Source organism: Cupressus sempervirens, chromosome 7 (assembly GCF_028749045.1).
Source record: "Cupressus sempervirens isolate cs-2001-9-10 chromosome 7, ASM2874904v1, whole genome shotgun sequence".
Lineage (NCBI taxonomy): Eukaryota > Viridiplantae > Streptophyta > Pinopsida > Cupressales > Cupressaceae > Cupressus > Cupressus sempervirens.
In genome coordinates, this window is record NC_143124.1 from 6,690,230 (window position 1) to 6,762,318 (window position 72,089).

A 72,089-nucleotide genomic window follows, 5' to 3' on the forward strand; every position below is an offset into this window, starting at 1 on the left:
AGTGAGATTTTCATTTATCAAATCCTCGATTCGAGGAGGGTTTTGAGGAGGTAGAGGATCATTTGGTGGACGATTTTCTGGGGATACTAGATCGTTTGGTGGTGGGTTGCGAGGAATATTATTCCCTACCTCAATGTCATCATTTTGATCAGCCATTCCTATTGAATTGCAAAACGTAATATATATTAAAAAAAAATCTAAATTTTAACCATTTTTGTCAAAAAAACCCTAGATTCAACTAAAACAAACAAAATCTTGTTAAAATCTATTAAATTTAGGTTAAAAATGAGTCGGGGGGGGGGGGGGGGGGAAACATACCTGATATCTGATATCCGATTTGCTATCTGATATCCGATTTATTATCTGATATCCGATCTGACTGGCCCAAATTCGCGTGAAAATAAGGGCCGCGGGTCTGTGATTTTGTGTTTAATCCATGCACAGGTATCGGATATTCGATATTATATCGGATATCCGATATTATAATATATATAATATAACATATATATTACATTTTATATATTTATATATTATATTTTATATTTATTATATTAATTTACTATATATTATAATATTAAATATTATTATTATACTATATTATTATAATTTATAATATATTATACTTTTTTATTATATATTATATTATAAGATATTACTTTTTATTATTATATTATATTATATATATATATATATTATATTACATTACTATATATTATAATATATGAAATATTATATTATATTATTATAATATAATATGTTATTATAATATTATTATTATAGTATAATATTATACGATTATAATATAATAATAATATTATTATTATATTATAGTATAATAATTATTATAATAATAATATTATTATATTATAGTATAATAATTATTATAATAATATTATTATATTATAGTATAATAATAATTATAATAATAATATTATTATTATAATATAATAGTATGATATATTATTTAATATTATTATTATTATTTTATATCAATAATAATAATATTAAATAATATATCATACTATTATATGATTTTAATTATTAGTCAGATATTGGATTTAAAATCGGATATCCGATATCAAATCGGATATCCGATATGATATCGGATATCTGATAAGGCTCGGCTTAACCTTCCAGGTTTGGTTCCTGGATAGGTAAAAAAAAGTCAGAGCGGATTTTGAAGCGCTTTTAGGCATCTTCAAACTCTTTTTTTTTCACATCGCCACTTTTTGGCACACCATGATCCTGCACATACCCTATGTAATAAGGGTTGAAATAGGCATGTCATTAGAGGTAGCTCGTCAACTCATGTACCCTATGTATAATTAATGATAATATGATTCATATACACCACATTTTACTATGTTAGTTGCATGAAATGATGAATACATATATGTCAGAATGACAAGGTATGTTATATACAAACATTATTTATACACTTGCACCTAATCCTTGCATAAACAATTCATCTAACAAATTTAAATTGACACACTCAATACGATGATGTAGTAGGATGTGTTTAAATACTGATCGTGAATTATTATTAAGTACTTTGAATTGGCCCTTAGACTTACTAAGAGTTTCTCATTTTATGTGCTTACTAATTCGTACTATGAAACTACTTTGAATCTTAACATGCTTTGATAATAATCATATTGATAGTGAGAAAGTAAGCTTATGGTGAATAAGTAGATGTAATAATGTAAAAGTAAATGTAATAGTATAGTAATTATAGTAATTAAAATAGTAAATATAAAAGCATGGCAATGTAGCTAGATTAGTTAGTAGTTGATGAGCTAGATAGTTAGTAATTGTCTTTTGTTAGAGTGAGTTTAATTTATGTATTGAAATAGTAATTTTTGTGTTTAGGAAACTATAGTGAGTGCTAGTTTGGTGAGGAAGCAATGTTGATAGAATGCATAAGGATGACTAAATAGAGTAAAGAGAGAGAAAATGACTCAGTATTGGTCCAATGTTCGAGAGGACCTATAACCAATAAGATATGGATGCAAGCACATGATACACATTTGGCACATAAAACAAATTGCTTATTCCATAAGTTGTGTATAGTATGTGTTGAATGATGGATACTATCAATACAAGTGGCCCCTTCTCAATCATGTAGACTTCGAAGCTACCTTTGGGGCATATCTTTTCTGATTTCCAATGGTTAGATCCGATATAGTGTGGTATATAAGTGAACATTTTCTTATTCGACTAAGGGTGATCATGTGATGAGTACTAAATTTAAATTCTCTAGATACATGTGTTTAATCGATTAAGATATACTACACTTCCACACCATATAGTAATTGTCACATTAATATATATTGTAATGATTAATGAATGTGTGTACATTGGTAATGAGGACAATAAGTAATTTTGATCCCCTTCCCTTACATGCTAGAATCATGACCTAGTCCATATGATACAATCGACAGACCTTAATAGAATATTAGTATCAGAGGCTTGTTAGGATATGAATTACCTCACTAATTTATGAGTGTTGTATCTTGAACTTGCTCTTTTGAGTCATGATGCTAACTTGAACTAGACTGTCATCCAATCTATTTGAAAACCACCTGTAATTAAAATGTTACAACCGGATGACACTATCCACATGAGTCTTGAACTCCTATTCAATGATAACCTTGTTTTACAATATGTAATTTCTTATGTGACTTCATAAGCTACAATTTTTTTTTTGTGTGTTTTTAGTAGTAAAATTTAGGGCATGACACATGATCCACGATAAATTGAACAATACTAGATACTAAATTAATATGTATATCATTGTCCACATAAATGAAAAAAATATATATCAAAATACATGTATCCATAGACAAAATTTTACACAAATATATATCAAAGATCATGTATCCATAGACAAAGTACTCAAATATATATCAAAATACATAGATCTACATACAAAATGTGGCTGGCCATCAGAATGTGTATAATATCAATGTTTTTGTATACAATGTGGCATATGCTATCTCAAAATGTCTCATGATGCATCCAATGACAACTATACCATCCTAGGGTGCTGGTGGATGATCAAAATGCAGCCTCTTCACTGCATTAGGTGGATCGGATGCCTCCTACATAAATAAAAAAGGAAAACCCAAAGTTAGACTACTAAATTTATATGATTCTACATATCTAACATTGAATTACTCAAATGCATAATGATTCTTTTTGTAATTGAGATTAATACTATCAAAATTTCATAATAAATACCTCTCTCGTCGACCTCCTACACTGGTTAGGAGTCCTCTCATATGCCCTCGGCAATGCTGGTACCTCTTTGATTGTGGGCTGTATATGCTCAAATACCTTTGTCAGATGAATCTACAATTTAAAATATAACATTATAATTCATAGCATGCTAAATTTATAACATATTTAATCATGAATTAAAACTACAACTTACTATTGTAGGCTCCTCCTCAGGAGTGAGTGGCCGCATCATCAAATCTACATAGCTCTCCCGTCGGACCTCCTGTGCACTAGGAGTCTCCTATGAGATACAAAATAGTAGTTGTTAATATCATGAAAATCAGTTTTCAATTTATTTATGAAGATAAGGATAAGAAAAAATAAATGATACTTATACATACAATGGGGCTCTCAGTGCAAATGGAAATCCCTAATGGTCTACGACGCAGAATCTATACAGGCTCATCACTAGTAGCGATGCCCTATACACAATAAAGAATGTAATAAAATGGGATTACCAAAAACATTTTACAAGAATGCATCAATATTTAATCAAATAGAAAGTGCCTAATTACCTTTCCTTTGTCAGTGCGTGCTGGCTCACCCTCTGCACTTTGTCCCTCCGAGATAGGTGCTACCTACAAGATAAAAGAAAGATTAGCAAACATATATGCTACAATATCAAATAGAAAAAAAATGCGAACACAACATAATGTACCGTAGATGTCTCAAGGCCAAATGAAATGGCCGAGAGCATGGAATCATCAATCTGTCTGAGCTCCTCCTCGGTCATCAACTAAACATGAATGAAGATCACATACATATAAAAGTCAATATGGCTTAAAAATTAAAATTACTCTATTATAAAAATTAACTTTAAATCAAATATGTCATAACAAAAAAATATATACACGTACTGACACCGAAGGAGTCCATGCCTCTACATTCCCCTCCTCTCTCGCATCAGGGTTTTTAGTCTTTGTGTGTGTGTTTGGTGTATCCTCGTCTAATACAAAATGAAACTCAAGAAGATCACCTATGGCAACCAGGGAAATATTCTTGCACGTAATGAAAGTGTGAGGTACACAAACATGTGATGAGCTAGCCGATGATGAACTGGCACCAACATCATCAACACGAGGAGGTAGGATTGACCTAGCCTGAGATATCATTAGGCTACTCAGCCTATGAATGGCTTTGATAGTCTAAGAGCTAGCCTCTATCATAATATCTGGATGCTGCACTCAAGGAGGAGGGGAGATATCAGTGGGGGGGACAAAAGTGCTAGCTCTCTTTCGCTGGGAAGAGGGTCTATCCTAAAGAGCTCCTAATCCTAAGCCCATGTTGGGTTTCCTGCTCCAATAGTTCACTTTAAGTTTCAACACAAATTTAGCATATAATTTTCTAAAAAAATAAAATGGTATGTCTAAATTGCTATGTGGAGGGATATCAAAGACCATCCACCAATGATCCCAAAAGTTTTCATGTATGACATCATTGTGCACCATTTAATCGATAGTTTGGATTTTTTTGGGTCAACTGGTAAACCCATTTTTGGGTTCACAAAAAGGCTGGCCAAATTGTCTTTGCTTATGTTGAGGGCCGCAACCTCATCATAATCCAAACCATCATCAAACATCTCGTGCATTTGATCATGCCAATGAAGAGTGGCATTTTGTTAGTTTGTAAGGGTTTAAATGTTATCCACTATGGTGTTTAACGTGGATAACATAGGAGCCAATGCGAGTACATTATTATATATTCTATGCAAACCTCTCAACTCAATGAGATTTTCATTTATCAAACCCTCGATTTGAGGAGGGTTTTGAGGGGGTAAAGGATCGTTTGGTGGACGGTTTTGTGGGGGTACTGGATCATTTGGTGGGGGGTTATGAGAAATATTATTCCCTACCTCAGTGTCATCATTCTGATAAGCCATTCCTATTGAATCGCAGAACGTAATATATATTTAAAAAAACCTTAATTTTAACATTGTTTTTCAAAAAAACCCTAGATTCAACTAAAATAAACAAAATCATGCTAAAATCTATTGAATTTAGATTATAAATTAGTTTAAAAAAAAAACCATACCTCAATATTCGATATCTGATTTTATAACTAATATCCGGTTGCACATTGATACTGGCCCCAAAATGTGAGAAATAAGGGCCCATGGGTCTATTCTTTTTTTAAAATGTAATGCCGTAGGTATCGAATATCCGATCGCCCATTATATTTTATATATAAGATATATAACATATAGCTTTGAAATATTATATTATATTATATTTTATATATATTATATTGTATTAATATATATAATAATATAAAATATTATATTATATTATATATATTATATTACATTACAATATATTATAATATTAAATATTATATTATAGTATAATAATAATTATAATAATAATATTATATTATATATTTAATAACAATATTATATTATAAATTATAATATAATAATAATATTATTATTATATTATAGTATAATAATAATAATTATTATAATATTATATTATATATTTAATAACAATATTATATTATAATATTATAATAATATTATATTATAATGTATTATACTGTTATAATATAATGTTTTTATATTATTATAATAATGCCATGAATATCAGATATCTGATATTAAATCGAATATTTGATAATATCGGATATCAATATCTGGATAGGTGGAAAAAAGTCAGAGCGGATTTTGAAGCGCTTTTAGACGTGTTCAAACTCTATTTTTTTCACATCGCCACTTTTTGGCACACTATGATCCTACACATACCCTGCACTTACCCAATAGTAGATAGATAAGCAAGCATGAAGGAGACTAGAGGAAGCTAAGAAGGTGACACAAGATAACTTGATGTCCAAACTAGAGAGGTAGAGTGTTCACTTGTCAAGATAGAGGTAGCAATGAATGAGTGACTTATCAAGCAAAGTTTCCAAGAAGATTACAACATTATCGAATCATGTCAAGAGCTAGGGAAGAAGCCAAATATCTAAATAGATAGAGCAAGCAGGGTGGCAAGTGAACAAATTTCCCAACACAAGTGTGTAGTTTAGAAATCAAAGTAACTATTTTAGCAAAAAGATAACTAGCAAGCAGATATAGACCATGAAGATAGAAAGACCAAGAGCACTAAGACTAAAGAGTCTCTTTAAGCATGGTCAAGCACTAGACATAGAAAAGAAAAGTCAAATGATGAGACTGCCCTTAGCAAGCAACACAAGAAAACGTTTGTACATGATGTTTTGACTTGGTTGACAAATTTTGGTGATAGTTGATAGCATAGAAAGTTTGATGTTCAAAAGCAATTATTTTCCAAGCAAGATAGTGATTCATGGAGTAGTCTTAAAATAATCAAGCAAGGGAAAAATCAACCTTGCATGATAAAATCATATGTGAGGTCTCAAAAGAAATCCCTAGAACTATCATCATGTATATGTTCAAAAGATTTCCATGGGTCTAGCACATTTGAGAACACATCGAGAAGTATCTACCTAAGAGTCACGATTCATTACTCAAAAACTTGGCCCATACAAAGTGCTCCTTCTCCTCGCATCAAGTGGTTTCCCAAAAGATATATTGGCTTTGTCATGGAAATGCCATAAGCATAACCAATGGAACACATATGACGAGTGTAAAATCTTGGGGTGATCCAGGTAATCCACTAAGATCAAACCCTCCACCAAAAAGTTGAGTGAAAAAATAGGGTAGCTACTAACTTAAGAGTGTTTAGAAAGGGTTTCCATTCATATCACTCCTCTTTCTCTTGATATAGGACACCTCACCTTGCAGTGAGTAACCAGTCTTGCGACCAGAAGAGTACTTTAAACATTCCTCCGTAGTGATCTCCTTATGGTCGCAATCCCATAAGCAACCATACTAGGTAAGAAAAGTGCTACGTCTACTAAGGTTTTGTGTCCTTGATAGCCTTGAGATTATAGTTGGTCAGAATAACTGAGTTCACTTGTCCCTACTTGGGTTGTTCCTCTTGGTTTCCTAAGAGCAGGCCCTCTAAAAGATTCTAGACTAAATAAGAAGTGGATCAACCTTTGAAAGTCAAGATTTCTAATTCACCACTAGGGTGAAGAGCATACTATCCTATCTCAAAAGATATTCCCAAACACACCAAACAATGTTCAATTAACCATCTTGCTTTCAAAATCTAAAGGTGGGTCAAGATTTCTAATTCACCACAAGGATGAAGAACATACTTTCCTACCACCAAAAGAATCTAATGACAAGATCTTAAGTGCCTAATAAAATGAAAAATTAGTATAATGCCACACTTAAAAATGAAAGGAAAGAACAAACCTTTTTTTTTTGGTTCTTATGCTTTGGGAAGTCCTACAAACAAGTGTTAGTAGCTCATAAGCATTTGAAACTTTGACATGCGCTCCTTTTAGCAATGAAATATGAACTCCCTACAAAACAACCAAGCTTAGGGCATAATAACCAAGTAAGACCTACAAAAAAAAGTGGTTAGTTGCCTCAAAGATCCAAGTTATCTTTCAACCAAGTATATGCAAAGAAAGTGCAAGCTAATCACAAATGCTCTCATTTTTACTCTTTGTTTTTTACCTAGTCAACAAGATTAGATTTGTTTGATATGATTTCAGATCCAAAAATAGAAATACAAAGAAGATACTCTTGCTAAAAACTAGAGAGATTTTCAAAAATGCAAGAAATTTAGAAAAATCTCATCATTTGTGCCCTAGAGACCCATTTTGTCAAAATAGACTAGATTTATCAAATCATGTTTTTGAGCCCTAATATGACCTCTAAATTCAAAATAAAAAGAATTGAACCCATTTAGAATTCAATACCTTACTAAAAATGTAGAGTTTTCCAAAAAGTCGCTGATTTGTGACCTAAAATGATTTTTTCATGAAAAATAAAAGAAAAATTCACAACTAACACAAATTAACTCAAAAAAAAATTGCAAATTGGACTAAAACATTTCAGATGCATTTCCAACCTGCAAAAAATAAATTTAGATCCAAACTCAAAGCAGTTTGGAAGATATACTCTAATCTTTCAAAAACTAGGGCTTTTGCGTTCAAACAAATCTGCACAACGGTTAGTCTTAAAACCAAAGTAAAAAAACTTGCAAAGCCACTTGATTATATCAAATAAGTTGCTATAAAAAACTAAAAATGATAATTTAATCAAAATACAAGCAAGAAAATGGAGCTAGAAACTTGGTTGTAGCCCCATGGTGGATGCCAAAAATGTGTGTACAAAAAGTGTCACACTTCTATAAACCATTATTCTTGAGAATACCCATGTGAAAGAGGGCATCTCAAGAGGTGGCTTATATCTCTTTATCTATGATGTAAAAAGGCTATGAGATGGTGTCTCTCAAATGAACCAAACTATGCAACCCTTGTAAGGTGCACCATAGAGTGAGAGATTCAAAGAGTAGAGGCAAGAGTGCCAATAGCCAAGAATCTAGAATAAAATACAATGTAAATGCAAGCTATTCTAAATGAAATACAAGCTAACAAAGAGAACTAGGATAAAGCATAAATAAAACTAAGTTAAAAAGTATGCCATAATGTAAGTAGAATGAGAGCTAAGCTAAAATGAAAAAAATGCAAGAATGCTCCAAGTCTCCAGAATTACCAAGAAAACTTGCAGCATAACCAGAGCATGAGAGACTAAGATTTTTTGAATGGGAAGATAACCCTCCCTTTTAAAGAAAAATAGATGGTAGAGATTAAAAGGCAAAATAGGCATAATCAAGGGGGGAGAATGCATCTTGAGTGATCCATGTGCACAAGCATCTCAACCAATCACAATTAATGGTTGACTTTTGAGAGAATTTGACATTTGTGGAGGAGAATTAAAGTTTTAAAAAAAATAGAAGATTCCTCTCACATAAAAAATTGTGCATTCATGTGTAGACAAAAATGTCTTTTATTTTATTTCTAAAATAGGAATAATGCTTTATGGGTGCACACTTAGGATAATATATGAGTGGGGAATTTTTATTTAATTAAAATGGAGCATATTATTTTAATTAAATAAGAGACTCAGGATAAAGTGGCCACACCATAGCTTATAATTAAATAAATTTATTTTTGGAGATTTGATCAAGGATAAGCATTGGATAAACTACGCAAAAATGCTCGAAAGGGGCTCATAGTCTAGATGACCATTTTTGGGTGATTAAAATCATAATTTACTACAATAGAAAGTAAAAATCAAATGGATGTCATTTTTGCTACAAGAGAAAATATTTCCCCATGATCAACTCCTGCAACTTGGAAGTAACCTTCGACAACTGAACATGTTTTATACTTGTCAATGCTTCCATATGAACCCATCTTCCTTTTGAACACCCATTTACAACTAGCAATCTTCCATCCTTCTAATAATGGTACAAGGTCCCATGTGTAATTCCTTGTAAGATCTTCCATCTCTTCATCCATGGCTATTTTCTAAGACTCTAAATCGTTCATACCAAGATTCTCTTCTACAAATCATAGTTCATTAACATTAGGATTCAAATAATATATACACCTCCAATCATCAGGAGAATATCCATACATTTCTGGTGCTCTTCTCTATCTACTAGACCTTTGTACAAGATCTAGTTTAGGTTTAGGTTTAGGTTTGTGTTCAGGTTTCCCCTTCTCTTCTAACGATTTTGAAGTCATAGACCTCTCCTCAACTTCTTTTCTTTTTAAAGGTCTCGATTCAACTTTCTCAGGTGTAGTAGGAAGTTGAATCACATCTTTTTATTTTGTTTTTTTTGGTTGCACTATAATAGAAGAAGACTTTGTTTCTCTATAAATAACACTTCTAGAATAAAATACCTTTTGTTCAACATGATCCCAAAGCTTGTATCCTTTGACATCATAACTATACTTGATGAATTTATATTTATCAGCTTTATTATATAATTTTTTCAGCTTCCCCTTTGGCACATAGGCATATGCCTTGCAACCAAATACTCTCAGATGTTTAGGTGAAGGCTTGTGACTTGACCATGCTTCCATTGGTGTTTTATCAACAAGAGATAATGTAGGAGACCTATTAATCAGTTACCTAGTAGTGGCTAGAGCTTCAATCCAAAATTTTTATAGTCTAGCTCTACTTAGCATACTCCTAGCCTTCTCCATCAAGTTCATGTTTATTCTTTGTGTAACTCCATTTGGTTTTGGAAAATAAGGAGTTATCTTCTATCTTTTAATACCAAAATCTTTATAGGATGCATAAAAAGTCACTAGAGAAAAATTCACCACCATTATTATTTCTCAAACATTTTATCTTCTTTCTAGTCTACAAATCAACCATTGCATAAAATTCTTTGAAACAACTGAAAAACTTCAACTTTACTCTTAAGAAAATAAACCCATATTCTTCTACTGAAATCATCAATGAAAAAAACATAATAAATTAATCTACCAATAGAAGGAATATCAACTAGACCAAATACATTCAAATGGATTACATCCAAAATACATGAGGACTTATGAGAACTTGAATAAACCTAAATACAATTTTGTATTCCATAGATACAATGCTCACAAAAATCAAACTGAAGATTACAGTCATTTAACCCATTAAAAAGGTTTTTATTTTTCAAGGTTCATAGACCCTTCTCACCTATGTGGATGAGTCTCTGGTGTCATAGCATGGTCTTCTTCGAAGAAAGCTTTTGTTTGGCACCCTTGGGTACCCAAAACCCATGACCATCTGTTGAAGGAGAAACCATCTCATTTTCCAATGAAGTAGTCCTTGTCACTATCTTATTAGAATTTCTATTTCACTCAATTTTACATGCATCAAGATGGTACAATGTACCAATCTACTTACTCTTTCTATCACCATAGCACCTCTTACCATTTTCACACCTACTTCAACAAAATGTACATGTACACTCACATCCATTAGTTTTCTAACAGATAACAAATTTCTTGCTAGTGCCAAGATATGAAAGACAACATCAAATCTTCTAATTTTACCATGAATTATTTTTACATGAATACTTCCATGGAAAATAATATAAAGAACTATGTTATCACCCAAATTCACCATACCACCATCAAAATTTTCAAACTTACTAAACTAGTTTCTATTAGTCTAGTCATGTGGAAAGATGCACCCAAGTCTATCAACCATGCATTATCACCTACATGAGTGACCAAGGCTATGATGAAAGCATCTCTATCTTCCTTCTTGAACTCAGAATCAAAATCTTGCTTCTTCTTCTTCTTCTTTTTCTCTTCCCAAACCTTTTAGAAGTGACCAAGTTTTTTGTAGTTATAACTGATTACCTTGGACTTACTAGGGGAATTTTACCTTCCCTTATTCTTGGACTTAGAATGACCATATTTCTTTTCATTCTTGAATCTTTCTTTTGGTCTTCCTTGAACACTCAAAGCCTCTTTGGCATTTAGAGAGACCTTCCTTCTCATCTCCTTTGAAAGTAGAGAACCAAGAATATCCTCCATCTTCAAGACAATTGAAATGCAAATGATGGCCATGACAAGGATATCCCATGAGTTTGGGAACAAACATAGGAACATTTGACACCTTTCTTCTTCAACCATTGGCACCCCTACTAAGGTCAACTGAGTCACCTATTGGTGTTTGAAAACACTGGAGGGTTTTCAATTATCCCAATGAGAATATGACATATCCAGGGGCAGCTAACTCCCATTTTCAACATGTCATTTTAGACATTGGGCCAACTATAAGGCATGACCCTTCTTCTTCTTCAAGCTTTGCAAAACCTAGGTGGGTGGACCTATAGATTCTTTATATGGTACCAGTTATCAAAGCATACACTGAATATAATATAAAGTAGATAAAACCCTTATTTCTCCTGTTAACTCATGTAATAACATAGATCTATAGTAGAAAATTGCAACTCTATGATATTCACAAGTTGAGTGAGGGCATCACATTTAGGTTCTTCAACATGACAAGGAAATACAATGATTATTGAAGTTGATTTTCAAAAAATCCTCAAACATGCAGCAATAAGAACAAATTGATCCTACAAATGATTAGTGCCTAGTCCATTGGGCAGTTCCATGAATTGAATACATATATCTGTGATATCCAGGACATATTTCATACTTCCAGATATCAGATCCATCCTATTAGTTTGTGATTTAGACATCGGTGTTCATTAAAACCTCATTCTTATGAAATATCCTTCTCAAGATAACCAAAAACCCTGTCAAACACATCAAGCATTTACTTGGCCCTTTGTTCCAATAGAAAAACATATGTGACATACATCTTTAAAGGGATGCAAATGGGTCTTAGCTCTTTGTTCCTAGACCACATAAGACTGCAAATTAATGAGATAGGAGACGAGAATCAGAATGGAACTAAAGAAATTCTGGCTCACTTGTATTCATTTCCTTGAAATTATACATTCAAATGCATGAAATTCAAAAATAAAAACACCTAACAAATTTGAAACTAGATAAATTAACTTCACTACTACTGTTCATATAGAAGAGAAATTGCTGAAAGTGTGGTGTCACAGTCATGGGAATGCATCAAGAACTGGATCCAAAACCTTGGTATCACAGTAATGTGCCAATTTTCTCCAAAGAACTGGAACCTGTACAATGAATGAAAGATAGAAAGATATAGACAAGAAAAAATTCCCGGATCTGTTATGCAACTGCCACCTATCCACTTGAAATTCAATCTCTTGCAACTAAAAAACCTCTCTGCTCTTTCCACATATTGATTTGATTTTGTTTTCATCATTCTTGTAATTGATTTACAAATATCCAATCTTGATTGATGAAAATCTGTGAGTCATAAAAATATCTTATTTGCCTCATGAAATGCCAGTGAAATCTTAGTTTTTACTAATTGAATCTAAACAAATTTCAACCCAAAATAATTTTTTACTACCTTTTACTGATATTCAAGTCATTACTATGTTAAAAATCAGTTCTAGACTTTGATTACCTAAATACAGTTACAATTTAGGTACCTGAGACAAATCCCCCTGTAGCTTGGATCAATGGCATTCTATGCAAAAACCAACCCCAGAATCAAAAAATTCAGATTCTCACGATTCCAACGGTATATGATAATGCATATCTAGCCTCTCGAAAATGCCTAAAATCTTTGTTTGAAAAATAGTCCCCTCTGGTTGAAAACTCAAACTTGCAACTTAAGATTTTAAAAATTCAAAAATTAAAAAAATCCCTAATGTTCAGACTTTATAAAAAATGACCTTTTGAATTTAAAAAAGTTCTAAACATTCCCTTTCAAAATGATTAGAGGAAAATCATTTTTTAAGAAATTCTTATATTTGCCCACATCCTTAAGATTCAGGGTCAACACAGGTTTGACTGGTGCCATGTGTCAAGTGTTGATTGGCTTGCATGATCTACATCATCCACCATGTGTCATCACCATATCAACCCTCACTATGTCCCTATATTAACGGGTGAGCAGCTTCTTCTTAACGACATAGCGAGGACCCTCAGATTTGTCACGTGGCACGATCTGGTGCCTCTTCTAAACTTGCTTGCCACATCACCTTACCTCAAAATCTGTGCCACATGGCACCTTGTGATTTTTCAAGAACTCCACATCATCACTGACTCACCCTAGACACCCTACAAATTGCCACTTGTAACTGCCTGATTCATTGCTCGCACTGCAGGCAGGACCCATGTAGCATTTTGAATCTCATCGAATTTCAAAGTTTTCTGACGACCTCGCTATGTCGCTAGCCAAACTTTCTGAGATTTCCTGGCTAGCGAAGTAGCAAAGTGCCAAATTTTTGAATTTTTTGATTGCCTTCATTCTGCTGACATCATCATCTTGGTCTGCGTGTCCGATCAAAATTTTGGTCCTCTTTCCTCTAGCCAGCTGGGACCCATGTGCGTGGCTGAGGCTTCAAAAGCCTTTTTCTTTGAGACACTTTACTTTAGTATTTAAATAAAAAAAACTCCCCTTGTGCAAGCGATGTGGGACAATTTTAATTTTCCCTCTGTCCTGTAGATGTTGATTTCTTCTGCTGCATATGTGTGAGCTGTTCCAGCTCCTTTGGCATGAGTTGCTCATTCTTACATGGAGCTCTAACCTTATGATTGATAGCTCCACAATGGAGCTTCATTTTTATGTAGATATCCCTACGTGTTAGTCATTTTTTTCCATGAATCTATAGACTCTTCATAGTGATGGTCATTTCTTATGCACATAGTCATTTAAAATGAAGCTCCCCCCTTCTAAAAAATGTGATACTATTGCTGGAGGAAGCCATGGGCTTCAAAAACGTGGATACATGCTTCCTTGCGCTTTGTTTCACCAACAAATCTATACATTCTACTAAAAACGTGGATTGCTCCTTCCTCTATGGATGCTTGCTGTTGTACTCTTTATGATTGGTCTGAGTTGCTTTGAACTTTTTCTTGGTCTACTCTTGCTGTAACCTGTTTTATCTACCTCATGTATTTAAGAAAAATGAAAAACTTAGCAAACTTATAATACAATCTTACTCCCACTGTATTCTATTTAGCAGCCAAATCATTTGTCATGGAATGCTCTACCTTATTAGTCGGTTACAGTATTCTCCTTCATTTGCTGCCTTATTTTCATATGGCATCTCTCATACAATTGTTTAAACAATTTCCCAAGGTCAAACTTTCAACCATTCTCTAGTGCTCTCTTGTATCCATGAAACATCTAATTCTTGATTAAAAGATCTTAACATTTCGCTTGCTATTTGAGCATAAGAAGAAGAATAGCTCTATATGCTTTGATTTTCCTTTTTCAAATTTAGCATGAGCTTTTTAATCAATTTGCCTCTTATCATTCATAATGTAATAAAATTTATCAAGAATGTTTTGCCTTCCTTGATTCATATTTCCTTCATGATGTGTCTCCATTTACCCCAATTTGTCTTCATTTGAATCCCTCTCTATATTTGAGAATTTTTTAATCAAATCTAAAAATTGTAAATTTGTGTTTGGAGGCCTACCAGTTGGCCTTAAAAACTGACTCAATCAAGTAACCAGACCACAAAAATTGCAATGAGCGTTCAATCCTACACACTCTACCATATTGTAAATTCTCAACCCATGACCAATGCCCAGTCAAAATATTTTAATTGCCAAACATCCATACTTCAAATATCCTGTAGGCAAACAATGTTAGAAAACGTAAATTGGGTTTGGATTTGGCTTTAAAAACTAGGCAAATTGACACTTTGAAAAACAAAAACTGGGGCATTGGTTCTCTGTCATGAGGACATTATGGATTTGTGATTTAGGCTCATGATGAATAATAGAATGCAGATGGTGATTAGTCAAAGTAGGCTACTTGGATTTGCAGACTGGAAACAATACTAGAAAAGCATTTTTTGCAAACAGAATTGACTTGGAAAAGTGTGCATATGGATTCATCATGACTTGCAAACTGACACACTTGGAGTATTTTCAGAGGAAAATGCAGGGGAATAATCCATTTGATCTCACCTATCATGGATTAGGAGTTATAACATCTCGAACAGGAGCCCTAAAAAATCTGCAAATACTGACACCAGTAAAATTCTAAAAATTCCATTTAGAATCGTGTTTGAAAACTGATCAAAAAGATTCGTCAAGAGCTAAAAGTTGAAACATGACAAGTCTCTGATGTCTATAATGAAACAAAAAAAGAATTTTAGCATTTGGGTCAACTGGGTCAAAGTCATAACACATCAAACATGGCTTCCCAAAATTATGAATTAATTGCAAAAGCATGAAAACAGTAACTGACCAACTTTGGGGGATTCAAAACCTAGTCAAAAAGACTTGAAACAACTCAAAATCTGAAACATAGGCTCTCAGGTATGGACACTAAACACTCTCAAAGCAGTAAGTCACAAAACAATTCTGGGTTCGAGATATTCAGATGCAAACAAGGCCTCCTATTACTGTTTGACACAATGCAGATTTGGAACTAGCTCAAAATAGGACTTCACCAAATGACTTGGAATGACATTTTAACTTCATAAAACACTTAGACACATTGAATGCAGGATGTTAGAAACATTAAACACCTCTTAGGTCTCAAAAGTACAGTCGGGTACAAACTCATCAAAAGCATTTATAGGGCTCAAAATCTCAATGGTACTCAAAATTGACCTTGCAATTTTTAGTCCCAACAGTGGCTCTATCTGGGGATGCATGCCCCTTGTGGGCATGGCAAGATTTTAGATCTCTAGGAGAAGTAGACCACACACTTGACAACAAAAACTCTCTTGAACAACTTTATTGAAAGTAGGGAACAACTAGCACTACTATGTACAAGTGATGGCCCCGGGCCACCGAAAAGTTTTAGAACTTTTACCTCTGTCATATACTTGATTTTCATTTACATTCTCCTGAGGTAAACTGAAATTCTCATTTCCATTTGTTTCACCAAGCACATCAACATTTGCAATCAGCCCATTAGGCAAAACAAAACTATCATCATTACTTCCATAGTGTGTATAAAAATTAGACATACTATCTATACCTTGCTCACTATGAAAAAATGAATCAGCATAATCATAATAATTGAAATCAAGCTAAAATAGATCATTACTGATTGAACCATGGATTCCTTTAACCGAAAACACAAAAGCTTGGTACTCTATTTCATTCAACGAGTTACATGAATCAATTTGTAAATCACCTTGTGCCTTCGGGTGTGAAGAGTATGTAGAATCTGATTTCTACCTACTTGCAACCATGTTACTCATCAAGTCAGATTTATAATTTTTTAAAACCTCTTCACATTCTTCAAAGAATTGATTAGTTACCAAACATGAAAACTCATTCTGAAAGCGATGATCTACATTATGCTGATCAAAATCATTTTTTTCATCTAATTGAAAGTCGAAATAAACCTTGAACTTATCTTTGCAAGACCTATCAGCATATAAAAAAAAAATATAATCAGACTGACAACCTTAACTGTTTTCCTCTTCATCGCATGAAATATCAAAACTTATTGTAGGATAACCAGCATGAAAAGAATTTGAAATAGTATTAAACTTCCCTTCACTAACATAATCAGCATTCAACAAATCCTCATGTGCAAAAATGTTTGAGGTTCTGTTATATACACTTCCAAAGTCTAACAAAGATTGTTCAGATTCTACCTCTTTTTCTACATCAAATTTTGGGGAATTGATTTGATTGAATGAGAAAGTGTTATGAGAGAAAATATGAAGATCCTTAGAAATACTTACGTGCTTTTCAAACTCATGAGCCAACAATTTTGAGATTTCATCAGAGCTCAAGAAGATTCTCTCACAAATCTTCTCCTGGCTGTAGTTATCATCTGGATAACATGAAGAACTTACATCATCAGGATCCTTAGTGTAACAATATGGAAAATCAACATTATTACAACATTCTTTCTTATCATGGAAATCACTAGATCTACTGTTGTTACAACTTTCTTCAACTTCATATTTACTGTAACAAAATTTATCTTCTCTTTTATATCCATCTTTTTCATGCTGATCGCTATTACCTGACTCATTAAAAATTGAACCCACCTCTTCACATTCGAAAGATAGATTATCTTGCTCTACAGACTCATTGTATTCATTTCTACCTTGGCTTTCAGCACACTCATTATCATCAAGAGACATAACATGAAAAATATAATCATCATCTTCCATCTCCTGAATGAATCTTTCAATTTGTAAAAACCTTTGTAATCTTATACCTGTGCTGGCCAATTGACTAAATCAGGTACTAAAACATCAAGGAAAACACTAGGCAGGGAAGATTCCTCAAGTCTACAATGAAAAGGCATCTTACTAATTACTGATTGAAGCCTTAAATAATATTGTTCGATACTTAAACCTTGAGTACCTCCTACCTCAATTCTTATAAGATTTACAATCCTTTTGTAGACCATTGTTTTCAACATAGCAATGTTATTATTCGCAATTTCTAAACTCTCAGAATTGGGCAAACTAATCTCAGATCTAAGATCTAACTCCATCTTAAGACAAAATTTCTACCTCTTCCTTCTAGTGCTGAAAACCACTGAATAGAGGCAACACTTTTTTTAAACACTCGACTTCCATGAAAGGAAACATGAAAATAAAAATACCTCTAGTGTTGATGTTGTAATTCGATTTGCTAATTTTGGCATAGGTGAAAGACTGAAAATCCTTTTACACCACTGGTCAAACATCATAGAGTCGCCACCTCCTTACAAGAGGATAAAGAGATCACTGCTGTGATTCATGTTTTACACTTCAATTTCTTTATAATAGCAGATTGCAAACAACACTTTAAAACTCATCAAGAATTTAGAATTCCTTTCCAAGAAACTACCAAAAGCTTCAGATCTGCCCATACAGCTAAAAGTCCTTCAAAATTTTGCAATGAAATCAACTAGGAACAAACTGGTACAGATATTTGAGAGTCACCACTCACTTATGTGAGAAATAAAACATAATTTGTCACTTGAAAATTTTGAACTAGACCTTCAATGTAGGAGAAACTTGTAGATAATTGTTATCTTGAAAAGAATTTACACTTTATAAATGAATTCTTGACTCTAAAATTTCTCAACAGTACTTGCAAACTGAACTGATTGAAGATAGACCTATAATAGTCATAGCACACAATTTTCATCCAATTTTACAACCTACTACTGATTATGAATAAAGCTCAACTTGGGTGCATGATATTTGAGTAAGAGACCTTGGAAACACATCAGATAACCTACTGCTGCAAATTCTTTATGCACTTCTTCTGCTGTATTGAATCTCTTCTTTTAAATTCTCAAGGTTTGTCTTAAATTTGATTCAATACAGTCCTCAGCAAAGTCGCCATCTTGTTGGTGTTTGAAAATGCTAGAGGGTTTTCAATTATCCCAATGAGAATATGACATATCTAAGGGTAGCTAACTCCCATTTTCAACATGTCATTTCAGACATTGGGCCAACTATAAGGCATGACCCTTCTTCTTCTTCAGGCTCTGCAAAGCCTAGGCAGGTAGACCTATAGATTCTTTATATGGTACCAGTTATCAAAGCATACACTGAATCTAATATAAAGTAGATAAAACCCTTATTTCTCCTATTAACTCATGTAATAACATAGATCTACAGTAGAAAATTGCAACTCTATGATATTCATAAGCTAAGTGAGGGCATCACATTTAGGTTCTTCAACATGAAAGGGAAATACAAATGATTATTGAAGTTGATTTTCAAAAAATCCTCAAACATGGAGCAATAAGAACAAATTGATCCTACAAATGATCAGTGCCTAGTCCATTGGGCAGTTCCATGAATTGAATACATACATCTGTGATATCCAAGACATATTTCATACACCCAGATATCGGATCCATCCTATCACTTTGTGATTCAGACATCGGTGTTCATTAAGACCTCATTCTTATGAAATATCTTTCTTAAGATAATCAACAACCCTGTCAAACACATCAAGCATTTACTTGGCCCTTTGTTCCAATAGCAAAACATATGTGACATACAACTTTAAAGGGATGCAAATGGGTCTTAGCTCTTTGTTCCTAGAATCGCATTTGAAAACTGATCAAACGGATTCATCAAGAGCTTAAACATGAAACATGACAAGTCTCTGATGTCTATAATACAACACAAAAGGAATTTTAGCATTCGAGTCAACTGGGTCAAATTCATAACACGTCAAACAAGGCTTCCCAGAATTATGAATTAATTGCAAAAGCATGAAAACAATAACTAACCAACTTTGAGGGATTCAAAATCTAGTCAAACAGACTTGAAATGATTCAAAATCTAAAACATAGGCTCTTAGGTATGGACACTAAACACTCCCAAAGCAATAAGTCACAAAACAATTCTGGGTTCGAGATATTAAGACGCAAGCAAGGCCTCCTATCGCTATTTGACACTTAGGGTAAAATGCAAATTTTGAACTAGCTCAAAATAGGACTTTGCCAAATGACTTGGAATGATGCTTTAACTTCATAAAACACTTAGATGCACTGAATGCAAGATGTTAGAAACATTAAACACCTCTTAGGCCTCAAAAGTATAGTCGGGTACAAACTCATCAAAAGCATTTATAGGGCTCAAAATCTCAATGGTACTCAAAATTGACCTTGCAATTTTTAGTCCCAACATCACCAACATATTAAAGCTTTCTAGATGCTAAGAGATTCATCCACCTTCTTCCATTCTTAAGGAATATAATTTCTTCCTCAAGAAAATCTTGTTCACAAGTGATTTGGATTTATAGATATAACTTAGCTTCTCCTAAAGCTTCTTTGTAGCATATTCTTCATAGATATTTATCAAAATTGAGTCTTCAATACACAATCTAATGAAACCTTTAGATTTTCTATTTGTCACATCATACTATACAACTAAAGTTGGATTTTTAGGACTTAGCTTATTCTCATCGATCACACCCCATAGATCCTGATGAATCAATAGATCTTTCATCTTTAGCTTCCACATCTCAAAGTTTGTGCTAGGAAACTTCTCTACATCAATCCTCTCTGACAATCTTGCCATCTTTTTAATCCTGCAATATAGAAATGAAATACTCCACACAAGCTCCCCTCAAACCATTAGCTCAAAAAACCCTATACCCAACAAATAGAACCAAAATTGGCCAGACTATGATACCATCGAAAGGAAGAAAAGGTATGCAAAAACATTTACTACGCTAATCTTGTGAGGACTATTATTTAAATTTTAACTAAGTATTATAGAGATTTTAATGGATAAATAAAAGTGCATAAATGAAACATCACAATAAACACATAACATAGTGATTTCCATGGGGAAACTCTTCTAGGAGAAAAATCCCACCCTCCAAAACCCACATAATGTATTATCAAATCAAGAAGATTACCATACACTTGCAATGCAAGTTCCTACATGAACATTACCACAAATTTGAACTTGGAGAGACACCTTCTAGCACCCAGTCTTGCAAATAGAACTCAATGATCTAAACTACTCCCCAAGCCCTCCTTATATAGTGATTTTACAGCCTAGAAACCACTTGTAAATTTGCAAAAGCACGGGAAAATCTAGCATGACACATGTTTCTCATTCTTTACGTTTGTAATTCCAAGATGGGAGAAATGACCAAGCTAAAATAGTAATCCTGTCCATAATTTTGTCCCCTAGTTTAGACCCCCATAAAAGAAATAAAATAAGTTATCTATGCTCTAAAAATGGCCCTCCTATATTCTACTATGGACAAAGAACCTATTGGCATTTTATACACTTTTTCTAACGCATAAACAAGCATAAAACTATCACCAATTAATTATTAGAATTTTCTAGAAAAAGCTTGCAACAAACTTGCAAGGTTGAGAGACATGTTCTCAACAAATCTGTCATAACATGTCACCTGATTTGATCTCACCTAATTTATACAAATGGGGATAGTGGAATTGTGAGGCTTTTTTACCACCAAATTATTATGGGAGAAGTCAAGTAAAAAATTAGACACATCTGAGAGTACAAAAGACTCTAGACGAGAGAGTTAGAAAAAATAAAGTGGTAAATGTTTAAATAACATGAATAGAAAAGAAATGAAAAGAAGAGCAAATTAAAAAATTAAGGATATTTGACCAAAATATTCAAGGGTTGTAAACATTGAATGCAACAATAAAAGTGGCTTGGAGACACATAAGGTAATAATAAAGTGAGTAATATGAGTAAGATAACAAGGGGGAAGTTTTGAATAGATAGACCAACATGGAAGATAATCTAATAAGAATATAAGGATATAATAATGAGTAGCCAATAAATGAGGAAAAGGAACATAGAGTAACTTTCCCTAATTTTTTATATAATATATTATATGAAATAAAAAGGGAGGGAGTGAGGTACATAAAAATAAATTACAATGAAAGGGAGGAAGATGACTTGTCTTATAAATAGTAGAGGCATACCCTTGACATTTTGGGATCACCCTCCTGGCCCATTGTCACCTTGCCACATCCAAACCTTCTACAATTTATGATATGTGGTCTCAATACTCCAATAGGGCATATGTGGCCTCATCACACTTTTCCTAACGTTGGGATGAACCTTCTAAACTAATCACATGATGTTACGCTTAGGCCTTTTATATGATGATATATAGTCCAAGTTTCCTATAGGAAAAGTGTGGGCCAAATACCTCTTATCTTGATTAATGTTTTCAATTGATTATCAAACTCACATGTAGATGCCAACCTACTTAGGGCCTTGGTCTCCTGCTTCATAAAATCCTCTAGCAACCAATTTTAGATCCTATTGCGTATGGTGATCAACTCACACAGTATACCTAGTTTATTCTAACCTTAAGAAAATATCATTTAAGTATTAGGAATACACATAATAATGACTAAAAATCTGATCATAAAATTAGACCATTAGTAATATAGTTTTTCCTAAGGATGGTTGTTGTGCCTGCATGTACTCAAGAAAAGGATATTAACTAGTGACAAACTCCACAAACTTAATATTTCATGACCTTTTCAATGTTTTTAATGTAATAAATCTATAGAAAATATTGATATCCAATGATATAGATATTTTGTATTGGAAAAAATGAATATATCAATGCCTCTTTCAAACACGTTATGGGAGGTGTTCTAGGATTGATCTATTCTATTTACCAAATCCTTTTTTACACATATATGAAAGTGTTCTCTGACATTAGTGCAGGGAACCTTCATAGAAACAAAGGGTATAAGGGGTTGGGAAGTAGGTAACAAGGGAATGATGGATTGAATCCAAAAGAGTCAATCAACAATGTAAACTGATCCATTTTGTAAGGTTAATAGGATCTAAGTGTACATATAAATTTTGACTATTTAACACTTTTAATTTGCAAATTGACAATTAATATATAATCTTTAAACTATCTAAAATTTGTTTACTAAATGTTTAGATTAGTTATCATCCATTATATCGTTATTTTCATCATAATCTTTGATTAGATGACCAAATCATGTGATCTATTGGGCAAATGAAAAACTTAAACTATTCTTCTAATTGTTCCCATAAATTAAAGAACGACTTAGACTCCTGAGATATCACTTTTATAGAGTTATAGCTTACATTGGCCTTGTAGTATGCCGATCTAAACAATCAAATTTATTTTGGGCTTTGCAATAATGTTTTCTTTGGAACCTGTATATGGATTCTCTATGGGCCTGTTTGGCTATGGGAATATAAAAATGGGAATAGGAATACCTATTTTGGAATACTTATTCTCGAATAGAAAATGGGGTTACGTATTCCTATTTTTGTTTGGTTCACCTAGAAATTGATGCATAATACACGGACTCAAAAATTTATGTTTTCTAAAATAAAATAAAATAGGAATAGGAATACGTATTCTTACTCCACCTATTTAGGTGGAATAGCAAATCCTCAATTTTGGGCCAAAATTGGAATATGTATTCCAATTTTATTCCTATTCTAATTCTGATTTGGTGCATGCAAACAGAGAATTCAAAATTTTAAGAATATACATATGCCTGTTCCACTTGTATTCCCGTTACCAAACGGGCCCTACGAGTTCACGAAAAAATTATAAAGTGAATAGTATAATCTCAAACTTCCAGAATTGCTCAATTTTATTTGTTTCTAATAGTGTCTCAATCTCCATCATTATTAATATCTAATACTGGCTCACAGGCAGCCAACCAATCTGCCCGTGAACCACAACCTTCAAACAAACAATACTGCCTAAAATTCGCCTTTATTACATGTATCTACATGGCGAAGAATGGAGGGTTGTGTATATGGGGAGTTCACATAGTGTTTATTTTCCTAAAACAGATTGTGATGAATTTGATCAATGCTTTAAATAGTAGCGAGCAATCCCTCCGTTCCCACCATGAGGGTAGATTCCTCCTGGCCTGTGGGCGTCGCCAGTTGAATAAACAATCCTCAGTATTTCTTCCGGAGTCCGCGCATACGCCACCGAGCGGTCATCACCTGCAAGAATGTTGCCCGCCACTTTTCCTTCTGCTCCATGTTTTCTTTCCACAACAAGACCTTCGTCCACACTCCCAGTTTTTCCCAGGCTGTTTCTCAGCTGTGAAAGCTTGCGTGTGAAGTCTGCCACAGTGTAATCATATGGCTTCACCTTCTCGTCCAAATGGTTGAATAACAAAGCGCGTATCACCGCATCCTGCCCTGATTCAACTCCAAGAAGACCCGCCACAAGCTATTTCGACCACAGAGCTAACTAACTATATTTAGTACTGATTTAGTCCCTGACTACGAAACCAATTTCATCAATGGCTAAACTAGTCATAGCATAGAACTACTCACTCGCTTTCCAGTTGTAGAGGTGAGGTGTTGATTGGCGCCGACGTAGCCAGTGAGTCCAACATAAGGAACCAGATAACTTGCAAGAAGATAATTTATAGAGTTGTTATATGGATCGAATGGAGGATTCAAGTTGAACCCAACTGCATCATCGAATGCGTCAGCAAACACTTTGGCACTCAGATCCAGATGAGGTCGAGGAAAGCCAGGCACAGTTGCCTTGATGGCGCTGCATTTACATCATAACACTTAGATATGCATAAAACCTTAATAAGAACATGACAAGAAACAATCTTAAGAACATGCTGATATCAAAAACAATTCCATGACAAGGAGGCTTACTACCTAAGGTGGCCAACTTCCTGGTAAGCGAATTCGAGAATGATCTCGTTGGTGACATTATCGAGATTAGCTTTCCTGGCTCCCTTGGGTGAAGGTCCACCAGCCGGCAGCTTTGGTGCGACTTTGTCCAGTCCATAGCCAAGAGCTCCGAAAAGGAAAAACTCGGCTTCCAAATACTCCAAGTTAAGAGGGAACTCGAGCAAGTCTTTTTCACTGGGATCGATTCTTCCTGGTACATAGCTCCCACTCTGTTCATCTCGCTTCCTTCCGCCATGTTGCTCAGGCTCCACCGTTGTTGCATCACATAGAAATGCACATAAAACAAGCGCTAAAAGCCCAGTATATACTAGTTGCGCCATTGCTTACTATTTTGTTGCTCAATGCAATTGTATATCTTCTCCTCTCCTCTCATCCAATTAATATATAAAAATAAACTGACAACATGGCCTGTTATTATCTACAACAAACTTTTGCTATATACATACCCTTTGCCTTTGCAAGCGGATTAGGTTTTATTCCTTATACAGCAAATGCCTACTGTGTAGATAGCCTTTGCCTTCGCCGTTGCCACTAGAGTTGTGGACCGCAATGAATAAATGGCTATTTTGTTGCTCTCGTACTTACTTTTTCCCCAATTTAAGTTGAAAAATATGAGCTGATAGGAACTTCTAGAAATGGAATTGAAGCTTCTCGCATTACCACTATTTGCAAACCTATTCGTTGGTGTTCTTTGAAGACCATTGAATTCAGGCATACCATCCATAATGGAGGAGAGTTTCTGGTCAGTTAAAATATTGGCATTAACAATAAGCCATTTCATACTTATTTAGAAAAAAAAATTATATCCATAAAACTATTTTATCTTTTGTAAATATGATTACTTGTGAGTTTTTATTTAAATGTTTTAAACTAGTGTACGAGTTCTATTGTAAAGAATTGATAATTAGTATTTATCTCTTATATTGTCTTGATATATATGAACATTCTTTCCTTAAATTTCAATAACTATTGAATGCTATAAGAGGTATGTAATTGTGTAGAGGTTCTTTCATAAGTATTTTACAAGTATTTTCTTATTGAGATTAAAATAAATTAGCATTACAATATAAACATGTTTCTTGAATATTTCTACAATATAGATAAATTACAACATTTGTGGGTGGAAGGGGGGCTCAATTTTATGACTATCACTTTGTAAATGTGTTTTCTATTTTTTTTTAAATATATATATTTTTTAAAGGTAAAAGTGGCAAGCCACTATATTATTTTATTATTTTAATAATTTTGATTCAACAAGGTCAACTGGGAAAGAATCAAAGAAGAAAACCTAGCATTGTCCCTAATATATACAAAAGTATAGATAGTTTAAAAAAATAAATACAAGAGGTATTTCAACTACCACCCATTGCAAAACAAAAATAGTCATGGCATTTTGGTAGTCTCCAAACACTATCTTCATGACAATGACCAAGCAAAAAACACAAATCTTACAAATCTATCCAATCAGATCCAAAACCACCTTCAAATGACGCTAGCTCACTAGGAAGAGGGCCCAAGCCGGTACAAAACTTTGAGGAGGTTTGATTCTAGTCCAAATCAAAGTAAACCTGATCAATTAATCCCCAAAAATTTTGTTCAATCGGCAGCACTGAAGCTACATTCATACCCCTAGAAACTGAAGTAGTAGAATCCATTTGTAAATCAAACAAAGCCTGACCTACTAACTTAATATGCTCCACCAATTGAACATCCATTAGATTTGGTGCAGAGGGAAAAGCATCTTTCAAATAATTAAAGCTGCCAGTGTCTACAGCTTTCTTAATTGCTTCAAAAATATCAAAAAACTCATGTTTATGCAGAAGTTGATAATGTGAGAACAAACCGCCAACTAGTGCCGCTCCATTCCATAAGTCGTACTTTTGCATAGCCAAAATTAGTTTATTATCAACCAGATAATGAGGATGCATTACCTTATGGGCCAATGTTTGAAGCAAATCAGGTGATTGTATTAAATCCATTACATTAGAAAGGAAAATTGAAATAAACTGAGATGGATATAGAAACATTAGTGCCGAAGAGCAGAAGAACTCTTCACCAATAATATGTTGAATAACTCTTCGAACTGTGGTTGAGTAAATTAAAAACATTTGATCCATCACTTCATCCATAATAATGTTTGGTAACACCTTTTCCTCCAAAGATGAAGATAAGAAAATACGAAAATTCTTTGGCATGATGGCATGATGCTATTTGTGACACATATCACAAGCCTGAGCGATATCCTACCCATAATTCATCATGTAACCAGATGACAAAATTGAATTCTTGCAAAAAATGTGATTGAAGGCTAAAGTAAATAAAGATTGCAATCCTCGTGTAATAAATTATACAGTGCAACATGCTAAAAGCCATCAATATTTGCACAAGAGAATGTTCTTGCAAGAGCTAAAAAAAAGTACTAGCACCAGTGTATTTTAATGACTCAGATTTAGCCACATGAGAAAATCAAATCCCATTATCAAAAAATTCAGTGTCGTCAGGGAATAATCATAATTGAAGCACTTAAAATATATTGTCCAAGTCATGTCATCATAAATGTTTCTGAGTAAATCATTCGATATTTATTAATGTGTACTTTGTTACTAGGGCAACTTGACACTTATTCGACAACTGAAAGCCTTAGCAAAAAACATACAGCTTGGCATCACTCGGCACCTGATACAATTTTGAACAACTTGGCACCTGATACCAATCTAGACAACTCGGCACCAAATACAAATATTATCAAACAAGTACTTCACCAAGTAACTAACATACAGCTCTGCCTCACTCGACACCTCTTATTGACCAGCTCGGCACTTGATACAATTATGAACAACTCAAACTAGCACTACACCAACTAACTAACCAGTTCAACACCTGAAGCAAATCTGAACAACTTGGCTCCTGATACAATCTTGGACAACTCGACACTTGATACTACTCTGGACAACTCAGCACCTAATGCAAATCTAGATTACTCGGCATCTTGATACAATTCTGGATAGCTCGGCACTTGATACAACTCTAAACAACTCGACACTTAATGCAAATCTGAATTACTTGGCACCTAAACAACATACTCGACACTTGATAAAGCTTGGTCTACTCGGCACTAAGGGACATCTGATTTTAGTTCACGAAACTCGGTAGCCATGGCATCTACTCGGCACCTAAAATATGAACTTCAGATGCCGAGTGGGTAGATGTAGATGCATCCAAGTCTTCTTGGATAAGATTTTGAAGGACCTTGTATTTCTCAATAAAAGGCTAAGGGTGAAGAGTAGAAGTTGTAATCCCCGCACAACCCAAATTTGATAAAAAAATCTACAACTTTATTCCCTTCTCAATAAATATGCGAAATGTTAATATCGAAACATTCATCAAGAAGTCTCCAAATCTGATTAAGAAAAAAATTTAGTTTCCAAGAAATGATGTGCCAATGGATACAAGCATCAATAATAACTGACGAATCCCCTTCTATATGTAGCCTATGGAAACAACCTTGTTTAGCTAGAATAAGTCCAACCAATAGTGCATGAGCCTCTACAATATTATTAGTGTTAATGGGCAAAGGAGAAACTGTAATAGCCACAACCTGACCAGAGGGATTTCTAATACATGCTCCAAAACCCGATGGGCTAGGATTTCCTTTTGAAGCTCCATCAAAGTTTAGCTTCCAAAAATCATAAGCTGGAGGTCTCCAAAAATTCTTTCTAGGTAAGAGAGAGGATGGGGAATAGTTAATTTTCCAACCATATGGTATGAACAAATGTTTCTATTTTTGGACAATTTGAGAATCCCATTAGCTCACAATCGGGTTGATTTTAACCACTCTTAGACTAGAATTAGTCACTTCCAAGATTGATTTTTCAATACCATTCAAAACAATGTCCAGAGGGAGTGATTCCTTTATGAAAATATGCTTGTTACGTTCCCACCAAACAGCCCAAATAAGCAATATTGGTATGCATTTCCAGAGATTTGCAAATAACGATTTTTGATAAAGAACTGACCAGGCTTGAAAGAGATCCCAGAGATTGTTTGGCAAAGGAGTATAATAATTGAGTTTACTCAAAATAAAGCACCAACATTAAGAAGCAAAGGAACATGTAACAAATAGGTGATCCACTGATTCTTCATGCTCCTCACAAAGAACACATTTAAAAGGAGGAGCAATATTTAATCTGGTCAATTTGTCACTAGTTAAAATCCTTTTTTTAAGAGCTAACCATGCGAAACAACCTACTTTAGGAAGAACAACTAGATTCCAACAAAATGAGAAAGCTCTTGAAATAAGATTTTGTAGACCATTCTGTTGTAGAATTTTGTACCCCTCTTTCACTGAATTTTTTCCATCCTTAGCTGGAGCCTAAAAAATCAGATCTTGTGTTTCAGAGAAAAAAACTTGTCTAGAAGATAAAATATGTTGAAATTGACTGATTTCCTGAGGTGATAGAGGTAACTTCATGTGATCCTTCCAAACTATTTTCTTAGAAAATTCACAGACATGATCCACATAATGAAAAAATTGAGACCCCCAATGAAGCTCAGCAACTTGGATAACATTCATTGAGATTCCACTCTTAGAGAGTGGAATTTGACCATTCCAAGAATCATTCCAAAAGTTAATACTAAAACCATTATTTACTTCCCAAGAGATGAAGTCAACTATGATTTTGCGTGAAGCTATCATAAAGTCCCAAATAACCGAGCCTTTTGGAGGATTTGAGATAGTGAGGATTCTAGAGGGATCATTATTATCAAGATATTTTTGCTGCATAATTTTACACCACTTGGACTGAGATTTACAATACATGTGCCAAATCAATTTCCCACCAAAAGCTTCATTTCTAAAGGATAGATCATGAATACCTACCCCTCCAGTACTAGGAATCTGTGACATATCTTGCAAAGAAATGAGTGGGATCTTACGAGATTCATTCAAATTAACCGACCAAAGAAAACCCTTAATCAATTTTTGAATTGTTAGTAACACTTTGGAAGGGATCTTGAGAACAACAATGAAGTAATTAGGAATTGCAGCTAGAACTGATTTGATCAGCAATATTTTTCCCGCCAATGACAACCATCTAACTTTCCAAGAAGCAATTCTAGTCTGAATACACTGAATAACCAAAGACCAATATGCAGATCTATTTGAACCCATGAAGAAAGGAATACCCAAGTATACTGAGGGAAGAAAATCTTCTAAAAAACCCAAGATCCATTTAACTTTATCCAAAACCAACTTCTTAGTATTGAAAAATTAAATCTTGGATTTTTGAGCATTAATAACTTGGCCAGACACAATTGAGTAGAGATCAAGGGTTTAAAGAATTTGGCAAGCTTCTTGGACATCTGAAAATCCAAACAATAGAGTATCATCCACAAAAAGAGAATGTGTGATAGATATGTTTGTTCCTGGAATAAGATCTCATTTCCATTTCTATAACACATGCTAGTGTGAGATTGCCCTACTAAATGCTTCAGCCATAATAATAAAAAGGATTGGGGATAAAGGATTCCCCTCTCTAATCCCTCGTGTAGAGGGAAAAAAACCCATGGGCTTACCATTAATGATCAATGAAAACCAAGCTCCCAAAATGCATGCCTTAATCCATTTACACTAGTTTTTGGAAAACCCCATTTTATCAAGTACTTGAAGTAAAAATTTCCAGCAAACTCTGCCATAAGCTTTCATCATATCCAGTTTAATAATAAAATTTGAAGAATTACTTTAAATAATAGAGTGGAGAACTTCATGAGCCACAAGAGCCCCTTCCATGGTTTCCCTTCCTAGGACAAAACCACCTTGTTCTGGAGAGATGATATGTGGAATAAGATGCTGAATCTTGAGATATATGGCTTTAGTGATAATCTTATAAGATAAATTACACAAAGAGATTGGTCAAAAATTTGCAAAAGTTTGGGGATCCTTAATCTTTGGAATAATGGAAATATTTTTAGTGTTAAAATATTTTAGCATATTTTTAGATCGTCGAGATTCTTCAAAAGCTACTAATAAATCCCACCCAATGATATTCTAGTAACTCTGGTAGAATAATGCAAAAAAACCATCTAGACCTGGTGCTTTGTTACGCAGAAAGAAAAATACAACCTTTCAAATTTCTTGAATGGTGAAAGGAGCCATCAAGATATCATTATCTTGTTCTAAAATCAGTTTTGGAATAGATTTAAGAAGTTCTTCAACTTGTGACACAGAAGGATTAGGTAAAACATCAGGCGCAAGAAGGCTTTTGAAAAATTTAACACCTTCATTTCTAATAAGCTCTTCATTGGTTAGAAGATCACCAGATGAAGCATCTTTGATATGAAAGATTGTGCTATTAATTTTCTTTTGCTTAGTTGAATTGTGGAAAAACTTTGTATTTCTATCCCCATCTTGGAGCCATAATTCTCGAGATTTTTGTCTCCAGTACATCTCTTCTCTAGCACACAGATCCTCCCGTTGCGATTGCAGATTATTTTGAGAAGAAAACATTTCTTCATTCATTCCTTGTTGGATGATCTAATTATATACTTCTTCTAAATATGTCTTGACTTCTTCCTTTTGATGAAACACATTTTTGAACACCTGTTGATTCCAAATTTTAATTTGAGATTTGACATATTTAAGCTTCATGGCAAACTGGTGCATTTTAAGATCTTCCCTTGGAACTTTATTCCACCACTGTTTGATGTTAAGAAGAAATGTGGGATGCCTAAGCCACATACTTTCAAATTTGAATGTGGAATGAAAATGTTGTTGCAAAGATTTGTTTATTGCAAATGAGGCTTAAAGATATAGGAAAATGATCAAAACTTGGTAAAGTTAGAATTTTTGAAGAGATATCTGAACAGCTCAACTTCTAGTCATTAGATAAGAGAAATCTATCTAGGCGGGCAACAATATTAGTAAATCTAGATCTCTTATTAGTCCAGGTAAAAGAGCCATTAATTGGATGAACATCCATTAGATTGTTATTATCCACAAAGGCATTAAAATCTAGTATTGTTTTATGGGGAGGGATGATGCCTCCAATTTTCTCAGATTAAGATAATAATGCATTAAAATCACCACCAATAACCACTTGCTATTGGTCTTGCATTTGAAGAGAGCATGTGATAGAATTCCATAAACATGCCTTATCCAAAGATGAAGCAGGACCATATACATTAATCAGAATAAAAGATATGTCAAATGCTGATATGTTTAGCATTTGCCAATTGTTCTCTTGTTGGATGAGCTATGAATTAACTAAAAGAGAATTCCAAAGTACCGCTATACCTCTAGAAGCACCCAATCCTTGCATATGCTGAGACTTCCATTTTTTCCATGTAGCAACTATTTTATCAAAGTTATGTTGGGATTTTTTAGTTTCTTGCAATAAAATAATATCTGATTGCAAAGAATCAATAACTTGTTTGATTCTTTGCCTCTTGTCAGAGGCATTTAAACCTCTGACATTCCAAGAGATGATCTTCATTGGAAACAAGGAGAACACCTAGTTCTCCTTGTTGATCTTGTAATAATAGTGAAGCTATTGTCCAATGTTGTTTGGATACCGGCAACAATTTCTATTATGATCTTGGAACCCTTTGGTCTACCTCGCACCTTGGGCATTTTAACAATAGGAGGTTTAATAGATGGAGTTTGCAATATTGATAGAGGTTGAACTTTTAAATTATCCTGGTTGTGTAGATCTAGAAATTGAGATTCTTGTGGTAATGAAACTGTAGACTTTTTCACAAGTTGATAGAGGTTAGCCTCTAATCCCAAGGAATCTTCTGCCATTAGATGTACACTGCCTACGCCAGGGTCCTGAGGAAATTGATTAAAAACTGTCTGAGAATCAATTGCCTGATCAGGAATCAATTTGTTCCAAAATTGAAATTCTCAAAGCAAGGTGTCAATTACAAGTGAAATATAATCTCCACCTTGCAAACCTTCTTCTTTTGAAATATCGAAAATAATAGAGGTGGTAATTTCAGATAAAATTTTATCACAAATAAAAGTTGATATCACAGGAGAAGGATGGATAGAGAGGCTCCAGATAGGCCACCCTAGCAATGAAACTGAGAATCTTCTATTATGAAAAGTGATCAAATGGAGTGACTTCAGAGATACACAATATTGATAGTCTATATGAGGGAGTAATTTGGAGCTTAGAGCTATAACGGAATCCATTGGAGATGAAGGGTCAAACTCCAGCAAAAAAAAAAATACTAGTGAAATACGCATGCTGGAAGAAAGCCATAATCCAAAGAAATTGTTGAAGAAAAACCAAGAATGAACTAGGAATATGCCTATTCATTGCATGCAAATTGTAGGAACTATCTCTTGTATCATCTTGGCCCCTTGACTTAGAAAGAGTTGTATTGGCCTCATAGATATTATAGTCCATGAAGGAAATTTTCCTAGAGCAAATGTTGGGATTTGAACAATGATCGGGACAAACTTGTAAACCATCCTTTTGACCAGAATGACACATAAAACTGAAGTGACCAAGTTTATCTTGAAATTTATGAATCACAGAGGAATCCTACACCAATACTGATTGCGTCCATTTTCCCCATTTGGATATGAGAGCAATATTTTTAGGAAATGGTTTGTGCATGTTACTCAATTAAAAAATGCTAACTTCAAATTGGGGACACTCATATGGAATCAAGTCACGTTTCAGAAAAATACCCAATTTGTTGGCTATAATTTCCACAATCTCAGGATCACGATACTCCAATGGCAAAGAAGGAAAAGAGATCCAATGAGGAAAGAATTGGATATAATATCTTGTGGATTAAAATTTGGGATCCACAACATGGTATATAAACCCACTCCTTGACAAAACCACCCTTTCTGCTTATTAATAGCATCTCTTTCATCTTTGGAATTAAAAATAGCAATACAAAAATTGGAGTCTGAATCATGATAAAAAATATCTTTAAGTCTAGACCAGATCTTGAAAGCCCAATTCTTGATATCCATAAAAGATAAAGAAGCCATAGAAAACTTACCTATGAGAGCTAATTGCTGAAGGGTAGAGACCGAGCTTTGTAACATGTGATTAGAAAAAGTAACATTCAGCTGTTGTTGAGATGATTTCAAAGGACCTTGATCCACATGAGTCTAGGATTTCGCTTGGTTGTTATCCTACAGCTTTAGATTAGATGCAAGGTGCGAAAGACCTTGATCTATCTTACCATGAACTATTTTCCTCCACATCTTTTTTGGCATTAAGGGGGCTCTAACAGTATTCAAGTCTAGCTTCTCTTGATTCAGATTGTGCTGCACAGGTAAACCGTGAGGAGCACCTTCACATATATCAAATACTAGTTGTTTTTAGAAGAACTGTCGCTTTTGACTTCTCTGATCAAATTTATGTCACCTATTTGGATCTGAAATGAATCTTTGGGACGAACCATTCATCGAAGGAATAGAATGAGAGATATTTTCCTGCCCAAAAATTTTTGGTGGCTGAGGTTGTTGTATATGATGAGAAGATTCACCCTTTTCAAAGTAAGGTGAGATGTCAGGGTTTACTTGTTGGGAACCTTTAGATCCCTACTGCAACCTTCGATCATGAAAATGAGGGTTAAGGAAAAAGGGTTTGGTAGGCTGAATAATTGCTTTCCCTTTGAAAATAAACTTATCAGTGGTATTGGAATTTATATCTCTGAAAGGACATTTCTTAAACGAAAAAGAGTTTTACATGGAGCCGATTGGTTGTACCACTAGTGTAGAAGAAAAAATCTATTTGAACTTATAGTCATGATCCCTAGGCGATTGGACAATAGGGGTAGATGAGAAAATGGAAGAAAAATCATGAAAGATATGATCAGAGGCAGAATGATTACTCTGTTCTTGTTGCATGTTGCCATAAGATTTTCCCTCGCACCTATGTAGAAGCTGATCCGGGCCACCCAATTTTCCCTCATGCTGGAGGTGCTGTGGTTAAACACTGTGGAAATCCCCCTCATTCCTATGGAATTTCTGGTCATGGCCCTTGCCCTTGCCGTCGAAACCCTTGCACTTGCCCTCAAAGCCCTTCCTTGTGAGCTCCATCTAAGATCTTAGAAAATATTATTACTAATCACCCAATCATAATTTATTTGTTTTAAGTTGGTATTTTACCGTACCTTTGTCCTAGCACCTACCTCAACATACACTCCACATTTTTCTTAATAATTTTAACTTAGCATTTATCACATTTTCATGAAATTAAATCTTTGAATCCTTTAATTTAATTTTGAATTATATCTCATGCTCTCAAATTTGGTGCAAACATAATTGATATCCTCAAATTTTCTTTGAATGAATCAAATAATATAAACATTTGAAGACTTCTTTCCAAGTAGAGAACAAATAATTTGTATTTCCACAAGATGAACAAGTACTATTAACCCCTTTTTGTTTTGTATATTTAGTATACAATCCATCAAACAAATATTCTCTTATCAAATACTTCAACCTAAAAATAAATGAGACACAATGATGGATGATATAATTTTCATTTCAATTAGTGACTGCAGTCTTAGGGAAAATAACTCCTAAATCACACTATTAAGAACTATAAAATATGTACGGTAGTTTTCAAATGAAAATATATGTATCACAAAATTAGAGATGCATAGAGATGTTGAAAATAATATGTATAATATAGTAATGAGAAAAAGTAAAACTAAGATCAATAAATTTCCTTGAAGAAAACTTGACACATGTTGAAAGTATTCATTTCTAAAGAATAATCTAGGTGTAATTCAATATAACATTTTATATGGATATTTTTAAAGTCCCCATATTATTAGATATGATCTACATAATACTTTTTGAGATTCTAGTACAAATCAATGCACTCTCAAGGTCAACTAAGTTGTTACAATTGATCATAGTAGTAAAAATATACTTAAAATCATAATTACTAGGAATTCAAGCCCTTAGAAAACATGTACAAATAACTTATGGCATCATACTACCTCCCAAACATATAAAATTTTGTAGGCAATTGACCAAATTAAAGAGATCAATTCTATTTTTTATATGTTTTTATTTAGGAAATATTTGTCACTTTTTTGGGAGTAAGAGTTCATATTTTTTTATGTATTTAATTACTTTATCAAGTATTCATATTCAAAATTTTAAAAAATGGTATATGTTCTTTTTGACATATCTACTATTGATGCATGCACATCTTGGGTACTTAGCAAACTTTCATAATTTTTTAAAATTTTGGTATTTTTGGTTCTTGTTTTGAGTGTACAAGATCATGTGTGTAATTCATCTTTAATACATATTTTCTTGTAAAATTTTGGTATTTTATTTGGGCCTTGGCATGGATCACTATCCTATGATTACACAACAGATTCTTATTCCATGAGCTATGTAATGCCCCGCCAAGGGATCCAAAGAATTAACCTAAAATTTAACTAATTTTAGTAGCATTTTTTAATTTTTATTATGAAAGTAAACACCACGTATAACTTATGCAAAATAATGGAAGCAATAGCAATGTCCATCTGAAAGTAAACATAACATATATAATCAGATTACATTCTTTAAGATCCCTTTACATTGGATTACATCTAGAAACATATATCATACATGAATCCATCTAGTACAACATCCACATGAAATAATAATGATACGTCCAATTTTTATACATTACATTTCAAATACTCAATCATCCACTGTACATGTCACAGGGTATGACAAGCTCAAAAGAATATACATACATAGAATAAGGTACATCTTCCTATTCTAATCCATGATACATCAAAGTAAAGATAATCACATGATATACATGATACATCATCATAGAAGACATATACATCCATCATAAAGATCAAACATAATAAACTAAGTGCACGGTTCCTTCCAACTGTTAATAGCATCATTAGACCATCGTGGATCCTAGCCATCCCTCCGTGCGTAACATTCCAAATCACCAAAGAGACCATCAGTACTAACATAATAGGAATGTTACTCCTAATATATACAACATCATATGTAGAAAGTAATCTAACATGCAAATATAAGAATAAGATAACGTCATCTAACATATGCTAATCATCAATGAAAAGGATACATATCCACCATCATGAAGGATGCAACAACCACGATGTCTCAATAAATCTCAAAATGATAAGAATGGAAAATACACTACCACCTGACCGCATGGTTCCTAAGTGGTCCACTCCCACCGTGCTGAGGACATAATCTCAAGTCCCAAACAAGCTATCAAAATCACATAGCATAAATCTCTATAAGTCCAGGAATCCTAAAAGTATACTAACTCAAAGGTTCCAAACACAAAATTTGACATCTAATCCCAGAGGCACACAATGACATGTAGGAACCTACTATGCAAGCGAAAAAGTGTCATCGCAATTATCACGTACAAGTTACCCTAGCAGTTAGCTAAACTCCACGGGTCCATACTGATTTCATGCAGCCACTAGTATCCTCTCATACTGACGAGGCATACTACGGAATGCAAGGTCACAACCATGCTTCTCACTACTCCCATCCTAGCCTGTACAAGCACTCAAGGCATGGGCAAGAACAAAACTCTTATCTTTTTAGGTTCATTCAGTTAGTATTAGCTGTGAATGTTATCACTTATTAATCCAACTTACAATGAGTTACCCTGGCAGCCTCTTAGGGTCCCGGCCCCCATTGCAAGCCACTTCCTGTCACTACATGCAGATATCCTACCCTAATGCTCATGGAATCATAAATCTCAAAATCACAAAAGATAATCCATAACAAAATCATCAAATATGCATAAAAGCATCAAATCTCCATGAGCAAACATCCATAGAAAATCATGAACACAACAGTTCTCTATTGGCAACTGAAGTATCACTGATAATCAAAGTATCCAATGGTTCTCAATAACCAAAATATATCTCAATCATATTGATCGAAGACTCCAAAAATGGTTGAGTCAAACATGTCACAACATGACATCATCAAGAATAAATCCACATCACAGTCCCATCATGGCGACTAGAAAATAACCAAGGATAATTGATCGATGACCAAAAATAATGGTTAAGTCAAGTGTCTCATACATAAGAATCTCAACTATAACAATCAGTAATTACAAGAAATACATAGAGAATTCCATCACATAACTATGGTTGGGTTTATAAAGATCGAGATTAAAACATCATCATGACATCACAATCACATAACTCCCAAGCCTCTGGTAGACATCCTATAACTAGTCAACACTAGTCAACCCAAAACCCAAAACAATAACATAACGAATACACAATGTAAACACATGTTTTGGTTTTGCTAAATTTACAATTTGAATTTAAATGCAAGAGTCTCGATTTATGTTTCCAAGTTTAGAGAAAGAATTTGAAGGAACATTTATACATGAATACAAATCTATTCTTTAATTATAATTTTAATCCAAACGTCCCCCACCAAATCAATATTTAATATACTTAATAGAACAATTAATTTTAATCATGAGCCTTTGATATAAATCAATTATCAATTTACAATTATAAAACATATAATCATATTTACATATTATATACATACTTATATATATATTTATTTATTAAAATATATACATATAAATACATATATGAATATATAAATTATTTTATCATTTAACAAAATCGAATTAATCAAATTTGATTAATGCCAAAATCGAATATGGAAAACATTTTTTAAAAATAACACACATTATATAATATGACTGCCGGTACGCAGGACCCTGCGGTCGCAGGGAGTGCGACATCAGTGGTACTACGTACCACTGCCATCGTAGTACCACGTACCACTACCATCGCAGTACCTACGACAGGGTACACTGCGACCGTAGTGGGGGGGTGCGGGTCTCGTCCCCCCCTGACTCAATGTTTATAAAATGTTTATATTATTTTTTTTAAATCGCTAACGCGATTTCCATTTGCGATTTGGTTTAAAATGTTTGTTAAAACGTTTTTGCCCATAGGTATGTTATCCATTTTTTAACAAATATATATATATATGTACATATATATATATGTACATATATATATATGTACATATATATATATATATGTATATATATATATGTACATATATATATGTACATATATATATATATATATATATATATGTACATATATATGTACATATATATATATGTACATATATATATATATATGTATATATATATATATATGTACATATATATGTACATATATATATATATATATATGTACATATATATGTACATATATATATATATACATATATATATATATATATATATATATATATATAAAGGTATATATATATGTATGTATATATATACAAATATATATGCAAAATTAATAATATCACAATATATATACATATATACATACATATATATATACACATATATACATACATACATACATATACATACATACATACATACATACATACATACATACATACATACATACATACATACATATATATATATAAGTATAAGAAAATTGACAATATAACAATACAACTTCAATTTTTCAGAATTCCTCCATAAACTTTTGATCTGCCAAAATTTCCAATAATTAATCTAATGGGTTTGACTATGAATCTCAACCCTAGCCCCGTGTTCTTTTTAGATCCATGCATATAAAAATTCTCAAATAAATTAATCTACCCATATTGAGAATGCACAATAAATTATGAAATTCTTCAGAAGACATATGGAAGACACGAAGAAGACAGGGAATGCATGATGCGGAAATAGCATAAGTAAAATCACAAGAATCTACCCGAATTTTGATGCTAATTTTCTCTTCCTCAGAAACCCACAGAGCAAGCTCCTCCCTTCTTCAGAGTTCTCGAGTACTCCAATGCTCCAATTTGCACTCCAACCGCTATGTCTAAGCCTCTATGAATGCCTGAATATAAAGAGCTTTCAGGAAACATCTAGAATGCTTCTAGAAATAGTTGGAAGGTGTCACCAACTAAGCATGGGTCTTTTACAACCTTCAAGATGAGCCATAGGGTTGTAGACACCATGTACTTAATTGATGCACTAACCCCCGTGTTGTTGACACATGAGAAATAGAAAAGTGCATTAACTCCCATGCAAGCTTATAGCTCCAATTCACTTTTATATAATTTCTATTTAAATATTTATAACTTCCATTTTAATTTTTATAACTTTTTTTATTATTATTTATTTATTACTTATTATTATTATTTTATTATTATTAATTTTAATTTCTAATTTTCTTTTATTTAATTCTTTTTCCTCAATTAATTTCCATTCAATTAATTATAATCAAAATATCAAATAACATGATATTTTATATTAATTTCCTCAAATAATTAATTTATTAATTAAATCTATTTATTAAGACTTAATTAATAGAAAATTCACCATAGACCTCCAAGATAAAATATGAAAACCCATCATAGAGAAAATCACACAAAATCAGTCTAAAGGGTTAAAAATCACAAATTATGTCATCCGACACATTCGGTGGGTAAAATATCCAGATACTTGTCCTACCTCACTAGGACAATTGGCTTAAAGGTTTGGGATTTGGACTTGAGAATTTATCTCCCTTCTCTTATCATTGAGATAGTATAATAGGGTATGCTCATCTTGGCAATTCAGGGAAGTCGATACCCGGTACCTGCAACCTACAGAAAAACCATGTATTTACATACAATATATAATGCTAAGCTAAACAGACAATGGCAAGAAGTGGTGCATCATGTAGATCCTGACTAAGCAGGTGACTACGACTCCCTTCCTTAACCACATCAGAAATGCCATACAATAAGAAAACATGCACACCATACACATGCAAGTATGGGGTAAGTATCCATAATAAAACACATGAGATAATAACCATCAACTAATCATCAACCATAGCTGAAAACAATATAATGATCATCATGTATGCATGAAATGTAAAGTCTAAATGATCTCATCACATAACCACTAAATCCATAACATAATGTCTGATAGTGTCAAAACAATACCACTAATCCATCAACATAAAACTAGTCCATCATAGTCTGATAATAATAAAAATAATGTCTAGAAAAGATGTGAACGAGGGTAGGCACTACATCCACCCCCCCTTGGGTTAGGCTTACTCCTGGAAGCCTACAAATAAGTAGGGATATAACTCCGTCAATCTGGCTATATCCTCCCATGTAGCTGAAGAATCATCAGTAGGGTCCCATTAGACCCTTACTTGCTCGATGGTTTGACCCCTGAGGGTCAACTCCCACTGCTCCAGAATACGAACCGGCTCCAAAGCCAATTGCCCATCCTCTACCTGCAATGCATTCCAATCAAGAACATGTACAATATCAGGTATATACTGCCGAAGCACTGAAACATGGAAAACATCATGAATGAGAGCTAGGCTGGGCAGTAGAGCAAGGCGGTAAGCAACTAGGCCAATCCTCTCTAGAATCTCGAATGGTCCCACAAAACGAGGTGCTAGCTTAGAACCCTTTCTGTACCAGATTGGACTCTTTCGTGGATGCACTCTCAAGAAAACCTTATCTCCCATAGCAAACTGCTTATCAGTCCTATGAGCATTGGCATACTTCTTCTACCTATCTTGTGCCGTAGTCAAATGCTCACGGATACACACCACCTATTGCTCCATATCACGAAGCATCTCAGGACCCAACAGGATGTGATCCTCAAGACTGTCCCAACTCAATCATGTATGACAAGGATGCCCATATAATGCTTGAAATGGTGCCATGCCAATAGAACTATGATACCCATTGTTGTAAGCAAACTCCACTAGGTAGAGATAATCCTCCCAATGTGTCTGCCTATCCATCACATACATATGTAACATATCCTCCAAAACCTAATTCACCCTCTATGTCTGACCATTAGTCTCTAGATGATATGTCGAACTGAAGTTTAACTGCGCTCCAAGCTCATGCTGCAACGATGTCCAGAATGCAGATGTGAATACAGGGTCCCTGTCAGAAATGATCTTTCTAGGAATACCATGTAACCTCACAATATCACGCATAAAGACATTAGCTACAAAAGCTGCTATGTAGGAAGACCATATCGGTGAAAAATGTACCACCTTAGTCAACCGATCAATGGTGACCATGATAGCATCATGACGTCGAACAGTCGTAGGTAATCCTACAATGAAATCCATGGAGATGATATCCCACTTCCAAGAAGGAATGAGATTAGGCCGCAAAAGTCCAGTCGGGTGCTGATGTTTTACCTTAACTCTCTGACACTCAAGGCACCTAGCCACAAAATTAGCAATATCTCGCTTCATCCCAGACCAAAAGAACAAATGTCTCAAATCAACATGTATCTTCTTGACACCTGGATGTGCTGAGTAAGGTGTACGATGGGCTTCTACTAGTATCAAGGTGCAAAGCTCATCTAAAAATGGCACATATATCCTCCCTAGATGTCTTAAAAGACCATCTGATTCTCGAACATAACCTGCAAACTTTCCTTCCAAAGATTTCCCTAAATCTATCTCTTTGCACACTTCTTGATACCAGGAATCCATAGGAAGTGCCTGAAGAATTTGACTCCTCAAATCCACACTAAGGGTCATCGATAATACCACATGTATCCTGTGACTCAAAGCATCCACCACCACATTCTCCTTACCCTGAATGTACTTAACCTCAAAATCATACTCAGATAGAAACTCCATCCATCGCTCATTGTGTAGCTCAAATTTGTGCCCCAACAAGAAATGTCTCCATCTAGTCAAAGCATGAACTATTGTTGCTAACTCAAGATCATGTGTAGGATAATTTAACTCATGATCCTTGAGCTTACATGATTCATACGCAATCACCCATCCATTCTGCATCAACACTGCCCCAATCCCTTCAAGCGAAGCATCTGTACATACCATGAAATCACCTTCTGGATCAGGTACAGCTAGAATCGGTGCACTGGTCAAAAGCTCCTTGAGCTTCTGAAAAGCTTCCTCACATTTCTCTATCCATACGAAATTCTTTCCTTTCCTTTGAAGAGAAGTGATAGGATGTACTATCCTAGAGAAGTTCTGGACAAATCTACGATAATAACTAGCTAAACCCATGAAACTACGAATCTTTGACACATTAGTCAGTGTAGGCCAATCTATTATCGCCTGAATCTTTGCAGGATCTACTAAAATACCATCACCTGAAATAACATGCCCTAAATACTGAATCTCCGATTTGAAGAATTCGCACTTAGCTGCATTGGCATAAAGCTGATTGTCCCTCAAACACTGCAAAACCAACCGTAGGTGTTCCTCATGCTCCTTCTGAGTCTTAGAATATATCAATATGTCATCAAGAAATATGAGTACAAACTTGTCCAAATAAGATCAGAACAGACCATTCATTAAACTCATGAAAATTGATGTAGCATTAATCAACCCAAAAGGTACCACTGTGAACTCATAATGCCCATAGCGCGTTTGAAACATGATCTTGTGAATATCTGCTTCCTTAATGTGAAGCTGGTGGTATCCTGACTTAAGATCAATCTTGGAGAATACTGTAGCTCCCTTGATCTAATCAAATAAGTCATCAATCCTAGGTAAAGGATACCTGTTCTTAATAGTCACCTTATTCAACTGTCTGTAGTCAATACAAAGGTGCAAAGAACCGTCTTTCTTCTTCACAAAGAGCACTGGAGCTCCCCATGGTGATACACTAGGTCGAATGCTCCATTTGGCTAGAAGTTCCTCTAGTTGAACATGTAGCTCACCCAATTCCTATGTCATCATGCGATAAGGGGCTTTAGAGATAGGCTCTGCTCCAAGAATCAGATCAATACTAAAGTCAATGTCCCTCTTTGGAGGCATGCCTGGAATCTCACTTGGAAAAAAATTTGTGTACTCTTGCAAAATCGGGTGATCTAAAGTCTTCCTTATGGGATCTTCCTCATCAAGATCATTTACCATAACAGAAAATATTCGACATCCCTTACAGAAACTTCGCTTCAATTGCATAGCAGAAATTATCCGCAGAGATATAGGCCTCAGTATCCCAACTATCTACACATCATTCCCTTGGTCATCCTGGCACAAAATAATCTTCTTCCTACAATCTATACTGGCTTTATGAGATCCAAGCTAGTCCATGCCTAGAACCACATCATAGGAACCAAGGGGTATGACTCAAAGATCCACTACCGTATCAAAGCTTCCTAAGCTAAGCCCACACTTATGAACTACAGAATCTGTGGAGACCTTAATGCCTGAGGCTAGTTCTACTTGCCAACCATGATCTTGCTTCACCTCATCTAGCTTACACTTAGAAACTATAGATGGTGAAATAAATGAATCCGTAGCTCCTAAATCAAACAATACTGAAAGAGATATACCTCTAATAGCACCTGTGGTCTCAACCACTATTCCCTGATGATCTACCTAATACTGATCAACTACTGCAAAGACTCTTTGAGCTCTACTTGCATCACCAACTATAGGCTTTGAAACGGTAGGTCTAGCTCTTGAAAATTGAGGTGCTCACTGAGGACACTGAGTTGCATAATGTCCAATCTGACCACATGAAAAAAATTCCATATTTTTGCCAGAACCTCTTCCCATAGGTGGTACATTTGATTGCTGATGACTGTTCCTGCTCATAAAAGATTGGCTACTTTGAGCTAGCTGATTGGACTGATTCTATTTATTGCGTTAAGCATTGCAGTTTTTCTTGGTGTTAGAACCTTTGCCACTACCTTGAGCTTGAGAATTTGAACCCTTCTGTTGCTGTGTCTGTTGAGACTGTTGTTGATACTGTTTCCCCTTAGAGAAAGAAAACTTCTTGTTACCACCTGAATTGTAGTTGCTTTTAGATCCTGATGCTGCTGGCGCTCCTACAAAACCACCTTGACCAAGGTTGACACTTTGCTCAACAAGGATAGCTTGATGTACCGCATCCTTGAGGGTTTTTGGCTCAAATACCTTGACTCCCCCAATAATACGGTTATTCAAACCCCTAAAAAGTGTTGTGTCAATTGAGCTAAATTTTCACTGAACCCTGAGAAAGACATGAGCTCATAAAACTTACGTTCATACTCGGTCACTGACAAAGTGTACTATCTAAGATTATTAAATTCATCAGCCCTTTACTATTTCCATTCCTCTAGTAGGAATCATTCATGGAAACTCTCTAGGAATAACTCCCATGTAACACTACTCATATCGATTCCCAACTTTTTCTCCTCTATCGTCCACCAAGTGGCCCCAAAATTCTCTAGATTAGTGATCGCAAATCTTGCCTTAACATTGCTGTCGAACTCCTGCATGGCAAAAATCTTGTTGAGAGAAATAAGCCACTACTCAGCCACATAACCAAAACCTTGCCCATTGAAAGGCTTAACCTTGGATCTTGAAAGATCCTTCATCTAAGTGGACATAATGGACCTCTGACGAACCTTCCGAGGACTTCTAGATCTGGGTCTATGCTCTTGTTCTATCTGATGCACTTTGGGCTATTCTTGAAGAGGAGGTAAATGTTCTAGAATAGTCTACATCATCTACCTCAAACCAACCTCTTCAGACTTAGCTTGGTCCTCTCTACGACTCTCTTCCTACTGCCTACTGGAGTTCTCTTCCCTACTCTCTACATGAGCTGATCCCTCATGGGAAAACTCATGGACACTGATAGCTCTACCACGACCATAGCCTCTACCACGGCCTCTAACAGAAGACCTAGTCCCAGATACCATCCTACAATAGTACAAGGTACTAAGTTCAGTTCTATGTTTAGGTTTAAGTAAAATTTTCAATTTTGAAACTAAATGTTGAAGTATGAAAAATATAAAAGTAACAGTTTCAAATTTTGTTTTGTTTCAGTTCACCTAGATCAAGTTCAGAAAAATACACTTAATAGTTCAAAAATCTAGTTGTTCCAAAATATCCAGAGCTCCCAATGTAGAAACTTGAGCTCTGATACCAAATGTAATGCCCCGCCAAGGGATCCAAAGAATTAACCTAAAATTTCACTAAGTTTAGTAGCATTTTTTTTTTCATGAAAGTAAACACCACGTATAACTTATGCACAATAAGGGAAGCAATAGTAATGTCCATCTGAAAGTAAAAATAACATATATAATCAGATTACATTCTTTAAGATCCCTTTACGTTGGATTACATCTAGAAACATCTATCATACATGAATCCATCTAGTACAACATCCACATGAAATAATAATGATAAGTCCAATGTTTATACATTACATTTCAAATACTCAATCATCCACTGTACATGTCATAGGGTATGACAAGCTCAAAAGAATATACATACATAGAATAAGGTACATCTTCCTATTCTAATCCATGATACATCAAAGTAAAGATAATCACATGATATACATGATACATCATCATAGAAGACATATATATCCATCATAAAGATCAAACATAATAAACTAAGTGCACGGTTCCTCCCAACTATTAATAGCATCATTAGACCATCATGGATCCTAGCCATCCCTCCGTGCGTAACATTCCAAATCACCAAAGAGATCATCGGTGTAGACACCTAAAAACCTTTAGAAAATAAAGTATTTTTATTTTCTGAAAAAGTTCTGATGACATCATCATTTATTAATTAATTATTTATTTAATTAATCAATTAATTTTTATGCCATTAAATCCCTTTATCTTAATTAAAAATATTTAATTAAGGAATCCCTCCCAAAAATGTTTAAATCTTATTTAAACATTATTTCCTTATTTATTAATTATTTAATTAATAAATTGACCAAAAATCCCAAAATAAATAATTTATTTATTTTTTGCCCAAAACTTGGCCAATTTCCTTAAGACCACTAACCTCTTCCAAAATCTTCTAATCCTTCTTTAATTTCGATTAAAGGCTAATCCCATCATTTCCTACCCCTAATCCCAACTCAAAATATTTAATTAAGATTAAATATTAATTCTCATGTTTATTAAAAAAGTTAATAAATATCTCCTCAACCCAAACCCTTGAAATAAATAAAACTTTATTTATTTCTTAAAAAATCTAATTTATCCTGATCCTAAGAAGTTCTAGACTCTTCTAGAAAGTCTTCATCCTCATCCTAGGAAAGTCTAGACTATTCTAGAAAGTCTTTATCCTCATCCAAAGTCTAGACTCTTCTAGAAGATGTCTTTAAACCTAATCCTAATCCCCTCCTAACCTTGTCACATTCCCTAAACATGGGTTAAAACTTACTAACCCAAGCCAAAGTTAACAAATATCTCCTCCTTCACCCACCCTCATTAAATGCCATCCACTTGCCTATCCCTAAGCTAATCCTAAACCATGCTAATCCATCCTCTAATCATTTGCACAAGCCTAAACAAGCTTAAAACCTTCCTAATCAAGTCCAAGTCGAAATTGCTCTCATCACCCTCAAAATATCTCAACCATAAAACTTTATGAAGCCCACAAAGTCATAAATGCTCTTACAAGTCATTATGAGGGTCTTTATGAAGATTTTATCCCTTGAGCCTCCTTTGTTGACTCATCCTTCCCCTTTCCTCCATCCTCTCAACATGTGACATGTGTCACTCCTTGATTGGTTGTAAGGAAGCACAATCCATGTGCTCTCCTCTCATGCAATCTAAGCCCTCCATGAGCTTTTTCCCATCCTTGCATCTTAGCCCTCAATCCCTCAAGCCTCTTGCCTATAAATTGGATCCTTCCCCTTTGCAAAATAACACAATCCATGAAGTAAAGTCATAATTCCATTTTGAGAAGCCATTTTACATCAAAACCATACACTCACACCCAAATTCCAACTCCATTTGAAGCCCTTTTTGAAGCATAAAGCTTGAGCATACATCCTATCTATTTAGACAAAGCTACTCAACAAGAGAGCTTCTCATTGAGAGAGCCCATTAATGGCTCATATTCTCAATTGAGAGTTCATCTTAGTCTATCTTGAAGTTTATGAATTTTGTTTAGTTTGTAGAAGCTTTATTTAAATTTGGTTTCTATTAGCATACTAACATTGCTCATATACATTTTGGCACGCCCGGTGGGACCCCGCATGGGTCATCTTCATTAGCTTTTTTAGTCAAGTTTTGTATGTTATTTGCTGATTTTGGCTAGTTTTTCTTGTTTTTGTGATTGGTAGGATTGTATAAATTGGTTTTGTAGGTGCACATGAGCATGAAAAAGACAAAAGAACTCATAATCTATCTCATAGTGTTTGCAGATTTTTCAAGCTTATAGGTGGACAAAGAACTTGAAATTCTTCTTCCTCTTCTTGTCTATATTCTTCTTATTCCATCTACTTCTTCTTCTTCTTCTTGTGGGAGATCTTGGCCATTTATTTTTAAGGAAGCAAAATCATACACACTTCTTTTTAGTGCTTAAAATGAACCCCCAAAACATACTTAAATCCATTGAAAAATTAAAAATTTGCAAAAAAGAAAAAATCTTTTAACAAGTGAAACTAAACCAATCTAATCATTTGCATCCTTGCAACATCAAGGTTTTAGATGCATTCATGCAAAGTTAGGAACACTTTATTTTTGAGAATTTAAAAAGAACTTCAAGTTTCCATTTAAAAAGATTCAAAATCAACACTAAGTGCACACTAAAGTTCTTTAAAAAAATCTCATAAAAACTAAGAGTCCTAAATGGTTGCCAAAAATTGTCCTAAAAACTTTGTTGTTTGTTCCAAACAAATGTCTTGTTGCAAAATCTTGAATGTTTCTTAGGTTTTTCATGCATCAAAACAATCTAGGAATATCATTTTTGGGCTTAAAACATGCAAACTAGAACACAAAATCTTGAATGAAAAGCAAAGTCCAAAGAGTCATTTTCACTTTTGAGTCCAAAACAATCTTGAATGATCTAAGGTTAAAACAAAGCACTTTAAAGTTATTAAAACAACACACAAAATCTCAATCTTGAATGCTCAAAGGAAAAAACTTGAATGTTTAATCACTTGTCTTTGAATGCATGTTGCTAAAATCACTCTTGAGTGCCATGGATTAAAATCAAGTTTTTTTTTTTTATGAATGCATGATTAAAACAACAAAATCCAATCTTGAATGCCATAGATCAAATAATCATCTTTTGGGGCATAAAAAGAATCCACATTTTTGAAATCTTCTAAGTTATAAAAACTAATAAAGACGCTTTGAGTAAGTTTGTAGTTGGACTCACCCTCTTTAATCACCCATCAATTTAACCATTGGTTGCAATCTCAGCGCCATCTATGGGGATGGGTCTACCTAAGAGGGTGTTAAGTGCTCCACAAAGATCAAACTCCACTCACTTGGGTCTTTAGTGGTTTTTCTAAGTTAGAAAATTCCTTGAATGCGCATTAATATTTCTCACACTTCATTTGGGCATAAAAATTGGACAAATCTTGACGTGGAGGGCCTCCGGGTGCGCGCTTGGCAATCGAGTTTCACACATCTTTGTTTTGGGCTTAAAATAAACTCACACTGAATCTTGAAAGCCTAAAAATCAATGAACATCACATGGTTTTGACGCATTTTCAATGGCGCTCGCATTTCTTATGTTGACGATCTCTCAACTTTCATTATGCTAATGATGCTGTCAAATTGGAATGAACATTGTATGCCATAATCACAAGTTTCTTCAATCATAGCTTACAAAATTTAAATCATCAATTGGAATGAACTCATGTCTTTTAAAGCCCAAGATCATGTATGTGGTCTTGTTTTACACTTTTTAGGAGGCCTGCTTGGGGATTTCATCACCCCTTGGGACGACCTCAACTCTAGCGTTCTGGCGGAGTATAAAAATCGGGAGGTGAATCCAAAGACACCTCTCTTGGAATCAAAATTTTGTCACTCGGGCTAAGCCTCAAGGAACTTTATACCCTTAAGAAGTGAAAGAGGAGAAGTGCGTTACCGCTCCTCTCAGCTGTGTGACATCTTTTTGGTTTCATCTACGGATTTGGGCCTCATGTACCTTGCGTATATCGAGGACTCCCTAGCTATACCAAATTTCATCTTTGTAGAAAGCTTCCTAGGATGTTGGTGTGTTTGACATGCTTGCTCCAAAATTTTGTCTGCTTGTTTGTTCATAGCTTTTGAATGAATGTTTGCCAACTTTGGTCAAAATCCCAAAAAAAAAGCAGAAATCTCCCAGCTCAAGGCATACTTAGCGTAGTCACTGCCTCATCAGAAAATCATCCAAGCTCCCCTGCTGCACTTAAATCTATCTAGTTCCTTGCTTTAGAACAATCCCAAATCCAAAGTCTCTCCATATCATCCCCCCCAGCCAACTAGCAACCCAATCCAAAATCACACCCAAGCCTTTAGAGAGTTGTTGTCATTCTACTAGAATTTGCTATCCAATCAATCTGACCAATCCACCAATCTCACCAAGGTTATCCCTTTGACAGAGCATTGTCTAGGGTAATCCAGCTTTGTCACTTGTATCCCTCATCACCTTGAGCTAAAGGTTGGGATCCACAAGTGGTCAATCTCGTGTCATGCCATAGGATCACTAGTCTATCCTTAAGTTGACACAATCACCACGAATCCTGCACATAGGAAAGAAAAACTCTCACTTTTTGATAGCATACCCTTGAAGTCTTCCACCCACAAGAAAGCCAAAAATCTCCAGCCAATCCTCCTTAGGTCTGTCATATAGCTTTGACTCTCCCTAGGAAATCTTTCATCAGCCAATCCAAAATCTGTGCTTAATCCAAATCTAACCATGAGCTTCCATGTTCATCCATATGCAAGACCCCATCCCCATCAAACTCATCATCAAAGCATAAAGTACCAATCCTATCATGATGTGTTTGGTCGCATTGTCCTTGCTCCTGCCACCTCCTATTCCAATGATGATGAAAATCTTGTTGACTATGACAGGTATATTGAAAGCATTAGAAACATTCCCCGAAGCATCCCCCAAAATCCAAGAGTTATTCCAAACTATTTAGTCATGCCATCCGATATTCTAGCTTCCCCTCCATCACCCCATCAACCAAGCTTCCAATCTTCCACCCCCATCACACTAGCTATTCCAGTTAATCCACCTCCACCTTCGACACACGAGTCTCCAAGGAATCTCCTAGAGGAAATACAAGAAAAGTCGCCTCCAACAGTCGATAAGCCTTGTCATCTAATCCAACCATGTCAAGTAGTCAGTGATGAAGCTTCCCCGTCTATAATATCACCTCCATCTCCCATAGCTATCATCCCCATACCATCCATCAAATTGCTTAAAATCCTTCCACTTTCCACAAGCATCAAAATCCCACCACCTATCAAATCCTTCCAAATCCTATCCACATCACCTCCAAGCATTTCCCAAATCTCTCGTAATGACCCTTATGCATCCATCTTCTACTCACCCATCTCCACTACTGAATCTCCCATCTATCCATTCGCTGCCTTTGAAGAATCCATCCCTTCACCTCCTATCGCAACATCCACTCAAAACCAATCCTATCAAGATCCTGCCCAAAAGCATGTTGACATCCCCCAAAGCATAAATCAAGATATCATCGTACCATGTCTTCCATCCATAGTGTAGTCACCATCTCCTCCATCTCCAAAGCCTCAAGCCATATCTCCTCCACTACACGATATCTTGTCATCCCACCAGCTACATCAAGATCCTATCCTTCCATCTCCCCCGCTCCATGCTTCCATCTTACCACCTATCCAAGCTATTCCACCATCTATAATCTACCCTCTTGGTTCACTTACATTCATCCACGGTGGCCCTCTCTCAGCAGAAGAATTAAGAACAGTATCTCCCCATTGCAATACACCTAATAAATCACTTCTACCATTTTCTGCAAGCAAAAATTTTCCTCAGCTTGTTCAAATGCTCAATCGATGGCATTATCAAGGTCAAGGTTTAGGACCACAAGAGCAAGGAATCAGAGAGCCTATTATTGCACAAAAAAATCTAGGATTTCATGGTCTTGGATATGTATCCAAAGGCTCACCATCTAAAGGTGTTGGTACACCACACCCCCAAACCAAGCCTATCTCCAAGCCCACCATACCAACCTCCCATCACTCCTTCAAGAAATCTTATGTCATCCCCCCTCCACCATCTTTGCAACCCAAAACAACCTACCATATCCCCCCTTCATCCGCTAAATCCATTTTGGGTCCCTATGTCCCAAAATCTACCATCCTCCATCCTCCTATCAGCCATCATAAAAATCCTATTCCATCCATTTCTATGCAAGATCAACAAAGGAACATATTAGGGCACATCATCCATCATCATCCCCCTACATGCTCTTTCATATCCTCTCCATCTCACAAAGCTTCTCCTAACCATCTTCCCAAAGCTTACCACAGCAATGTGAATGCCAACTTCAAAATGCATAAAGCTAAAAATCCACATCCTAGGAAATCATATGTCTATTCTAAAAGACATACTCCAAAAAGGCAAAATCCAATCAAAGAATGCAAAACAATGCAAAAGCCTATGAAAAGAAAATCTGAAACCATGTGGATCCCCAAGAAAAAAGTTGAAACCCAATGCATAATGGCATCCACCATTGCTAATCCCCCATCTAGTGACTCATGTCCCCCATCTCCTAACTCCATCTTGGGTGCCTATATCCCCAAGCACACTTCCACAAATCCTCCATCACGCCTGCATCTACCATCTATCCCCCATATGCTCTTTTCACACCCGTTCCAACATGTGCCAATGTTGCTCTTGCAAGCATCCCCATCTCATGCTCCTTTCCAGCATTTTCATCCCTCCATCTCTTACCATCAATCCCATCTAATCCGATCTATTGCATAAATCACACATCCGGTGTACCAACAACTAGCAACAAAATTGAACATTCCAAAAGCCAGTGAAAAATCCCAAAAAAGCCAAAATAGTTGAAGAAAGCCAAAATCATTCTAGCTAAGTCCAAAGTCAAAAAGTCAAAAAAAAGAAAAATAAAGTATCCACTGGTGAAAACTTGGCAATTCAAGCACCTTGGACAAGTACCATGATGAAAACTTGGCAAACAAGCATCATGCGTAATCCCGCCATCCCCAGCTTACCCTATCACCCTCATGCTTTTGGTCATCTCTTGACATCCAACTCCATCTTCCAATCTATCCACCTATCCTCCACCCTCCAGCTTCCATCTCACACCATCCACTAATCTTATGCAGCTTCAGCCAATCATCTCAGCTATCATCCATCTCCCTAGCCCCTTCAGCTTTTTCCATCCTAGCTTCAATCCTATCACATCCATCATAAGACCTCCTTCTGAATGTTATCTTCTAATTGGGGGCACTATATTCCTTGGAGATCTTTTCTTATCCATCCTCCCTTGTCATTGGTATCTAGCTCTAGGCTATCCTCATGCAAACCCAATGTCATCTCTTTATATCCATCATAATCCTAGCTATCTACCATCCTATCCAGCCATCTCATCCTACTCCTCTAGCTATCCTTGGTCACATAATCTCTCATCATCATTGAATGCATCCTCCCCAAATCCATATCTTTTTCTATCACCCCACCCTTAGCTTTCGCATCTTGTACAACATCGAACCATCCCGCTATCCTATCATCCTGAGCTTTTGCCTGCTTGTAACTATCTTGGTCAGCTTCAGCTTGTAAATATCTTGGTCCGTCAGCTTGTACATCCTCTTTAGCTTAGTACCATTGTATCTATCCAGCTTTCGTGTCAGTTCCTCCTTGATCATCATCTTGCACACATCACACATCTTGGTTAGCTATTCCAATGCATCCTTTAGCTAGATTTCCTATCACCAAAGTGTTATCTTTCTTAGTTCAGCTTGCCAGATGCATCACTCATCCAAATCCACCAGCTTAGGTGCTCTCAGATAGGTCCTTGCAGGATATAGCTTTCCTCATGTCTGATCTTGGTCCGTTAGTACCTCGTCCTACCCATCTCGTTGGAAAACGGTTCTCTTTTGGATTTTTGCTTTCTTTTGATTTGGACTCTTCCCTATTGGGTCTTGAAATATCTTTTCCAAGCAATCTCCTTGTTCCCTCCTCAAGGTTGCCACGATCTTCCATATCATGGTATACTGTGAATGGGGCAATCAGAGCGTAAGGTCTTGATCATGTCTTTTGCTTGTTTTCTTTTTTTCTTGTGGGTTACCCAGTGTCGTTTCCACACTGCTTCCTCTGGGATTCATGTGTGATACTAGGGCAATCCTTGCGTGTTTGTTTTGAGTCAGTTCGTCAGTCCTCTGGATAGTTGGTGAAAAGGCCTTGATGTTCTTGGTAACCTTGGCAATTAACCAATAGTCCTATAGAAAATCTAGAGCTCAACTACATGGTGGTACTTCTCTTTGAAGTATCCCCCTCGCTCAAAAAGCTTCAATGGTTTTCCTTCATCTCCATTATCCCCCATCCATATCCGACATCCGTCTCTCCTACCCCAGCTTATGCATCAGTATCTCTTTGAATCACTCCTCACCTTTAGCTTTAGGGATCCACAATCCTAGTCTTAGGGATCCACAATCCTAGTCTTAGGGATCCACCAATCCAAATCAATCCACCAAGCCTCATCTTTCGAGATCCATAATCCTAGTCCTAGGGATCTCCGAAACCCATCTTCCGCCAATCTGACTCTTTGAAATCCTGTTGCATCAGCTTTATAATCCCCTCATCCATCTCCCTATCCTAGATTCCTTTTTATAGCGCTCTGCTCCTTCATCCTCCACCTTCCCTAAAGTCTTAAGCTTGCTTCCTCTTCTGCATCTGATTCTCCTTTATCATTCTCCCATAGTGAGAGTTTGAGCTAATTCAGCCCCTTCTCTTTGCCAATCTGAGTTTCCTTTCTCATCCGAGATTCTTGTCCTTTTCAAGAAGCCATCGAGCCTCACTTTCTCTCCCCGCTACCTTCTTGAGGGGGCATCTCACAGTCCATTCTCTCCTCTTCTGCTCTAGCCTTGGGCATCTTATTTTCTTATCTTTGATGCCATGCCACTTGCGGCATCACATCAAAGAGGGGCAAAATGTAGACACCTAAAAACTTTTAGAAAATAAAGTATTTTTATTTTCTGAAAAAGTCCTGATGACATCATCATTTATTAATTAATTAATTAATTAATTAATCAATTAATTTTTATACCATTAAATCCCTTTATCTTAATTAAAAATATTTAATTAAGGAATCCCTCCCAAAAATGTTTAAATCTTATTTAAACATTATTTCCTTATTTATTAATTATTTAATTAATAAATTGACCAAAAATCCCAAAATAAATAATTTATTTATTTTTTACCCAAAACTTGGCCAATTTTCTTAAGACCACTAACCTCTTCCAAAATCTTCTAATCCTTCTTTAATTTCGATTAAAGGCTAATCCCATCATTTCCTACCCCTAATCCCAACTCAAAATATTTAATTAAGATTAAATATTAATTCTCATGTTTATTAAAAAAGTTAATAAATATCTCCTCAACCCAAACCCTTGAAATAAATAAAACTTTATTTATTTTCTAAAAAATCTAATTTATCCTGATCCTAAGAAGTTCTAGACTCTTCTAGAAAGTCTTCATCCTCATCCTAGGAAAGTCTAGGCTATTCTAGAAAGTCTTTATCCTCATCCAAAGTCTAGACTCTTCTAGAAGATGTCTTTAAACCTAATCCTAATCCCCTCCTAACCTTGTCACATTCCCTAAACATGGGTTAAAACTTACTAACCCAAGCCAAAGTTAACAAATATCTCCTCCTTCACCCACCCTCATTAAATGCCATCCACTTGCCTATCCCTAAGCTAATCCTAAACCATCCTAATCCATCCTCTAATCATTTGCACAAGCCTAAACAAGCTTAAAACCTTCCTAATCAAGTCCAAGTCGAAATTTCTCTCATCACCCTCAAAATATCTCAACCATAAAACTTTATGAAGCCCACAAAGTCATAAATGCTCTTACAAGTCATTATGAGGGTCTTTATGAAGATTTTATCCCTTGAGCCTCCTTTGTTGACTCATCCTTCCCCTTTCCTCCATCCTCTCAACATGTGACATGTGTCACTCCTTGATTGGTTGTAAGGAAGCACAATCCATGTGCTCTCCTCTCATGCAATCTAAGCCCTCCATGAGTTTTTTCCCATCCTTGCATCTTAGCCCTCAATCTCTCAAGCCTCTTGCCTATAAATTGGATCCTTCCCCTTTGCAAAATAACACAATCCATGAAGTAAATTCATAATGCCATTTTGAGAAGCCATTTTACATCAAAACCATACACTCACACCCAAATTTCAACTCCATTTGAAGCCCTTTTTGAAGCATAAAGCTTGAGCATACATCCTATCTATTTAGACAAAGCTACTCAACAAGAGAGCTTCTCATTGAGAGAGCCCATTAATGGCTCATATTCTCAATTGAGAGTTCATCTTAGTCTATCTTGAAGTTTATGAATTTTGTTTAGTTTGTAGAAGCTTTATTTAAATTTGGTTTCTATTAGCATACTAACATTGCTCATATACAATCGGTACTAACATAATAGGAATGTTACTCCTAATATATACAACATCATATGTAGAAAGTAATCTAACATGCAAATATAAGCATAAGATAACGTCATCTAACATATGCTAATCATCAATGAAAAGGATACATATCCACCATCATGAAAGATGCAACAGCCACGATGTCTCAATAAATCTCAAAATGATAAGAGTGGAAAATACACTACCACCTGACCGCGTGGTTCCTAAGTGGTCCACTCCCACCGAGCTGAGGAGATAATCTCAAGTCCCAAATAGGCTATCAAAATCACATAGCATAAATCTCTATAAGTTTAGGAATCCTAAAAGTATACTAACTCAAAGGTTCCAAACACAAAATTTGACATCTAATCCTAGAGGCACACAATGACATGTAGGAACCTACTATGCAAGCGAAAAAGTGTCATCGCAATTATCATGTACAAGTTACCCTGGAAGTTAGCTAAACTCCACGGGTCCATACTGATTTCATGCGGCCACTAGTATCCTCTCATACTGATGAGGCATACTACGGAATGCAAGGTCACAACCATGCGTCTCACTACTCCCATCCTAGCCTGTAGAAGCACTCAAGGCATGGGCGAGAACAAAACTCTTATCTTTTTAGGTTCATTCAGTTAGTATTAGGTGTGAATGTTATCACTTATTAATCCAACTTACAATGAGTTACCTTGGTAGCCTCTTAGGGCCCTGGCCCCCATTGCAAGCCACTTCCCGTCACTACATGCAGATATCCTACCCTAATGCTCATGGAATCATAAATCTCAAAATCTAAAAAGATAATCCATAACAAAATCATCAAATATGCATAAAAGCATCAAATCTCCATGAGCAAACATCCATAGAAAATCATGAACACAACAGTTCTCTATTGGCAACTGAAGTATCACTGATAATCAAAGTATCCAATGGTTCTCAATAACCAAAATATATCTCAATCATATTGATCAAAGACTCCAAAAATGGTTGAGTCAAACATGTCACAACATGACATCATCAAGAATAAATCCACATCACAGTCCCATCATGGCGACTAGAAAATAATCAAGGATAACTGATCGATGACCAAAAATAATGGTTAAGTCAAGTGTCTCATACATAAGAATCTCAACTATAACAATTAGTAATTAAAAGAAATACATAGAGCATTCCATCACATAACCATGGTTGGGTTTATAAAGATCGAGATTAAAACATCATCATGATGTCATAATCACATAACTCCCAAGCCTCTGGTAGACGTCCTATAACTGGTCAACACTAGTCAACCCAAAACTCAAAACAATAACATAACGAATACACAATGTAAACACATGTTTTGGTTTTGCTAAATTTACAATTTGAATTTAAATGCAAGAGTCTCGGTTTACGTTTCCAAGTTTAGAGAAAGGATTTGAAGGAACATTTATAGATGAATACAAATCCATTCTTTAATTATAATTTTAATCCAAACGTCCCCCACCAAATCAATATTTAATATACTTAATAGAACAATTAATTTTAATCATGAGCCTTTGATATAAATCAATTATCAATTTACAATTATAAAACATATAATCGTATTTACATATTATATACATACTTATATATATATTTATTAAAATATATACATATAAATACATATATGAATATATAAATTATTTTATCATTTAACAAAATCGAATTAATCAAATTCGATTAATGCCAAAATTGAATATGGAAAACATTTTTTAAAAACAACACACATTATATAATATGACTGCTGGTACGCAGGACCCTACAGTCATAGGGTCTGTGATGTCAGTGGTACTGCGTACCACTGCCGTCATAGTACTTGCAACAGGGTACACTACGACCGCAGTGGGGGGTGCGGGTCTCATCCCCCCTTGACTCAATGTTTATATTATTTTTTTTAAATCGCTAACGCGATTTCCATTTGCGATTTGGTTTAAAATATTTGTTAAAACGTTTTCGCCCACGGGTATGTTATCCATTTTTTAACAAATATATATTATATATAAATATATATGTATATATATATATATAAAGGTATATATATGTACAAATATATATGCAAAATTAATAATATCACAATATATGAGCATATATATATATATATATATATATATATATATATATATATATATATATATATATATATATATATATATATATATATATATATATATATATATATATATATATATATATATATATATATATATATATATATATATATATATATATGTAATTATAAGCAAATTGACAATATAACAATACAACTTCAATTTTTCAGAATTCCCCCATATACTTTTGATTTGCCAAAATTTCCAATAATTAATCTAATGGGTTTGACTATAAATCTCAACCCTAGCCCTGTGTTCTTTTTAGATCCATGCATATAAAAATTCTCAAATAAATTAGTCTACCCATATTGAGAATGCACAATAAATTATGAAATTCTTCAGAAGACATATGGAAGACACGAAGAAGACAGGGAATGCATGATGCGGAAATAGCATAAGTAAAATCACAAAAATCTACCTGGATTCTGATGCTAATTCGCTCTTCCTCAAAAACCCATAGAGCAAGCTCCTCCCTTCTTCAGAGTTCTCGAGTCCTCCAATGCTCCAATTTGCACTCCAACCGCTATGTCTAAGCCTCTATGAATGCCTGAATATAAAGAGCTTTCAGGAAACATCTAGAATGCTTCTAGAAACAGTTGGACGGTGTCACCAACTAAGCATGGGTCTTTTCCAACCTTCAAGATGAGCCATAGGGTTGTAGACACCATGTGCTTAATTGATGCACTAACCCCCGTGTTGTTGACACATGAGAAATAAAAAAGTGCGTTAACTCCCATGCAAGCTTATAGCTCCAATTCACTTTTATATAATTTCTATTTAAATATTTATAACTTTCATTTTATTTTTTTATAACTTTTATTATTATTATTTATTTATTACTTATTATTATTGTTAATTTTAATTTCTAATTTTCTTTTATTTAATTCTTTTTCCTCAATTAATTCCCATTCAATTAATTATAATCAAAATAATTCTTGGCTTAGATAACATGTTCTTCATTGGTTCTCTAAGAAATGAGTGTAATTTTATTGTGTGACACATTGTTCATAGTTACAAGGGCTTGAGATTTATTGTGGTGATTTTTGAATCATGTGTGGACCTCTATCATGTTTCAAACCTCTATGGCATATTCTATTAAATTGTTACCTTAACCTTATGGATTATTCTACTTGTTAAATAAAATATTTTCATGATAAATTTAGAAATGTGATGATTTGAGATGACTTGTGATTCATGATGATTATAAATATAATGCATTTTTGAAAAGATTGAATACATAGAGACTTATAGGAGAAGAAGTTTATCTCTAGATCCCAACATAAATTGGGAGAGAGATCTAAGTTCAGTTTTCTTAATGTTGGGTCATAATCGGGAAATTCATATAGCCTGACATATAAGAAGTCAAGTTGATATAATTGGTTACATTTTGATAATAAAATCAATGTTCTTTGATTTTATCTATGTTGTTTCCACATTTTTACTTATTGTTCCAAGTTTTGGGCATCTCTTTTGGGCCATAATTGAGTTTCATTAATAATATATTATGTAAAATTCTCAATGATGATCATTCCATTGTCTAATATCCTTTTAATTATAATGGTCTAGTTAGAAAATTACATTAGTGAATTATTTCTTTGAAAATTTCAACAACATTTCAATAAGGAAGAATGATAAGATACCATGGATTTAAGAATAATATTTTATATATCAATGTATTATTGATTAGGAAGATTATATTCCTAAAAAAATTAAAAGAAAGTTATATAAAGGTGGAAGGAATATTGCAAATAATATTCTATCTTGAATGATGTTAGAATATATAGTCCACAAATATAACTGAGAGGGGCAGGGTGAATCAATTATCCAACTAATATCACAATTATCAACCTTATTTAACTTTAAGCATATGAGTAATATAATCAAAAACCACAAGAAGATACTCATGCACAATAACACTAGATATGTTAGCTAGGGAAACCCTTGATCAAAGGGAAAACCCCAGCGGGGATATTGCCCATAAGAAGATGTACTAATATAAATATTCCTTGTTAGAGGATCAAATCTATTAGGAGTCAATAAAAACATTTAGTACATATTAGTCCCTATTAGTAGACTTTGAATCCCTTTTAGGAGTTGTGGAAGACAATTGAACCAACTACCCAAATAGATTCAAGGGAAAGATCAATGAACCCACTGTCCAAATGATCTCTGTATTATTCCTTGTAGAATAATAGAAATGAATAGTACTACACCTTCCTCGTTCTGTCTCATCAACTAGACTTCTACTCCTAATCTTGTAACCAAATCACAAATTTGGTATCCAATAATCCCTTGGATCGCTTACTTGCATTTAGTAAACACTTTGCTTCTTTTTTCACTTTGCACTTAATACAGTGATCATAACTCCATTACAAACAAGGAAAACATCATTCCTTTATACTATATCATTAAAATAATTCTTTGAGTCAACCTTGAGGCTTTCCTAATTAATTATAATAAGATAATTAATTAATTTATAATTACAGTAGCACTATCAACTCATAGTCTATACAACTTCTTACATATGTGACACTAGGGCTTGCACATCTACTGATGTCATCATCAGACTGTCATAAGTGAGTGGCTGATTGCACATCAACATATTATATCACTACCAAAGGATATAATTTAAACACAAAAAATTACTTCTCATTGGGTCAGTGCAAGAAGTTGGGTCTCACTTTTGGCCAAAAAGTGGAAGTGTTTTTCCTATTTTTAAAATATATTGTCAATTGATGCCAAAATTTGAGCCATTTAGAGATTAAATATAAAAAAACTTTAAAAATAAAAATTGTAGTACTTGGGATCTTCTTTTTGAAGATGTAATTTATTTGTATACCCATATGATAGATTATTTTCTTGATATGGATCTTTAAAAACCACTTTTTTAAAATGCATGTTTTAGGACCATACCACACTCATGTATGGACACCATAACTTGACACAACTAAATGAATTTTTGTGAATACTTTTAAATGAAGTTACCTGACACACCAAAGATTGATGAGAATAATTTTCTTAAATTTTTTAATGATTATTTAATTATTATTAATTTTAAATTAACAATTAAGCTAATTCCTAAAACCTCTCATGTACGAACACCATAATTTAACTAAAATTTATTTTCTTTAAACTTTAAAAGAATTGCGTGAGGATTGATGACATGTAAATTAATTTAAAAAATATGAAAAAAGTAAAAAGTTATTAAAGTTTTAGTGAATGTCACTATTTAATGTTTAAGAGATACTTTTGATCAAAAATACGTGATCCACATCCTAAAGACCTTTTGGACATGACTCAAACTGAATTGTTTAAAAAATTTCTAGATGGTAAGGTATTAAATATTACCATTAGTCAAAGATCTTTTGAAAATTGTAAACCATGGTATGTAAGGATTAACAAGGAAAGAATCACATGTTGTTGTAAAACTCAAATTCAATTTCGTTATCATTATGATGTATTTTGATCTATACGTGATACCATGCATAGTAAAGAAATGTTGCAAGTATGTGGTATAAAAATACCACCTCAAACTATAAAGGATTTCATATCAAGTTTGTTTTGTAAGCCACCTAATGATCAATACTTTTTTTTCAATGCATGTCTTTCTGGTACATGTGATATGTGTGAAAATCTTTCTTTGTTAGATGAATGCTTGCATGAAAATGCTTTAACTACTTTTGGACAACAATTAGTTGATGTAAAAATATTCAAACTTATTGAATATCCATTGAAGGATGGGAAGATTGGAAGGTGTGATCTAGTTATAGATAAAGTTAGTTGTCATGCATTTATGGATGAGTTTAAGAGTGTGATCATACCAAAATATGTTAAACACTCTAAATATGCTAGATGGATTGATGGACAATTTCACATATGTAAGAATACATTTCCAATTGGTACTATACTTTTAGTTGTTGACTTTGCAAAGAACTACACACTTGCATCGCAAGATGAGGTGCAACCACAATATTACAATTCAATAAAAGTAACAATTTATGTTCATATTGTATGCACCTTAAAATGGTCACCTAGACTATGGGCCCCCATTATTCAATTTATCAAATTTTTTGAATCAATGATTTGCAATATTTTATTAAATAAATTCAAATCAATTTCTTTGATCAAATTGTAATTAATTCAATTATTTCAACATTTCCTAAGGTTTGATCATTTTATCCTAAATCTTATTTAATCAAAAAAAACACTCTCTTTTAATTAAATAATTAATCCACATTTAATTAATTAAGATAAAAAAACCTTCTTTTAATTTAATTAAATATTTCCTATTTAATTAAAAGAACTTGCTCCCTTTTAATTAAATAAAATCCCACTTGAAAAAGAAAAGAAAAGAAATTAAAATAAAATAAATCCTTTTTTTCCTCTACACTTAAATGCACATATTTCTATGTGGGATTCTATTTAATTTTTCTCCTCTTTTCTAATTAGTGGAATTTTTTTTCACAGGATCATTCTTTCTCCACCCTTGATTAAATCTTATTGCCTCTTAATCTTAATCACCCATTCTTCTTTATAAAGGAGACCCCTCTCCTCATTTTTGACATCCACGATTATGCTATTGTTATGCTACAGGTTTGGAGAGCAATTTTTGGAGGAATTTGAGCATTAAAGCTTTTTGTGGAGAACTTTTATCTTCTTGTCTTCTTCTCTCATGCATCCATGGCTTCCATCATTATGATCCATCCTTGCATTTTCATATTAGCTTAGATCCATATTTGCTTTTATAGATTAATCTTGCATTGTTATTTCCTTTTATAGATTAGATTTCCTTTCTTGTATTTCTTTGCATTGTCATCATTTAGATTAGTTTGCATCTTCATTTGCATTCATATTTCGATCTTTGAATTTCTCATTTTGTGGTGTACTTGCATGGGCACAAATTAGGTCAAAGTAAGGGCCTCTATTACAAACCCTTGCACTCCATGAATAGAGAGCTATGAGCTGTCATTTAAGACCTCATTCTTGAGCAATCTTGGATATAATGACTCATAGAAGTGTGCTCATATTTTAGGCATACATTCTTTGGCACCCACCATGGGGCAACCCATCTTTACTTGCTAGTTTTAGATTTTTCGAAGCTAACCCTCTTATGCGGATTTTTTTGGAGACAACAAAAATCCTAGATCTAAAAGATTTGATCATATCTCCTAAATAGCTTTATGCTTGGTCTAATTTTTTTTTAATACGGTGGTGACAAATCAAAGAAGCTTCAGTGAAATTTTTAGATTTTTTGAGGTATTTTCAAGTTTTAATAAAATTTTCTTTATTTTTCATGAAAAATCATTCTAGGGAGAAAATTAAATTTTTTTATAGGAAATTATATATTTTTGGAAAGGTCTCTTAATTCTAAATAGGGTTGGTTCATTGTGTTTTGATTTTAGAGATCATATTAAGGCAAAATAATTTGATTTGCAAAAACTGGTCTATTTTGAAAAAATGGCTCTCTAGGGAACAAATGAAAAGATCTTTTCAAAATTTAGACATTTTTGGAAAGCTCTCTAATTTTTGATAGGGGCCTTTTTCTACATTTGGGGTTTTGGATCCAAATTCATATCATATAGGCCCAATCTTGTTGACTAGGTCAAAAATCAATATTAAAAAAAGGGCATTTAATAAATAGCTTGCATTTAATTTTCATATGGATCACTACATAATGTGAGCTTTCATTTGAGTTATTTTCTAGTTATCATCACTCTTAAAAATTATATTTTCAAATCTAACCCTAGTTTTGCATAAGTTGGATATATATTGCATATCTTGTGTTTGCTTGTTTTGCTTGTTGCTTTGTTCATTGTGAGCAAGTGTTCAAGCATAAATGAAAGGTACAATAGAGAAAAGATGCGTTGTAAGTATTACCAAGTATTTTGTTGGATCTCTATAACATTTGGATTTGGAAGTAAAATGAACCCTCTCATGTGTTTGGCTTGAGTGCTTTTACATACTTTCATAGATTCACACTTTATTTGGTGCTCTAAAATTGGATCTAGATTTACTTTCACGCATATGTGTTTCACATAGTAATTAGGCCCTATGAACACTATTTGTGGAGTTCTTGAAGAAATTTTCTTCATTTTCTTGCCTTACATGTGAAGCTTTTCTCGACGATAGATCCACTTGTAGGTAGAGAAGGATATTTGTTATTATCTCACTTTTCCACTTGGATTTGTCCTAAACATCCATTAGTACTTTCTCTTTTGAGATTGGTGGTTTTTGTTGTTGGCTTTTTCAAAAATTTGGTGAGGTGATTTTGAATTAGCATGTCAAAGAATCTTGTTTGTTATGTTTGGGTTGTGTGAAGAGGCTAGAGGAGTATGCTTTGTTCCTTTTTGGGCACATTAAAAACTTGGAACCCTTGAATCCAAACCAAATCCCCATGTGGTACAACTTTTTGAATCTTCTTTGATTAGAGAGGGTTAATTGTAGTGGACATTCTCTTTATTGGGTCAACCATGTGGATAGAACCTCAAGCGGTAGTAGCCATTTGTGACTTGGTAGTAGCAACTACTATATAAATATCCTTGTGGGAGAAATTCTCATGGGTGTAGTCTTTTGTTGGGTTTTCAGATCTCCTTAGTATCTCAAATTGATTAAATTATTGAAATATGTTAAAACTTTGGTGTGCCAAGATTGGATTTTGTCCACTCTAGATTGCAAAAGCTATAGAGTTGAACATAACTAAGAACCATAGTGTTGCCAAAATTTCTTTTCTAGGACTATGTGCATGATCATAAAATATTTTGAGAACATACACTGTGGTGGTTCTAGGGATTAGATTGATACTATGACAATATTCTTGTTCATGTCAAGGTTTCTTTGTCTCTTGGTCATTGTTTGAAGATGTTTTCTTGAAATTCATGATTGTTGTCTTGCATGCCTGGTTTATAATTCAAAATTTATCACACCTAGTTGGATATTTAAAACAGATAAAATATGAGTTTTTGAGTCAAGTCTTTATGATCAAATTGCTTTGCTATCCTATTATTTCCAATCTCCCTAGGTTGATCCGATTTAGATTAGGCCACTTACCCCATTGTTAGAAACTTGTTTGCACCTTGAGTTATTATGCTTTGACCCCTTGAATTAGTGATCTTTGATTTCACAAGTGACCTTTTTTGGAGTCAATGAGTTAGAGATCATCCTTATTGAGAATGATATACCTTTGGATTCTTTGATATTATGCTTCGAGAGTCTTAGTAATTTCTTGTCCATCCACTTTCACAAAAATTCAATTTTAATTATTTATAATTTGGGTAAATCATCCTCTTGGTCCATATGTGCTGAGGTATTCACCCAAAGTTGTGGGCACCTCTGTGGTAGTGTTGGTTTATGCCTATTGCAAAATTCTATCTTATCACATCTCTTTTGGACAAGTGAGTGCTTTTACTATCCTAGTTTGGTACTAACATTTCTTAGGGTTATCCTATCACCTAGTACCTTTTCTTCCATGCTAGCTACAACAAGATATCAAGTAGATCAAGGAAAGAAACCTCAAGTCATCTTTAAACAATTACCTTTAGTTCAAACTCATCAATGACATAAGAGAAAAGAACTTGTGTTTGTTTAATTGCCTAAGAATATTCCAAAAGCTTTGTTTGACCATAGTAGTGACCTTATTGAGTTGAGTACACCCTTGGCATCACCTCACTCAGATATGGACATGGATTTTACAATGGCTCCACAAAAGAAGAATCAAATTGGTGAATACTATGTTGACCTTTTGAGTGGTGGTCTCACTCATGAAAATAGACCAACCTCACCTCATATTGAGGATAGATATTTGGATGCACACCAAAGGGCTAAGAAAAGTAATCATTATGCATATCAAGAAGAGAAATCCCAATATGATGATTAAACTAGTGAGCCTTCTAGTGCTCATCTAAATGCAACATTTATTGGTAACTAGTTTAGGTAGTTAAGACCATGTACACTGCTCATGACACCTTTAGGTTATGCGAGTGGCAGACTCAAAGTACTTGAGAATGAGAAAGAGCCCTTCTAGAAGAACAAGCTAAGAAGGAAGAACAATTTAGACACCTAGAGGAAGAAAGGAAAGTTATGATTGAGATAGAAAGGAAAGCCTATCAAGAAGCACAAGACCTTTTCTCGCCTTCACAACTTGACAATAAATTCAATAATGTGCACATCGGTGGTGGAAACAACTCTCCTCCATCCACCCCTCCTAAGACTCCACAAAGTAGAAGACACTCAAGAACAACTTCATGATCGCCTAGCCCTAGAGGAAGGAGAAATTCAAGACATGATTATTATAGGAGACCAACACCTCCTAGAGTTTCAAGAAAACCTTCACAACAAGCTCATCATGGTTCACAATATGGAGGTGGTAGCTCAAACTTTGACTATAATTCTTATGATTTCATTGCTACGCAACCAGACCCACATTTTCAGCAACATATGGAAGCATCTATGGACCAAAATAGAGGTACATGTTTCAACATTTAATTAATAAGGGTACTAAGGTCCCTTACAATTTTGATGTAGAAAAAAATATTCAAAAGCATGATCCCTCTATGAAAGAAGAAATTGACCAATTGAAGAAACAACTGAAGAAAATATCGGCACCCAAGAGTTCTTTTTCACTTGATTCAATTTGTCCTAATCCTTTTGATAAGAGTGTTGACATGAAAGATTTTCCTAGAAAAATTGAGATACCCCAATATGAAAAATATGATGGAAATGAGGATCCAAATGATCATGTGCATTTGTTATATACTATGAGTTTTGAATTTCATTATGAGGACTCATACCTTATGAGATTATTCCCAAGGAGTCTTAAGGGTCAAACAATGGAATGGTTTACCAATATAACTCCTCTTGTTAAGACATTCCCTGAGTTAATTTAGAGATTTTTTCAACACTTTTCATACAATATATCATGATCTATCTCACTATTGGACTTATGTCACACAAAGAAAAATCAAGGAGAATCATTTGTTACTTTCTGGCAAAGATGGGGATGATAGTTCTCTCATTATTCTAGGACTATTCCTAAGAAAGAAAAGATTGAAATCCTCATTAGTAACATGGTTCTTGAGATGAAGTATGAAGTTAAGAAGATGGTTTTTGAGACCTTTGATACCATGGTTGAAGCCACATTTGGAATTGAGGATATTTTGAGAGAGCAAGGTATTTTGGTAAAAAATGGAAACAACAACATTAACAAGGATAATGGAAAGAACACATATTAGAATAAGAACAAACAAGTGGTTAATGATGGAGTTTTGGATTCCTCTAGCCTAAAGACTGAGCTGTTGTCCATTTGGCTAGTGCCAATCAACAAAGTAACAAGCCAAGATATCAAGAAAGACCTAAAGGAGATAGATGTAACTTTACACAATTAGGTGAGTCATATGATGAGATATTCATGAAGCTCCTTGCTTTTAATCTTGTGTGCCCTTATGATGCCACAAAGTTTTTCATACATGAAGTTAAGCCATTGTGGTAGGATGAGAAGGCCTATTGTGAACTTCACAATGGCATTGGACATGGTATTGAAAAGTGTGGGAGATTTAAGCACATTATTCAAAATCTTATTGAGAATGGAAAAATTGAAATAGATGGATTAAATACCAATGTTGATCACACATCATTCAAAGAGCCTTTGCCCAAGCATGAGAAAGGGGAAGTTTCCCAACCAAAAAATGGCAAGGCTACAATTAATTACACTTATGCAAATGCAAAAAATGTTGTCAATATGCTTAAGGTTGTAGAAGAAAGTGTCAACATGATGGAAGATAAAGATCCCAGTGGTTATGATTTAAATTTGAGCTCTCCTATCCTTGGTGAAAAACTTGTTATGGTGCTAAGGGGTGCTTACTCTAGAGAATCATCTCAAGGTCCCCTTTTCATTAGAGGACCCAATTCAAACTAGTCAAGTAAACGTAAGAAAGTGTCTTCCCAAAGTGTGAATATTGTTACGCAAAGTCAAGATTCACTTGTCATCAAAGGACCTAGTTCAAACAAACCAAGTAAGTCAAAATAAGTACAATCCAAGTATGTTCCTTCAAAACCAATGGTCAATCCTAGGTTGAATTATAATCTTGTTGATCAGTTGCAAAGAACCCTTGCTCAAATTTTGATCTTTGAGCTTTTAGAGTTATCTCTAAGACATAAACAAGTCCTTGAGGACACTTTGTGCATGGCAAATGTCCCCAAAGCTTAGATGTTGATCAATTCTAGAACATGGTTAATAATTTTGCTAGCCCTCATTACCTTTCCTTTTCAAAGGAAGATGATAAATCTTTGAGTCATCCGCATAATCTTTCCCGAGGTCATGATCCATAGAACCCATGTTAGGCATGTTTTGATAGATGTGAGTGTTGAGCTTAATATTTGTTCTTTGAGTCTTTTAAAGACATTAGGTTATTCTAAACAAGTTATTGATACTAAAAGGAAGATTATTATCAAAACCTATGATGAGGTAGAGAAAATTTCAAAGGTGTTGGTCGTCCTTCCCTTAGTATTGGTCCTAATGAAAAATATATTTTGATCCAAATAATTGATGTTGGACCCCTTGCATACAATATTTTACTTGGTAGACCATGGATTCATGATATGTAAGCAATGCCATCTACTTATCATCAATGTGTTAAATTCCTTTACAATGGAATAGAGATTTGTACACTTGGGGATAATAGTTTGTCTATTAACTTAATTTCATAAAGTACACATGTTCCCCTCAATAGAGAAGTGGATGATTTTGATGTAACTAAATTAGGTAAATGTAAAGACAAGTTCAAATCTATAGACCTTGGCATGGCGGGATATCAACTCAACTCCCTCGCAGCATTACTAGTTTCACCTAGGTCTTATGGTAAACCTTCATAAGAGATGAAACCTTCCTCTTCAACTATGACATTATTCGACACATTTGTACAGTCGTTAGTGCCTATTCAAGATGAGAAAGAATATGTGGTTGTTAGAGATTGGATTTGTAGAGAAGAGAAGTATATGCACAATGAGAACTTCACTCCCTCTCCTAAAGCTTATTGAAGAGGGTATACTTTTGTCAAGAAGATGGGTTATCCTAGACATGTACCTCTTAGTAATAGATTGGATGCTAGAGCCAAACCCCTTGATCATGGTCTTTTCATATACAAGTCTAAGAAGCTAGTTGGCCTAGGATATACAAATCACAATAATGTTGCTCCTATCCTTGATAAATCAGATAGTGAAGAAAAAAAAGAGTACATACCTAATTTGGAAAATCAACAAGATATGTGTGAAGATTGGGTCCCTTCTACTAATCTCCTTTGGGGAGATTTAGATAGTCTAGTATCTCATGAGACAGTTGCAAATTTAGAACAAGAGAGTGTGACCCTTGATGATATTGATGGTGTAAGCATCCTAATCGAGATTCAGAAATAGATTCCAATGAGTATGAATAGGACTCCCTCTTGGAGCCTTCTATAGTTGATATGGAAATTCATGTTGTTCATGCATATAGTTCTCAATTGAGTTAGTCAATGATTCATGTGTAGGATTAGATGATTTGAACCCATATGTTACCTTAGTGGACAATTCTTCACTTGTTAGGATGAATGTTGATTTGGGTAGTTTAGGAAGTTACTTGATAGTCTTTGACTCTTTGGTCACCAGAGATATCATTCATATTCATAACCTTGAATCATTCATTGATTTACCCCTTGTTCATCCTGATTTAATTGATTGGTCCCAATGCAATCACGAACTTGAGCTTTTAATGTTTCAAAATGATTATGAGATAGCTTGCTATTTGAATGCCATTGAACTCATAGTCTCTTCCACTAGTGAACCAGCTACCAACATGATAGAGTGAGACATCATGTACCTTAGTCACAAAATAAAAAGAAAAGTAAAGAAATTCAATTGGAGTTTTGAATGTGAAAATCACTATGTGGCGGTGTTAGAACCAAAAAAATGTAAAAATAAAGGATGTATTTGAGGGTGAAAACCTCTCTGAGGAACTTGAGGATGAGGTACTTGATCATCTCCCTAGTTATTTTCAAGATAAATATTCGGTTCTTATTGAACCAAAATAAATATTCAATTTGGGTATGGATGAAGCTTTGCAAATGGTACATTTGGCTTAGTCTTTGTCATCATAAGAAAAAGTAGCCTACACTAAGTTCTTATGAGAAAAGAAGATTAATTTTGCATGGACTTATTTAGATATGCTAGGGAATCCACTTATTCTATATATTTCAGTGATAGAGTCTTCCTTGGGAGCATTATTAGCTCAACTGGATGAACATGAGAAAGAAAAAGAAATATACTACATTAGTCATACTCTTGTTTCATATGAGGTTAATTGCACTAGTATTGAGAAAGCTTGCCTTGCAGTTGTGTTTGTTTCCCAAAACTTGCAACATTATATGCCTGAGTACATTATACACCTCATAGAAAAAATTGACCCACTTAAGTATTTACTACGTAAGGCTGCCCTCATGGGTAGACTTTCTAAATGGATGAAGATCCTTTTAGAGTTTGACATAGAGTACATTGAGCATAAATAAATCAAAGGGAAATCCATAGTAGATCAATTGGCTGATTTCCCACTACAAGATAATGTACCTATTCAAGTTTGATTGAAAGAACATGGAAGATGTTCTTTGATAGATCCTTTATGCAAAATGGTTCTAGATCTGGTGTGCTATTTATTTCTCCTCATGTGCACACGATTCCTAAATCATACAAGTTATTATTTCCATGTACACATAACATTGTTGAGTATGAAGCTTTAACAAATGGACTTAAGATGGCTATAGAATGGAGAATTACAGAGTTACACTTCTATGGGGATTCATAGCTGATAATCAACCAAGTCAATGTCAATTATTTAACAAAAAATGAGGAATTAGTATCTTACAAGCAAATGGTTGATTCCTTGAGACACTACTTCACAGTTGTCTCATATCAACAAATCCCTAGAGTAGAAAACAAAGCAGTTGATGCTATGACTACACTTGCTTCACTTCTTCAATTAGAGCAACATGAATCGAGATTTGAATTCCTGGTGAAAGAGCTACATCACCCTATCTATGATTCCCAAGAAAGTCATGTTATTTGTACCCTTGTTAGTCATGAGTCATCCCATTATGGTGCCATTTATTCATACCTTCATGATGACATTATACCTAAAACCTTTAACTGATCTAAACATAGAAATCTTATTCGAAATGCCTCTCACCATTCGCTTATCTCTAGAGATTTATATAGGAGAGCTCTAGATGGAACACTTCTTAGATGCTTATAAAAGGAAGAATCCGATCAAGTGTTAGTTGACATGCATGAGGGCATCTATGGGGGACATTCCAATGGTCTTTCCATGGCTCAGAGGTTGCTTAGGGTGGGGTACTATTGGCCCATGATGCAGGATAATGTAGTAGCTTTTGCAAAGTCACGTGAAAAGTGTCAAAAACATGGTAACTTGATACATGCTCTGGGTAGGGAACTCATTCCTTCTATCTCTGATTGGTCATTTCAGCATTGGGCCTTTGATCTTGTTGGGCAGATTCATCCCAACTCATTATGTGGACATAAGTTTATTATCACTGCTACTAATTACTTCACTAAATGGGCAGAAGTTGTCTCACTTTCTATTGCCTCAAGAAAGACAATTTC

At 34.4% G+C, this 72,089-nt stretch overlaps 1 protein-coding gene across 1 annotated transcript; it reads right to left on the reverse strand.

Moving 5' to 3' along the window:
• Positions 1-24,048: 24,048 nt before the first annotated feature.
• On the reverse strand, positions 24,049-25,228 carry LOC149545138 (ferritin-like catalase Nec2). The gene is made up of 3 exons (XM_089793697.1): positions 24,873-25,228; positions 24,531-24,756; positions 24,049-24,423 (listed from the first exon to the last, which is right to left on the reverse strand). Exons 1-3 carry the CDS (start codon positions 25,226-25,228, stop codon positions 24,049-24,051), a joined length of 957 nt encoding a protein of 318 aa, XP_089649823.1.
• Between the last annotated feature and the right edge of the window lie 46,861 nt (positions 25,229-72,089).

Bases quoted from the DNA above. Each gene is read 5' to 3' on its own strand.
- LOC149545138 (XM_089793697.1), bottom strand. From the start codon at position 25,228: ATGGCGCAACTAGTATATACTGGGCTTTTAGCGCTTGTTTTATGTGCA. The intron at 24,757-24,872 runs GTAGTAAGCCTC...ATGTAAATGCAG, and splicing joins CAGGAAGTTGGCCACCTTAG to CGCCATCAAGGCAACTGTGC. The intron at 24,424-24,530 runs GTGAGTAGTTCT...TGGTCGAAATAG, and splicing joins CCTCTACAACTGGAAAGCGA to CTTGTGGCGGGTCTTCTTGG.